Raw genomic sequence first — 72,089 nt, 5'->3', positions numbered from 1 at the left:
GTATTCCTGAGACTACGCTCCGACAATCTTGTTGGTTGATAACGAGCTACTAACATAAAAGTTCGACGTTGTTTACATGACTAATCGTGATTACGCGGTGCATACACGGGATTCCTTGCTTTACAGCATTTGGAAAATGAATTTCACACGTTCCATTTTTTATTTTTTTTTAATGGAAAATGGATCGTACATACTAACAAATAATAAAGGTTACAAATGATGCTCAAATTAATTTTGTTATAAGACATAATATTGTATATTAAGCCTTAAGTAGCACATACTAACCTTTTGTCTTCTATTTCATGTAACACTGAGGGCTATGTAAGAAAGAGGCGAACTATGATGAGCCATTATTGTTGTTGGAACTCCCGATGGGCCTGTACATTAATACGAAGGTCCAAGCTAGCCGAATCATCGATTCATTGATCGACCCACACCACAAACATTTATGGAACAGTGATCACAATGGTGTTCAGTGATGTGAAATGCGAAGTTTGGCTCATAGGACTAAACCTCTATTGAACTTTTCTCAGTGTTGCAATATTTTTTTTTGTTCTGCCATTGCCGGAACCGAATATTAGGTTTCTTGTTAGAATAAGTACTAACTTATTATTAAGACATGATTGTAAACTTAACTGAGTACCATGAAATACTCACATATATAAACCTACTAACCATTTATCATAATATCTTGGTATGTACAAATGTACATTTTTGAATTTATGTTAACGATATGTTATTTTTTTTTTTTTTATTGTTTAAAGTTTTTATTATTGTTCATATAAAACTGGGGACCAGTTTTTCTGGGGCGGAGGCATATGTCACGAATGGAAAATCCGTTAATTGAAAAGATGGACTGATTAACTTAAAAAACATCGAGGATTGCGAAATGTTAAGCGCACGAGGCAAGGTCGCATCACGATGCACCGAATGTGTCATGCACCGAGTGCACCGTATCGGTGATGAGTCACCACCACCTGCTTTGCAGAAATGTGAAAAACAAGCGACAATAACAAACTGCGTCAGCCGATCAATCGGGTATAAAATACGCCGATTTTAGCAGTAGAGGATAAGTGTGAAACCGATCAACGGTAGTGTGACCAGCTGACCCGAGAAGTCGTAATGTCGACTCTCCTCGGGAAAAGATTAAGTTAATTAGTCCGTTCTCTAAGTTGTTTAAAAACGCGAAGTGACCAAGCCATTGCCAGGAAAAGCTAAGTCCTTAGCTATGACTATGTAAGTACAATTGTTAATTGTCAACCTTTTGTTTACAACCGTATTGTGCATCCATTTGTGTATTCCGTGTTTAATAGATTTAAGTGTGATACAAGGAAAACTCAGTGTTTGATTCCATCCCTAAAACTGAGATCCCGGCACGACGTTTAACGTCGTGAGTCAGTTTAATTGGTGAACCCAGAAGGGCTCATAAATTGAACGTGACAATATGTTATAAATCGATCATAAAGGTAACGCTGGTCTGTAAACAACGAACAATGTTATCATAATCAAAGGAAAAATCGTGATATTCCCGTTTGCAATTGCACAGAACGTTATTATTAGTTTTTAACAACAACAGAGTATAAGTAAGAGCCCATTATGTAAGTTGGCCATAAAGATTTTAACGGTATCTAAATACTAAAATAAATGGTTTAATATCTCTCTCTTGTGACTTGTGAGTAAATATAATTACATTATGGCTGTAATTTTATTCAGGCGTTTCTAAGAAAACTGTATTAAACAAAAAACAAGGAAAAGACTGACATCTTAAGTATCCTTCTCACTCAAAAACACCATTTTAAGTAATAGGAAAATTTGCCAATTAATTTAACATTATATTGACGGTAGCTGTCATTGTTACACCTATCATTGTTATAGGTAGGTACAAAAAAAAAAAAAAAAATCGTATATCGTTGAATTGGCCTTTATGAGTACTCTTAAAATCTGAAGTAATATACAGTGTGTTAGGTTTGAATTAAAAAAGTTGGTATACTTTGTGACTGACCCTGTATACTTGCGAACCTCATTTCACCCTCACGTCATGCGCTGTTATTTACTTTAACAAGAGGCAAATATTGAGAAAAATAAAATCAGCAGTTTTCGAGATATTTGCAATATTCCAGACTTTTTAGACACCCTGTATAATATTATCTGCTTACCTGATACAACTCGGTTGTATGCCAATAACACGTTAAAACGGCCCATTTGAATAAGTTTTTTTTTTTCATCATAGTTCAAAGTCATCGTCATTGATTTTCATCAAGACCCAAAAGTGCCAACCAGAGCTTTCGAATTTCTAGATTTGCAGAAAATCTAAAATTTACAGAACATTATGAAGACGAGAGTACCAGTCAACTCAGTACCTACTAAGTACTTATCTCGGGACTAAATTGTAATTTAGGCAGAGAAACATCAATAAATATTGTCGTTAAATATTGTTACACCTATCATTGTTATAGGTAGGTACAAAAAAAAAAAAAGGGTAAGGTAGAATGGCAGTTTAGAGAGAGGATTTATTTTAAGGATTACGCGAGGATGATTATGAAGAAGCTGAGTGAAAGTTTTATGGATTAATGATCCATGATGAGAAAATTGGGACATTATAGAAATCTGGTGACTTTTATGAAGTAGCATGACCCAGAACAATTTTTTGAATACAGCCGTATGACACCGCTGGTTCAATTCGATCATTTACTGAGACTGGTAGAACCTCACCTCAAGAAGAAGAAAACAATGTGCTCTTTGTCTCCAGGCCAGCAACTAATTATGACATTACAGTAGGTGCTGAGCAATATTTTTTTTGCTTATTTTATCCTACCTTTGTTGCAGTTATTTATCAAAGGGGTGCTCTATGCAGCAGAATACCTGGAACTATTATGTAGGAAAAACCAAAGTGATTAAGAAGATATGTACAGTCCTCTGGAATGTTTCAGTGCCATTATACATGCCATCTCCCACCAAAGCAGAGCTAGATAAAATCACGGATGGATACTACAAAAGATGGAATATTCCAAATTGCTTCGGTGCAGTTGGTGGTTGTGTAGTCAGTGGAACTGAATATTTTTTCTTTAAAAAGTCATTTAGTTTATCATAAATCGCAGTTTGTGATGCATTTTACAAGTTCATTTATGTGGACATTGGAGCACCAGGCTCTCAGCATGATATTACCTCATTTAGGCAAACAGATTTTGGGCAAGGAAATGAGCCTATTCCTGATGCTTGACCTTTACCAGGAATGACACAAAATTTTCCTTGCTACTTAGTAGCTGACCAAGCTTTTCCATTAAATAATCATATTATGAGGCCCTATCCAGGAGAAAATTTACCAGAATCCAAACGTATTTTCAATTATAGGATATCTAGGGCACGTAAGTGTATTGAAAATACATTTGGCATTCTGGTGCAAAGGTGGAGATGCCTTAGAAAACCTATAGTAGGCAATATTGATACCTGTGAACAAATTGTGCAGGCCTGTGTAGCTCTTCACAACTACTTACAAAAAGCAGAAGATGATTTACCAATATCCCTCAGGAAATATTGCCCTACAGAATTTACTGATTATGTGGAGGAAGATGGAACCTTTCAGTATGGGGATTGGAGAAAAACAACAGATAAACTGCAAGGGATTAAGAGAGTCGGATCAAACCATCCTAGTCGTAGCGTTCGTGTACTAAGAGATGAATTAACTGGGTACTTCTCCAGTGAACATGGAATGGTACCATGGCAGTATGACAGAATTCTGGAATGAGCAGTGCCCCAAGGATTTATAGACAATTACACTTTATAAATAACTTTTATTAATAAAATATTTTTAATATAAATTATATAAGACTGTGAAGGCTTTCACGGCCGGTTAAAATTGAAATACAAAAGTTATCCGGGTTTATAAGCCCGGATTACTTTTGTATTTCAGTCATAAATTATATAGTTGTACTAGAACTAGCTAGAATCCTCGCTATCGCTTCTAGTTTCCGCGAGAATACTCATGAATTGAGTTTTCACTCTCCTCCTCCTCTTTGCATTTCGAATGCCTTCAAGCATTTGCTCTACCGTCTGCGCAAATGATCTTGCTGCGACTGTTGGCCAATGTTCATTTTTTTGTTTTTTTCTGAGTAATAAACTTTTACTGTTTCCAGAGCTTGATCCAGGGGATCTGGAACCTGTTTAGCGGGTAGCTTCCTTTTTTTTATTTGGGTTGGTCATTGTAGCCATTGGACTGACCACAGTCCTACTGGTCACTTCAGAAGACGTTGACGGTCCAGGTAGAACTGCGGGGGATGCAGTTCTTTCTGCAACCAGTTCTGGTTATGGGGACATAACTCGGACATAGTGTCTCGGAACTGCCCTGGGTCGGTGACAACAGTTCCGGCTCAGGTGTTGACATCTAAGAGATGCTTTGGTCGTTTGTTAAAACGTTTGTTTTTGTGAATGAAATAAAATTATATTTCTTAGAAACTTGATACATACTTTCTAGTCAACATGTGCTTATCTAAAAAGCCCATAAGTTTAAATAAGGGCCGATTCGATTCAGCAAATGCCCCCATTCCAGAGACTGGTTCTGGAGGCTTCTTTTTTCAGCCCCATACTTATTGCGGAGCACCACAAATCGTTTCTCACAGTCCTCAGCTATAAGTTAAATGTTTATCTTTAAACTTTGTGAGTAAGGTAGAAAGCAAATTACTTACCAGTCACATTAGCCATAATCTGGGATATAGTTCTCCAGGCATTTTTTCTGGCTTCCCGATTCTTAAAATTAGGGTCAGTTTTGTCAAAAATGACCCTATATTTTGCGACCAGGAAAATCAGCGAATTTCTTCATTGTACAGAATGGAATGGATGGAAATGGAATGATCAAGAAGCAATAAAACTACAAAAGCAAACTACCTACTTAAAACTAAAAACCAAGGGAATAAACTACTACTACTACTACTATTACCTACATCAAACAATTACCTACAACCTACACAAACGAAATGAATAAACTACAAAAGAACGACTAAATTTAAAAACAGAATAAGAAAACGGAAAAAGAAGCGTTGGATATGAAAAAAGTGCCGAACACAGTGTTGAACTCGCGAAATCACAAAGAGAAATGGCGGCGTTTTGGTTTTGCCCAGAAGGAACGGTAAATCCCTTTATCACCTGGGGGAGAGGGTTAACACTTGACAGTTTGAAAGACTTGCGTAGTACGATTTTCACGTAAGAATCTCTTACTTCTTACATCTTAATTAAAATATAACCAATATTCAAGGTCACTTCTTACTACGGGCTACGCGAGTATAAACGGGATCGCCATATCTCATGTGTTAACCTCACTTTTAATTTCTTGCATCTTACGTGATACATGTTACCTTAAGCGAGGTTTTCGCACCATTAAGCGAGGAACAAATTACCGACTAAAGAGATTGCAACATAGCTGAAGAATAAAATTGTGAGCAACTTACATTAGATTAGAACAGTGGTTAAAAAGCAAGTTTTAAGGTCAGTATACTGATTTTACTTAAATTAACATCCAAAATGAAAAGCATTGCAGTTTTCATTATTGTTATGTTTAACACAATAATTATCATTATACACTAATAAACTGCATTGCTCAACTTTGAGTTAATATGTATTATACAGTGTCTTTGTAAAGTACTGCCTAAATTTGATAAAATGGAAGGCTTTTTTTTAAATGGAAGGGAGTTTTCACAAAAACATTTAGTACCTCATGTTTTTCATCTAAATGGGAATACACACGGTCAAGCATTCTTTCGCGCCTACCTGAAGAGGCAAGTCTGCGGGTAAGTGCGTTATTTTATTTTGCCTACACACATTCATATTGGTTCGCAAACCTCACTTTATTTTATAGTATAGCACGAAGTGTAATATGCCAAATATTAGTGATTTGTGTTTAATTGGCACTGCAATTGCATGTGTAATTAATGAAAAGAGTGCCAGTGATGTTGGAACAAAAAAGCGTAAAAGAACATGGGTGAAAATATGGTTACAGAAAATAAAAAATATACCCACGTAAATTTATTAAATGAGTTAAAATCTTAAGATCAAACGAACTTACCTTAAGTGATGTTCGATCTTGATTATATGACGGCCTCATCAAAATAAATAAGGTCCCGACCCTTCCCTGTTTACCGTTTTCTTTGTTAGTAAACCACCCTAGATTGCAACAACTGCTTTAAATTAGACTAAAAGTGGGTTGCGTAGGATGGTGGTGACAGGCGGAGGATTGGGGTTATTTGTTCCTGCGCTTTAAAATTTGTGGACGTTGGGCCGGAAACGAGGGTACTATATTCGGCCTCATCTCATAAATAAGTTACTTGTAGATGTTTAAAGTAAGAACTTGCAACAACACATTTTCGATAACATAAATGTATTGAATCACGTAACGACTTAGCAAATATTAAAAAACCTCTCATTTAATTTAACACAACAACATTGTAAACATAACTTAGACCACATACAGAATATCCTTAACTCAAAAAAATACCCAACAACAAACCTGAACGAACTAAGAATTCAAAATTATATTTGCAAATTCGTCATTATGAAGTAATGGGCGGTTATAAAACTTAGCAAATGTTGGCGACTGATGTGACCAACCAGCAGCTAACCTGATAGTGTCAAAACTAACTCCCTTCCTAGCGGCGGCAGACGTTGCTGCATAGCGAGTACTTTGCGGTTTGAACTGCTTTGTATCTACGCCGCTTTTTCCCAAAACTACTTTTATCCACTGATGGTTTGTGGCGTAGCCTTCCTATGAAGTTTCTTAAATGTAATAAATAACGATTTACAAGAACCCCGCAAGACCTTTGTCATTTCTAAATAACGTTCAATAACTCTCACAACGCACACATTCGGATCTGAATCAAAAGAAGGGAACACTAGAAAAGGCTGACTCTTGTTAATAGCAGACGTTTTTATTCTATGCGGCATTTTAATTTCTGTTTTATTTATTCTAAAGGTAATGTTGTCAATGTCAATTAAACTTAACGTTTGAATTCTCTGTCCCGACGCAAGAGCAATTAAGTTAACTAACTTAAGAGTTAAAACTTCCAACGAACAAGAATCACTATCTAAAGAACGCAAATAATTAACAACTAATCCTGGATCCCACATATTTTCATATCGAGGAAGCGGTTGTCTTAAACTAAAAACACCTTTAAAAAACCGCTTTAAACGATAATCCTGACCCATTTCTGGACCTGCTATTTGAGCAATTGCGGATCTATACGAATTAAGAGTCCCATAGGAAGCTCCTTTTTTAAAATGGAAGGTCAAGAAAGTAAGAACATCTGGAACCGTAATGTGAAATGGGTCAACATTATTCTTTTTAAGACAAAACTCCCACCAAAGACGTAATCCTGTATTATACTGTAGACTGTAGACGCTGTTATTGACAGCATACATATCTCTAACGAATCCTTCGGAACGTTTCCGATGGACAAGGCTTTCCGGATAACTTCCCTGCCACCAGGGAAAAGGTCTCCCAAAGTGGATGAGCCGTCCTGTTAAATGAAAGCAACTATTTGTTAGGTGGCAACACCAAAGGCTCATCTGTTAACAAGGATTTAAAAATAGGATACCAGGGCTGAGCTGTCCAAAGTGGAACAACTACTAAACCAGTTGCCTCATCTTCAATTATTTTCTGAAGCACTTGTAAGACCATAGAAAAGGGAGGGAAAGCATAAAAGTTAAGAGAATTCCACTCCATTGTAAATGCATCGACCGCAATGGCCTCCGACAACACAACAAACATTTTTTGTTCAACCTGCTAGCAAACAGATCTATTGAAGGCTGACCAAATTTAACTATCCTTTGAAAAGATGCTTTTGACAGGCTCCATTCAGTTTCTTTATGAACTTCCCGTGAAGCTCTGTCAGCCTCTGTGTTATCCTTAGAGTTATAACTAGCGACCAAATAAACATTTTTCTGCTCGCACCAGGACCAAATTTTTTGGGTAATCCTGTTCAAATTTGGAAAACGAACACTTCCCATTCTATTAACACAAGCAATCGCAGTAGTGTTATCCGCTCTACAAAGAATATTGCAACTACAACAGTCAGCTGCAAAACTCTGTAAGCCAAAAAACAATGCCAGAAGCTCTAAATAGTTAATATGGAATCTCTGTTCATCTTGTGACCAAAAACCATTTGTACTCCTTCCTCTGCAATATGCTCCCCAACCAATTCTTGACGCATCTGTAAATAGTTCTATGTCAAACCTACGAATTCTAATATGGTTCATCGCTAAAGGAACTTGAGAAAGAAACCACTTCAAGTCAACAAGTAACTGAGACGATATAGACATTGGTGTATCATAATTCCCTTTGGAACGTTGCAAGGCAATGTATTTATGTCGCTCAAATAATTTAGTATATCGAAAACCATATTTTATTGCTGGACAAGCTGAGACCACTGTGCTCAAGAACTTTGCAAAATATCGAATTGAACAGGTAGGCAATTTTAAATTCTTTTTAAGCAATTGAATGAACCTCACTTTCTTGTTTTTCGGCACGGTTTTTTTTTTTTTTTTTTTTTTTTCTTTCTCCAAGGGTCTGTCGGCTGTCAGCTCCAGATAGCACGTAAGCCTAATGGCTTATTGTACTGTCCCCATGTTTGTGGTGCTTTAGTTACACCAGTCCATTATCCCTGTTTCCCGTACGAGGTGAAGAAGGTCCTTGCTTGGTGCTCTTTGTATCTCTTTCAGTACTAACTTAGTTTTCCCGAAGATTGTTTGTCGCCTTTGACCAAGTGCTTCACATTCACATATGATGTGTTCAAACGTTTCGATTTCCTCCCCGCATAGTCTGCAGTCCAGGTTATCATCGAATAGTTTCATGGTGAACAGGTGTTGTCTCACAGGTCCATGCCCTGTGAGAAGCGCTGTTAGGTCTTTCAGTTCTTTCCTGCTGTACTTTAGCAGTTCTTGAGCCTTATTTTTATTTGGTCCTGCAATAGCTTGCTTCCCATGCTTATTTCCTGGGTACGTCTTCCAGCGTTCCAGGTGTTTTGTGTTGATTCATTCTCCAGTGACCCGTCTTGTTGAGCATCTAGGTATGCCTACAGATGGTTCTGGTCCAATCATGTTTGCATTTGAGCCTTGCCTGGCAAGTTCATCTGCTTTTTCATTTCCAGGAATGCCTGAGTGACCTGGTACCCATACAAGTTTTACCCTGTTATGTTCTGCCAGTTCCGTAATTCTCTGTAGACACTCATCTACCAGTCTTGACGATGTTTTGCACGTAAGCAGTGCTTTCAAGGCCGCCTGGCTATCAATTATTATTAGAATTTGCTTATTTTTGTAAGTCCTTCTAATGTTTTCTTCTATGCACCATAACAGAGCATATATTTCCGTTTGAAAAACTGTGGCGTGTTTTCCTAGTGGTATGCTGATGCTTACCTTAGGTCTCTCGCCATAAACTCCTGCACCACTTCCCCTTTCCTGTCTAGATCCATCTGTGAACCATATTAGACAGTCCTGGGTCAGTTTTTTCGCATTATTTACCCAGAATTTTTGATCCAGTATTACCTCAAATTTCCTCTGAATGTGATATTTAGGACGCATGTAATCCGATCTCATTTCAAGAATTGGATCCCTTACTGTGTTCCAAATTGATGTTGTACCTGTCGTTGTTATGTTCCCCGGCAGGTCAATCAAGTCCCGGAGCCTTTGGTAAGCACATCTTGCCTCCCCTAAAATTATTAGGTCCAGTGGAGGCAGGTCTAATATAGCTTCCATGCTCGCAGTAGGAGTGGTTCTTATTGCACCAGTTATGCCTAGACAGGCCATTCGTTGAATCCTCTCTAGTTTGTGTATCGCAGTGTTTTGCATGACTTTTGGCCACCAGCTTACAGCTGCGTAAGTTATTGCTGGTCTGATCACCCTGGTGTACACCCAGTGCACCATACCAGGTCTGAGACCCCATGTTTTTCCATACATTCGTCTAACCATTGCAAATGTGGTTACCGATTTGTTTATGACCTTTTCCAGATGCTGGTTCCAGGTTAGTTTTGAGTCTAGGATGACTCCTAAATACTTAACCTCTCCCTTGAATGTTAACTCTTCACCATGAAGATAAATTGGTCCAATTCCATCCAATTTTTTCCTTCTGGTAAATGAGACGATGGTGGCTTTTGTGGGGCTTATATTCAGCCCTTCACTTGCAGTCCATCTTGCTACAGTATTTAGGGCCATCTGCATCCTTTCCCGTATTGTACTTGTGAACTTCCCTTTCACCATGATAACTATGTCGTCGGCATATCCATTAACATGGAAGCCTTCCCTGCTCAGCTTATTGAGCAGTCCGTCAACGACAAGGTTCCATAGGATAGGCGATAGGTTACCACCCTGGGGACATCCTCCAGCTACTTGCACTGAAAGACTTTCACCCATGAGTGAAGAGTGTACCAATCTGTTTTTGAGCATGCCCTTGATCCACCTGCAGCAGATGTCATCAAGTCCTCTTTCTTTGGCTGCCGTGATGATTGATTTAAAAGAGGTATTATCAAAAGCACCTTCTATATCCAAGAAGGCACCCAATGTTATCTCTTTGTTTTCCAGGCCTTGTTCCAGTCGATGTACAACCTGGAAAAGCGCTGTTTCTGTTGACTTGCCTGTTGTGTACGCATATTGGTCTTGGTGTAGTGGTCTATTTACTAAAACACCATCCCTTATATGTCTGTCCACCAGTTTTTCCAATGTTTTTAAAATAAATGACATGAGACTGATTGGTCTAAATGATTTAGCCAGGTCGGATGGTCTCCCTGCTTTGGGTATGAAAATCGCCCTAACTTGCCTCCAGTTCATTGGAATATGTCCTAGTGCTAAGCTAGCTCTTAGAACATTGGTTAGTTTGCTAGTGAGCAAGTCTGTTCCTTGCTGTAGCATTATGGGTAGTATTCCGTCAGGTCCCGGTGATTTATACGGTTCAAACGAATTTATTGCCCATTTTACTTTGTCATAGGTCACCACTTGTGAGGCTACCTTCCAGTCGCTTCTGGAGGCTTTTTTGCAAGTCTCCAGGCCTTCAGTTACTGAAAGTTCCTCTGTGATTGTTGAGCCAGGAAAGTGTACCCTGAAAAGTTCTTCCAAGGTGTCTTTGCCTGACTTTGTGTATTCTCCACTCGGAGTTTTTATATTGCTTATCACATTTTGGAAGTTCTTAGATAGGATTCGTTGGAGTCTGGCGCATTCTGGAGTGCTATCAATATCCTCACAGTGCCTTCTCCAGGAGTCATATTTAGCCTTCCTGAGTGATTTATTGTAGTTTACTAAGCACTCTCTGTACTGTTCCCAGAGTCCTGTCTTTTTTGCCTTATTGTAAAGTTGTCTTACTTTCTTTCTCTTAGCCGCTAGGTCATTATTCCACCAGACAACATTTCTGTTGGATACCCTATGGATAAGAGGACAGTTGTTCTCATATGCCTTTATTACTGCAGTCTGTAAATCTCCTGCAGCTTTTTCTAGGCTTATCACATTTTTTATTTTGGTTTCAACGCTTTGAATGTTTGAAAACAAGTCTGTCCTAAAGGATTCCCAGTTAGTTTTCCGAGCGTTGCGATACGTTTCAGTAGTTCGTTGCATGCCGCTAAGCTCAAAGCATATGTATCTATGATCTGAACTACTTACCCTTTCTGACACATGCCACTTGCTTACAATATTGCTTGCAAATGTGCTAGCCAGTGTAATGTCAATCACTTCCTGCCTTCGAGTATTTACGAAGGTAGGTCTGTTACCAACGTTCATTATGTCTAAGTTATTTGCCATAATGAATCTTAAAAGTGACTCACCTCTTTTATTGATGTTGGTACTGCCCCAGTACGTGTGGTGTGCGTTTGCATCACAACCAATGATGAGGTGTGATCCACTACCTCTGCATCTCATCACTAGCCTTTCAACGTCTCTGGTTGGAGGTGGTTCAGGGTCGTCATAGGGAAGGTAGGCTGATCCAAGAGTTAACTCCCTCGGCCCCTCTCCCTGTGATACCCTTATTTTAACAGCTACTAAGTCCCTAGAACAGAAATCTGTCAGTGGAAGTAGCTTTATGCCTTTTTTTATATAAATACAGGTTCGGGGAGCCTCGTTGGATCTACAGTAAATTAGTTCTCCGCCAGTCCCCCCCAAACCTTTAACCTCACCTTTGTATGTCCATGGTTCCTGGATGAGTGCTATGTCCCAGTCTACCAACAGCACCTGAAGGGCTGCTGTTGCCGCCCTACTGTGCTGCAGGTTTATCTGAGCTACCCTCAGCTCTGCCCACGTTTTCTGCGCTTTTACTGGCTTCCAGAGGCTTAAAGGTTTTTTTCCTCAGGTTCTTTTCAGATCCCTGATCCACCGAAAAAGCCATGGTTTGCCCCTTCTCTGCCTGCTTCTTACTAAGCAGCATCCAGTCTGCCGTATTTAGCCCTGGATTTTGGAGACTGAGGCGTTTCCTGACCTTGTCTTCGTCCACAAGTTCTGGTATCCAGACAGTGAACCTAGGCCTCTTAGGAAGGTCTGCTGCCTTGACCACAGTCAGTTCAGCTCCCTCCCACAAAGGTCCCAGGCCTTGCACCGTCCCCAATAGCCAGTCCCGGGTTGTCTCGTTTGCGCATGTCATCGTGATGACGCCACACACAAACTTTGACCCCAGGAATTGTGGAGGTTGTTCCCCTGGCTGTATGTTGTCAACAGCCTCCAGAACCTTCCCCTGGATCAGGTCCGCCTGGTCCTGAGTAAGGGTCCCGTCCGGGTGCCGCTTGTGGATAACCGCCATCTTGTGCCCGGAGGCTACGTCACTGTAAGTACCAGTCCGTTCGTGAGAACCCCTGGACTTTTTGACGTTCCTCCCAAGCGAGGGCGGCGTGGTCGAGTCTGAAAGTGGTCTCTTTTTAGCCCCGCTTCCACTCGCCACCTCCTCACCTTTCTCTTTAGGAATTTCTTCCTTTTTGCGAGGACGTTTCCGCGGGTTTTCCGCGGTCCACGTACCCTCAGCGATTTTTTTTCTGCTTGGTAAGCTTTTTTCGCTGGGCCCCCGAGAGCTTCTTGGTTTTTAGGTTCATCGAGGTGACCCTTTCCACCAAGTCTTTCTCACTTGTCCCAGTTTTTTCAGCAGTCTCGTTGCTAGACGTCTGCTCTGAGGTGCTTGGCAAGTCCATGTCCGAAGACATCTCTTGCTCAAGCCGAGGGTTTTTTTGTTTTTTTTGTTTCTACTCTGTCCATATTAGTCCCACGAGTATTGAGGATGAAATGTCAGCTACGGTAGAGCCTCATACCGCAGTAAGGCTGGTTACTCCAGAAGGTCGCCTGGTATTCTGAAGGCTTCGTTCGCGGTATCAATAACCCCTGATACCAACCCTCGCGAGGGTAGCCATCGCCACGGGTCGCTTGACAGCTTAGCTTTGGGGTTCGTGCATCACTTAGTCTGGTCCTCCTTCTTGACCCGTCCGGCATGGGTTGAACCCTACCGGTAGCAATACTACCGCCGGCATGGCTCTCGAAATCATTGAACACACAAGCCTCCTCACCCCGACAAGGTAGATGCACATGAGGAGGTTTTTTCGGCACGGTTACTGTCATATCCTGTGAATTATAAATAAACCCCAAAAAATAACATATTTTTGATGGAACTAAACTAGATTTGTCATAATTAATTATAAAACCTAAACGTGTCAACAACTCCTTAGTTAACTCCACATTATATTGACACTCCTGAAATGAATTTCCTAAAATTAGGAAGTCATCTAAGTAGATTACTAAAAGAACCCCTCCTTCTCGTAAGTTTTGAACAACAGGTTTCATAACCTTTGTGAATACCAAGGGAGCACAGCTCAACCCAACTGGTAAACAGTTATATTCATACAGAGTACCATTAAAAAAGAATCTCAAATATTTTCTATGACTGCTTTGAATCGGTATTGAATGATAAGCGTCCTTCAAGTCAATTTTAGCCATGAAGGAAGCAGGCGATATCATTCTGGCTACCACTCTACAATCCTCCATCTTAAAATGACGATTTTTAACAAATTGATTAAAAGTTTTTAAATTCAAAATTAAACGATATGATCCATCAGGCTTCTGAACCGTAAAGATGTTTGAAACGAACTGGCCAACACTAGGAGCAGCAATGGAAATCGCTCCACTAAGCAATAGCTTATCGACTAAGCCCATTATGATTACCTTTTCAGTGTTAGACCACTTCCTTTCAACTGGAACTATGTTTTGCCTAGGTTGTTTTACGAAGGGAATATACATCCCCCTTACACAATGCAAAATATTGCTATGCATCGACAAATTCTCCCAGTTCTTACTAAAGTGTCTTAAGCGACCAGCTGATTTGCTAACCTGAAGCTCTGGCGAGATATTTATTGTCGTCGAGGTCTTTGAGGACGACGCTTGTCGTTCTCCTCCCTCCAATGGAGCGGCCGAGTCCTCTTGTTCCGAGATGGTTGAGATCGAACCGGAACTCGGTTGGGATGTTCACTTCTCCTGGCTCATATCTTGAAGGGAAGTGGACTCTTTAATTGAAAAGCTGCCTTTTCCAAGTCCTTTGCTGATTTCACCCGAGAATCTAAATCATTTCCAAAGAGAGATTCAGCTCTGGGAGTAGACGAAAGCACTTCTTTCAGATCTTTATTCAGATTCAAAGCAATTAACTCAATAACAATAAAAAATTATTTAAAAAATATAATATAATAAAAAAAATAATAAACAATAAAATTATTGTTGAATACGTACCTCAAGGGAAATAATAAATATTTTAAAAAGAAAACCACCAAACCGAACCAAATTCAAATAACTTACAATTAACGCTCAAACAACAACTTCCGCGTTCCAAGTAAATTGCCAAACATTTTTGACATTGGCAATGAAGGTAACACGAAAGTTACTAGAAAATGAAGTTAAAAAATTAAAAATTACTAGCAAAACTATCTTTGGTTATGCTTTGCCGAGAATTAGGCCGGGTTTACCCAGCTTTATAACACTAATTCATAAATGTAGTGATAACCACAAATCTTGTTTATTTTTGAAATTGAAATTAATGAATAAGTACATGTTTATGCAATTACAAATCCTTATCTTTATTCTTAATAATGACAGATGTCAATGCGCTTTTTGACTTTTGATTTGACATCAAAAATTATTTTCTGTTTCTGTTTATATAACTGTTTCTAACCTCAAAACAGTCAAAACTAAAAAAATAATATCTAGATTAAAATCCAAAATACATTTAAATTTTTAAATCAGAATTTCGTCCACTTCCATTTCAGGGCTTCTTATCTATCACCCGCCACTCCAGGCATCCAGAGTAAAAAATTAATACTTAGTTTCGTATAAAAAATGAAAGCAGATCAAAATAGAAGAGTTGCTGTGTTAGCAACAAGTGGTCTCCTTTTTTTTATATTTTTCCTGCTGTGTGGCAACGACAAAGACGATTTGGAGTTCGTCCTATGAACCGAAAGCGAAATTCAGAGGGCCTGTTTGCTACCTTAATAAGGGATATGCTAAAATTAGAATGGGATGAAGAGCAATTTCATAAGTATTCCCGAATGAGTAAAAGACAATTTCTTAATCTTCACAAATTGGTTGCACCCTATTTACAAAAAGACAAGAAGAGGCTTCATATAGCACCAGCCCAGCGTTTAATAATGACTTTGCAGTAAGTATTTTCATTAATTTCTTTTTGCATTCCTGTTCAATTACCTTATTGTTAAAATTTGTTTTCAGTTATCTGTCTGAGGGGTGTTTGATGTAGGAGATTGCGTGGGGGTACAGAGTAGGAAAAGCTACAGCAAGAAATATCCTTATTGATACTTGTGAAGTTTTATGGAGAGTGTTGCAAAAGTCACAACTTCCTAAGCCAACTATGACTAAATTTGAAGAAATAAGTAACCAGTTTTACGAAAGATGGAATATTCCCAACTGCATAGGTGCAGTTGATGGGAAACATGTAGTTATTCAAGCACCAAAATGCGCAGGAAGTGAATATTTCAATTACAAGAAATCATTCAGCATTATTTTGATGGCATGTTGTGATGCTTTCAACAGATTTACAATGGTTGATATAGGAGCTGCTGGAGCTAATTATGATGCAACAGTTTTTAAGAATAGTTCAATGGGTTATGCCCTTTTATCAGGACTACTAAACATACCTCCTCCTCTTAAGTAGGGCTAGGCGCACAATTGAAAGTGCATTTGGTATACTAAGCCAAAGGTGGCAAATTTTACGCAGACCAATTGTTGCTAGCATAGATACTTGTGAACTAATTATTTAAAGTACAGTGGTACTACACAACTACCTACTGAATGATGAAATGGAGATCAATAAAAGTGACAGAAGGTATTGTCCAACAGGATTTGCCGATTTTGTGGACAAAACTGGCACAGTTCAACCTGGGACTTGGAGAGAAGAGGGAAAAAGTCTCAAATCTGTTGCCAGAGTGTCCTCAAACAACCCAACCAATGTTGCAAAGCAGCAGAGAGATATTAGCTGATTTTTTTTCTTCACCTGCAGGTTTTGTTCCATGGCAAGATGATTATATTGTCACACCCGTGTTAGTAGTTACGGTGCACACCCAGTAACCACCATAGTCAGCAAGGTTAGCGTATTGAGGTCGCTGACGAGTATAAAAGATGCACCGTAGCTCGGCTAAGACACCGAACTCTGGGGTCATCCCCAGAGGGAGGTCACGAGCGACAGTCCGAACTTTCTAGTGCCCGGACGGCTCGTTACCTTCTTGGAAGCCCAGGCTGAAAAGACAAGAGTTCTTACGCATACCACGAGGTGACCGTCCGAACTCTTGACCCTATCAGTACCTTAAGTAAGTCCTTTGGGCGTGTCGGTCATAGGGGCTCCCTGCTCGTATCGAGCGGGTTTCGCTAGGCGACACTTCAGGAGGGCTTACGCACCTACACCTACACATACACACACACACACCCCCTCTTGGACAGTGTTCAATGTGCGTCCCGCCAGCGGCGGTCCTAGCGGCCCTCCTAATCTGGGGGTAAGAGCTAGCTAAATGTTATCTGGGTAATAAATAAAGACAACATACTTGAGCTACGGGCTTGTTTCTCTTCCTACGCTACCCCCGAAACGTGACATGGTGGAGGCGCTCCGTTCAATCCCCGTCTATTAATCTTCATATTGATAGACACACCCTCGCAAATTGAAGCCAATTAAGTCACGGGAAAAAGATGAAACAGAGAAGAAAGAAGAGAGGCAAAGTCCAGAAGAGAGACAAAGAGAGAGAAAGAAAGAGAGACTATGAAGACGACACAACAATGCCCACCCCCACAAGTTCAAGCACACCCCAGAAGAATCAAGACGAGTTTTGAAGGACCAGCCTGCAGGTTCGCAGTTGCTTGAACTGAGTAGGGCAATATCAAGAGCGGCCTGTAGGTTGCCCTAAACATTTTAGTGTATAGGAGCACATATTAGTATTGGGTAAGATAAAACTAAATTTTTGATGACTAGGTTTCATAAAATAAGTGTATGTATAGTTAATGAAATGAGAATATCTCGATTTCTAGGCCAGTGACACAATTCCCGACCTAGGTACTTTGCTGAGGTAGCAAAATCGCGCAAGTATCAGGTGTTTTGTTTATAATTAAATGATTAAACGAACTTACCTAAGTGAAGTTTAATCCTAATTATATGAGGCCTCGTCGAAGTAAATAAGGTAGTTGTAGTACCCCCGTTTGGGGTCAGTCGTTTCAAAGGTAAAACCCAAAATAAAAAACTTCCCAGTACCGGCCCTGTAACCTTCCCCTATCGCCACTACGCATCCTCTCGAATCATTCTTGTTTAAAGTATTGTTGCAACACCTTTGGGTTTGGGAAAAAAATAAAAAATCTGGGGAGGGAGCTTATTTACTTCGACGAGGCCTCATAATTAGGATTAAACTTCACTTAGGTAAGTTCGTTTAATCATTTAATTATATTTCAGCCTCGTCTTCGTAAATAAGGTAGTTGTAGTAGTTTAAAGCCAGTTGCAACAATTTCCAAGTAAAAACCAAAAAAGGAAAGGAAAAAGAAACTGCATTTTCCATAGCTTTTTAATGAACACGAGTTAAGCATTACTAACAGAAAATTTGAAGCTGAAGCCAGCTAAAAAAGGGACGTCAGCTTATTACGTACGCCTATAAAAAACATTTATTACATTTCTAGGAGTAAAAACTAAGTTTAAATTAGCCACCGCTGAGAACTGCATTAGCAAAGGAAGAATCAGATGGCACCAAAGGTCTCTGATAGAAATTAGCAAACGTTTTAGATTTATCAGACCAGCCTGCTGCTATTCGAATATTTTCATAACTGACTCCTTTCCTAGCCGCAGCTGATGTGGACGCATGTCGAGTGCTGTGGGCGCTAAAGACGGAAATATCCACACCACACTGACTTAGGAAGGTTTTCAGCCATCTGCTGATAGTCTGTGTAGAGGCCGCTCGATGCGGTTTTTTTTGCGGTTATGAAGAGCGCAGCCACATTACCTCGCAAGGGCTTGGTCTCTTTGATGTAAGCAAGCACAGATCTTGCGGGGCAAATAATTGAATCCGTGAAAAAAGGCAAGACCAAAGTGGGAGACGTGGTCCTAGGCTTAGACGTTTTTAATCTCTTTCGGATATAGATTTCAATTCTGTCGGACAAAGTGTTGATGTTTTGTAACTCTATAGAAGCCAGGGTTTGAACTCGATGACCTGTAGCTAGCGCTAGCAGCATAGCGGTTTTAAACGTTAGGAGTTCTAACGGGAGATCTGTGGTAGATATCTGTTTGATGTGGTTTAAAACTGTGGTGGGGTCCCAAGTAGTCTTATACTTGGGGAGAGGAGGCCGTAGACAGCTTAACCCTTTAAAGAAGCGTTTGATTCGAAAATCTTCACTCAGGGAAGGACCTAGTATCTGTGCAAGTGCGGCTCTGTATGAATTTAACGAACTGAAGGAAGCCCCCCGGTTAAAGTGTCGAGTCAGAAACTTCAACACGGACGGTACTGATGGGCTGAAAACATGCTCCTTTTCTTGTTTACAGAAAACCCACCATAACTTTAGCCCTATGTTATATTGATTGATGGTCTTTTCCGTAATCGATGCTAAGCATATTTTTAAGGACTCCTTTGGCACATCCCCTTTTTTCAATGCTTCCAAGATACAGTTCCGGCCACCAGGGTAATCTTCTTCCACAGTGGGTGGGGGGTCCTGTTAAATGATAACAGAGTTTTAGAAGGTTGTAAAGTAATCGGAATATCTTCGAGTAAAGATAAGAATACAGGGTACCATGGTTGAGATGGCCAGAGAGGCACCACAAGCATTCCTCTAGCCTTATCCGCAATAATTTTATTCAAAACTCTAAAAATCATAGAGAATGGCGGAAAAGCGTAAAAACGCAATTTGTGCCAATTTAAGGTAAAAGCATCTACAGCCACGCTTTCGGGGTCTCTTCGCCATGATACAAACCGATTGCATTTTGCGTTGTTTCTACTGGCAAACAAATCGATTTCTGGAATACCAAGACGTTTCGTAATTTGATCGAAAGCTGGTTTACTCAGGGACCACTCGGTTTCCTTAGCTAAACTGCGTGATTCTCGATCTGCCTCTCTGTTCTCCAGAGATTTTATGTAAGAGGCGTACAAAAACAAGTTACGCTGCTCGCACCATTGCCATATATCCCGTGCAAGAGCGTTCAACTTGGGAAACTGCACGCTTCCCATCTTGTTAATATATGCCATGGCAGTAGTATTGTCTACTCTGCATAGAATATTACAGTTCGACAGCTTTGCTGCAAAACATTTCAGCCCAAAAAATACTGCTTGAAGTTCGCGATAATTTATGTGGTGTTGTTGTTCCTCCACTGTCCAGGAGCCACCTGTATTCCCATTTGCACAACTGATCCCCCAACCAGTGTTTGAGGCATCAGAAAATATTTCTAATGCATAATTTTCAGACCGAATATAATTTTTGGCGGTAGGAAGTCTCTGAATCCACCAGCTAAAATCACTAGAGAGATGCTCTGGTAAAGACATTTTTGCATTGAAGTTCTGATTAGAATGCCGTAGAGCTAAAAACTTTTGACGTTCCAACAGTTTGGTGTAAAGCCATCCATATCTAACACCAGGACAAACAGAAGTCAGTTTTCCCAATAACATGGCAAACTGACGAATTGAACAATGCTTTAGCTGCGAAAATGCTTTTACCAATTGTAAAATGTTTTGAGCTTTTGCTGGGGCCGGACTAATAGACATGTCACGTGAGTCGAAGAGAAAACCGAGGTATTCTATAGTCTGGGATGGGACCAATTTGCGCTTGTTATAATTTGGTAAAAACCCCAAAGATAAAAACAAATCAAGAGAGGCACGGACATTTGTCAAACAGTCATTAGACGTAGGTCCTAGCAGTAAGATATCGTCAAGATAAGCTACTGAGCGAAAACCTTGGCTCCGGAGAGAATTAAGCACGGGTTTCATCAGTTTTGTAAATACTAGAGGAGCAATATTCAGTCCAAAAGGTAAGCAATTGTATTCATACAGGGTGCCATCAAATTCAAATCTGAGATATTTTCTAAAATCCGAATGGATGGAAATTAAGAAATATGCATCCTGTAAGTCGATAGAGCACATAAAACAGTTTTCTGTCATAAGCCTTGTCACCGTACGGTGATCTTCCATTTTAAAATGCGAAGTTGAAATGTGCTTGTTCAAAGCTTTTAGATTGAGAATGAGACGATGTGATCCATCACTCTTCGGTCTGATAAAAATTGATGATATATATTGGCCAGAACAAGCATATACAACGGCGATGACATGGTCTGCTAAAAGTTTATCAATGCATGGCTTAACAAGGCGTTTCTCCTTAGGAGACCATACCTGGGTTTTAAAAAATGTCTGATTCGGTATTGATGTAAACGGGATTTTTAAACCAAGAAACCAACCTTGGATTTTTGTATCCGGACAAAACTTTGTCCATTTGTAGTAAAAACGTCTTAGCCTGCCAGCGCTACCCACCTGTAGATTTGCTGCTAACGGCGAAACGTTTTCTTCCGTTGGCCTTGGGACTGGTTGTGGTTGGTGTAAAATTGGCGGTTGTTGGGAATCTGCTTGAATTGCCTGATGGATGATTGATGAAACTTGCTCCCCTCGCGCCGAGTCCCCTGATGTTGCCGAGGTGGAGCCTTGTAGTTTAAAGCACCAGCCGTGCCCTTGTATGGTGTCTTTGAGATCTTTGGTTTTAAGGTTTTCCCCGAGTCTTCCAAACTTTTTGTGTTTTTTAGCCTTTCTTCTAGATTTTCTCCAAACAAAAAGGGGTCAAGAGGGATATTATTGTTGATCTCCTGAAACTCTTTGCTTAGGTTAACAGCTATGAGGCCCCTGCGCGCTAATGTTTGTTGATGAAATGAATCCATCAACAACCGGCTTGCGTCATTCAGCAAACTTATGTGTTGCCTGTTGCCTCCTCCCTCCTCCGCCAGAATCAAAGTGAGTAATCGTCCCAAAGCCGATAGTGTAGCCGCCATTTGACTTTGACTAGACGCCATACGCTGATCACGTTGCGCATTAGATGTTGAAATGGCTTTCAGCACTACTGGGTTTAAAATGGGAGCCCCCATGTGTTGCAGATTTTCCGGAGGAGGGTATTTCTGGATAAGTAATTTCTTTTCGTCCTCGGATAAGCCAGAAGCTAGTAGAGCTTTCCAACGCGGGACCAAGTCCGGGTGCACATTGGGACCCCAAGATATTTTACTGTCCGCTTTTTCTCCCAGAATAGCAACAACATCATCGCTGAGGCTGCCCGGTGCCTCTTGTGGCGGGGAATCATCTAATGACAATATAGAAAAGAAAAATAATACACCGTAAGTCGAGAGCTACAGTGGGAGAATAGACTTAATGCTTTGTATGTTTAACTAAACATAGTGTACTCATTGACACTGGTGTGGTGTGCTCATCGACACCACGAAAGGAGACGAGTAAAGAAAAAATGTATTTATTACTGTCCCTTTATTTGCGACTCTCATTTGAGTCTAGCGTGCTCATTGACGCTTAATTCAAGCCGGAAATTGAGGAAAAAAACATGGAAAAAAAAAAAAAACCCCATATGGTAAAAACAAAAAATACACTCATTGGTATTTTAATTCATGAGGAACGAAACAAATTAAACGGATAAAAAATAAACCTACCCTTTTGTTCAGGTTCAGGTGGTAAATCTTGGGCGACAACGCAATCACCGGCCTCAGTAACATCGGGCGACCCCATCATGCTGGGCCCGGGGGAGGCACCCTCGACTGATGACGACAACGAAGCACCATCGGAGTCGGCGTCGACGGAACCTGACGAACGGCGCTGCGAACCACCTGGTCGACGCCGACGGGGTGAATAAGCCGGGCGAGCCCGGTTTGGAATATGGCCGCCATTTTCGATATTTTTCAGTCGTTTGTCCATATCTTCCATAAGCTTCAATAGCTTGTTAGTTGCCCTATCTTCTGACAGAGATCGACTGCGACTCCTATGCCGACTTTTTCTATGCCTCTTTGGCATTTTCACAGGTTTTCCACAAAATACAGTACGACACCAAATAAAAACAGACGCGTTTAGACTGACACACAAACGAAGAATGATTCGAGAGGATGCGTAGTGGCGATAGGGGAAGGTTACAGGGCCGGTACTGGGAAGTTTTTTATTTTGGGTTTTACCTTTGAAACGTGTGAGACTGACCCCAAACGGGGGTACTACAACTACCTTATTTACGAAGACGAGGCTGAAATATAATAAGGTCAGAAGCTAATACATGTTATGTCTGTTTATGTTATTGGAGTCGGGCTTGTTTGCTAATTAATTGTTGACTTTAGGGGCCACCTAATTACCTCGTTGCGTCTATCGACAAAGAAGCGAGAAGAAGAGGAGCAAGCCTAGGAGAAACCAGCATCTTCGGATGGGTTCCGCACCGTCGGTTATACACCCGCGTGCACCCAGAGTCCCTTAAATGACGGCCTGAAGAAGGTTCTCCAGATGGGCTTAGAAATGACGATGTATAGTCCAAAGCAACGTGTGCTAAAAAGAGAGCACGCAATGGACCAAAGATGTCGAAGCTAAGCGATGGATTTCCGCTTAGACAATGTAGTGCCGAGAGAAGGTACTAGAAGATGGTGCCCGATGCAGGGGACAATTTACGTAACATTCGCTTAAATGAGAAGGCAAGAAGATAGACGCAACAACAAGGTTGAAAGGTGACCCAATGAAAGGAATAATTTGTTTTTTGAGTATGCAAACATTGCAACGTCTAAAAATCGAGAAGTAGTTAACCTAACCTAACCGTGGAAGTGTGCCTACGTAAAATTTAAATAAATGGAGGAAATAAGTAAAGACATTTTTTGTATTCTCAAATTTATTAAAAATAAAAGTGAACATTTTAAACAGTTGTTACTTATTTTGACAGTTGTGGGCTGTGAGATTGAGAAAGAAAGTCAATGTGATTTAATGGTTAATCACCATTAAAATTACCCACATTTTCTTTCTCAATCACCTCTGCTATCTGAACCAAAAATTGAGATTTTAAGATTAGTTTTTCCTTTTCACTTTTAATTTTTTTCATTGACTACCATTAATCTTCAGTTGACACATTTTCTTTTTTATCTTTTTCTAAATTTTCATTCAACAAGCGTGTAATATTGGAACCTGTACATATTATTATGGATATCTGTACATTTGCTCATAAAATTATTTAAGCAAACATCATTCTTTTGAGATTTGCTGCTTCTGTTTATTGAGCTTGATAAAGGTGTAGTGGCTTCTAGGAAAGCTTCTACTTTACGCTTCTTACTGATCATTACTGGTGTTTCAACTGAAGGTTCAACTGGTAGGCCTGTTGAGGCACACTGAACGGATGACTGTGCCCTTTCTGCAATATCTGTGGACACTGGTGATAGTATTCTATCTTCACGCTCTACCAGATAATCTTCCCATCCATTGTCACTTTCTAAATTCAAAGAAGGGTTGGATTCAATTGTATCTTCTTCAGGCTGAGTTGCAATTTCTGTTTCCACTGTTTCATTATTTGCTTTATGTAAAACAATGTTTCCTTTTGTTCTGAAATTTTAAAAAAATATTTAAGTTTTGAACATATACATATTGACATTTATACCAGGCCCTACCTTCGGTTTTGAATAACACGGTCCAAAAACTTCATCTTATTGAAAAGCGGCCACACATTTTTGACCCCTCCTGCTGCTCCTGATGGTACATTTTTTTGGATTCTTCTTTCTCGTAGGTATTTAGCTCGCAAGTACTCCCATGTTCTCTTGAGATTAGACACAGATTTTAAAACAATCAAATCAACTTGAGATTCGTTTATAAATACGGGCATAAGTGTTTTGTAAATTTTAGTTTTTGGTCCAGTATTATGCCTAAGTATTTTACGTCATGTTTGGGTTCAGTTATGTGGCCGTCCGCGGTTATGTTTGGGGAGTCGTCTTTGATCTTATGGTTTGGTAGTAAAAGTTGGTTTTTAGTTGCGTTGGGAGTCAGGCTCCATCTGTAGGACCATGTCATAGTATCGTCAGTAAGTGCTTGTAGTTTTGAGACTGCTTTTGACGTAGTTTTGTCGTGTACTATAAGTGCAGTGTCGTCTGCGTATTGTAATATGTATGCGGTTTTGACAAATTGATTTTTGTCCTGCTTGTTGTGATTGTATATGTCGTGGCAGTATAGGTTGTAAAGTAAAGGTGAGATCCTTGGGGTAGTCCTTGTTCAGGACTGAAAGGAAAGGAAAGTGTGTTGTCTATCTGAACGTGCAGTTGTCTATTTTCTAGTAAATTGTGTAAAGTAAGTATTTTGGTGTATCAAGTTTAAGTAGTTTGTAAAGTAGTCCTTTGTGCCAGACACTGTCAAAAGCTTTGTTAATGTCCATGAACAAACAAGCTGTTTTGTTGCCGTTGAGGTGCGTTGTTTGTATGTTGTTGGTTAAGATAAAAAGTGGATGTATAGTCGAGTGTTTTTTTTTAAAGCCAAACTGGTATGATGGAATGTGCTGTCCGATCTGTTCTTGAAGTTTGTTTTTTATGATGAGTTCGAGTAATTTGCTTAGTACTGGAAGTAGTGTAATAGGTCTGTAATTTTGAGTTTGTGTGTTGTCGAGTCCATTTTTTGGAATGGGAATTATTATGCCCGTTTTCCATGCATCCGGTATTATGTCCGGCAATTTGCTTTTAATTTTGTCCTTGCCTGGTGCGGTGTTCTTTAAGTTAGTCAGTGCTTTATCTTATTCATCGTTAGAGATTAACGGAAATGTGTTGTCAGTTTGGTTGTCAAAGTAATTGTTGTACCAGTCGTTTATTAAGGTCCAGTTTTGGTCATCAAAGTTAGGGTTAGTAGATGTTTGAAAAGCTTTCTGAAAATGTCTGGCAAATGCGTTAGCTTTGTCTTGGTCTGAGTATTGTTCGGTATCATTTTCGTTTATTGTCCCTAGCGGATTTGTTTTCTTGTACCGTGATAGTTTTTTAATTTTCTGCCAGTATGTTTTTCCGTTGACATGTTCAATATCTTGGCATGCTTGCAGCCATTTGTCTTGTTTGTATTGGTCTATTAAAGTCTTGACGTTTCTGTTGAGTTTGTTAAGTTTTCTTTTTAAATCATTGTCTTGTGTGTGCGTGTATAGTCTGTATAATTCTCTTTTTCGTTTGATTAGTCTCAGTATAAATTTTGGCAGGGTATGTTGGTAGAAAGTGTATTTTACCCGTGGAGAAAACTTTTCTACTGCCAATGTCAATTGTTCTTGTAAGTTTTCTATGGGAGGTGTTATCGTTTGTGATTGTACGTAGTCATGTATTTGTAGCTGAACTTTTTCTATGTTTGTTTTATTTAAGTCAAATTTTTGTGTGTTATCTTTCGTATTTAATGTAGATTGTGTTTGTTATATGTTAATATCAAACGTTATGGCTAGATGGTCGGAGCCTAGTTCGTTGGTCAAGTTAACATTGTTTATATTATTTGTCAGGTTTGCTGTATGTAGTAATACGTCTGGGGTCGAGTCTTGGTTTTCTGGCATCCGAAAAGTCGGAGGGGTTTGTTTTTTAATAAAGTCTGAGTTGTCTATAAATCTGTTTAGTTTAGTCAGTATGTTTTGCTCGATGTCTGAATAAGGATGGATGTATACAAGGAAGATATGGATTTTGTCGTCAAGGTAGGGTATAGTAAAGTGGAGACAGTCATTCAATGGATTATTCAGAGCGGGAGGGTTTGACTTTCCTAGTTTTATTGATGGTTTTAGCAGTACTGTGGCTCCTCCTCTAGCGTTGTTAAGTATGTTACCATGTCTGCAGATAAACTGCCAGTCTCTGTACGTTGGTGTCTGTCCAATTTTAGTTTTAGTTTCCACAAACATACAACAGTCAGTATTGTTTTGTTCAATGTAATTGTAAATAAGGTATTTTTTACTGTTCAGTCCGTTAATGTTGGCGTAAAGTACTTTTATATTGAATGTTCTATGTTAGTGATTGTTTGTTTTAGTTGGTCCTGGGGTTCTGTCGCGGATTGTCTGTTAGGAAGGAGCAGGTCAAACATTAAAATATACATATGACTACCGAAGAAAACAACCGAGGTGTCAATATCATAATCTTCGGTAAACTGTTTGCGTAATTTTTTTAAAAGTTCTTCTCTATTGATGTTAGTCGTTTTATTAATCTCATGTTTGTACGTATTTATTATAAAGTCGTGTGTTGTTATCGGTTTATGGATTCTACTCTCTTTAGTCACCGTTTCTGACACTTCGGCCGTTCTCTTATTTAAGCATTTAATTCGAACGTTGGGGATACCTTCAATAGGAGCTGTAGGTCGCTTCGGGCATTTTAGACTCCATGCCGCATGATCGTCGGAATTGCATGCCACGCACTTGACAGGAAGTGGAGAGCTGCACGTTGAGGTTGAATGTCGTCCTAAACATTTATTGCATTTGATTGGCGTTTTACAATCTTCTGATCGATGCTCAAACGAATTGCAATTGCTGCAAGGGGCAGGGATTGGCGGTGGCGGTTTGCTTTCCACATTCTAGTTTATATTATATCACTAATTTATATACAGGGTGACCCAGATAAAGGTAATTACATAAAGATTTCGGAAAAAGTAACAAATAAAATGTTGCTTGAATGGAAGAAAAGTTGCAGACTGGCTTTAAAATTAATCCGAGAGATAAGTTTTTAAATCAGTACCGTTTCGTTCATTCAGGGTGAAAACCAAGCAAAGACTTATTCCAAAAATGTTCTTCTCTAGTAACTTCCATTTAACCAACTTTGTATCTCCAACGGTTTCCAATATTATGTATTATGTGTGCATCATTTTAAACGGGATACGCTTTTGTTTTTTTTTTTTAAATGTTGATGTATAAAGTTACGTCTAAATATCAATCCCAATTCATTATTTTCAGCAATACGAATTGCTGGTAAATCCCTAGGTAACTCTTCACATAACTCATTTTAAAAATTAATGTTATTTTGGTATAATCCGATAAAAACAGCACATGCACAAATTATTGCTATAGAAGTATCTAATTTAGTGGTTAATGTTCTTCTTAAACATGGGAATCTTGTTTTCCAAACTCCAAACACCCGTTCAACAATGTTTCGTGTCCTGATGTGTGCAGTATTGTAATTTACTTCATTCGGGTTGCCTAGAAAAATGTATATGTTAATATAAAATTACAATTAATTTATTTTTTAAGTATTATTTAAGTTATATACTTACAACTTAATTTAAATTATTACAAACCTGGATTAATAACAGGAGTTAATAAATTATTTCTGCAAGGATATCCGTTATCACCTAATGAAAACCCTTGTAGCTCCATTTGTTCAAAGCGCACTCGCAAAGCGCTTCTGTCAAAGATAACAGAGTCATGGGTCGATCCTGGATGCCTCACATCAATGTCAAGTATTTCCATGGATGGTCTAGCAGCTTCCTTTAATTTTTAAATGAATACACATGAAAGTATACTTATTATTTATAATTATATACAATGTTAACAAACCTGAACATTTAATAAAAAGTAGCGTTTCCTGTTTCGAAAGACTTCTGCCTTATCACCACATGGACTAGAAATTGGTATGTGTGTGCAAAAAATGCATGCACCAACTCCAGGAAATTTTGAAATTTTTTAAAATGTTCTAATATTATCTTGTTGGTCCGCAACTCGTATAGGAAATTTTACGAAATTTGCTGTTTGTTCAGCAAGGTTTTTACTGACTCTTTTAATTATCCCACTTACAGTTGATTGGCTTATTTCTCTTAAGTCTCCTGAGACAAGCTAAAACAATGGAAGAAGTCGTTCTTAAATAGCAATAACACCTCTATTTATGTAGTTTTACTTGCCTTAATAATATATTATTATTTTATTCCATGTAATAAAATTTAACATGTACTACTTATATAAAATTACATACTTACTTGGAAATTTCCTGTTGCTACTGAAACGTAGAAAGAGTAGGAGTTGAAAAATAGGCGAAATTGGTAAACCTCGATTATCTGTTTTCAACAAATACTTTCAATAAGAGGTAAAATAATATGTTGAACACAATCTTTTGAAAACCTATATCGATGTTGAAATTCGTGGTCTCTGAGTACTAGAACAGGATTTTTTGCATCTCGTATATACCTTTTCGGCAATCTATAATTTTGTAACATATTTTCATCATTGATGTATTCCAAAAATTCATCTGTATCCTCTATATCAGCATGTGCCATACTGCAATTATTAATTATATTGAAGATCTGTGGTTTATACTTGAACAAATATTTGTAACTATACTTACACAGTATCAATTTCCTGAAAAGTTGACGAAATAAACAACAAACTTTTTGATTTTTTTATTGTATTTTGATTTGAGTTTTTAAACCCTCTAACTTTCAATTTTAGACCGTTTTATTTTGAAACGTCAATAATGAAACCAAGCAATGCTCAAGGCAGGTCAATATCTAACTTGAGTAAGTCTCGATGTAAGCACGACCGAAGTACGCCTTAGAGGTTAAGTTAGGTTTATAAAACAAAAAACTGTTCTTGAGTATGACTCAAGTCTGAGAATGACCGAAGTATCGTTTGTAAATACGGGCATAGGTTCATAATATTCTATTAAACCGGAGTAACTTACTATACTTCAAGTGGATTGGGGTACCTTTCAACTTTTTTTAAAGGAACATTTTACTTTAGATTATAAAAAGATTTTTTAAATGGTTGACACATGTAGCATTTACCTTTTTTGATGGTTAAATGTATACGTTTGGGAATAAGAAAAAAAACAATCTTTTTGGTTTAAGTCTGACATTTTGTTCAACATATTGTTACGGTTTGGCGCCTACTATGCTTAATACTTACTGAACGAGCACTCGATTGGGGATGGAACCGATGCGCCGCAATATCTGGCCTGGCGCGTGTTATAGTAGGCCGCCGTTAGAAAGCGATACACTATTTTGAAGTGTTAATAAATTTATTTCTTATTCAGTTAAATCGACTTTGTGTAAACCCACGGGAAAACCGTAACAATTGGTGTCAGAAATGCGATTAGACTTTGGTGCGACGTGAATTTGAACTAAACTTCGGGTTAGAGACTTATGTTCAGAACCGGACTAGAGATTTTTCAGAACAGTGATGTAATAAATTTATTTTATGCCAATAACAAGACGTCAAAATGCAATTATGGAGGCCCAACTTGCAGCTATTGACATTAATAAAATTCAGAATGATGTTCGGGAGGACATTGCAAATGGATGGAGCAACGAGGAAATGGCTGTAGCACTAGTAGTGGCACTACAAGGACCTGCATTGGAGCCGTTACAGACTCTGCCTATCGCCCAACAAAGCAACTATGAAGCATTAGTAGCTGCATTAGAACGACGTTATGGGGATCAGCATAGGAAAGGAGTGTATCAAACACAATTAAAGGCAAGACAGCAGAAAACTGGTGAAAATCTACAAGAGTTTGAAGCCGAAATTCGTCGCCTTGTGCATTTGGCTTACCCAGCCGTCTCGGAAGAAATCGAAGAAGAATTTGTGGCACAGTATTTTATAGAAGGGATTCGAGATCCGGAGGTAAAAAAAATGCTGAAAATGTTCAAAGGGAGCAACAGCAGTGAATTACTGGTTCGAGCGCTGGAAGTTGAAGCTGCGTGCAATGACAAAACCAAAGATCAGGGCCGTGACTATTCAAGAGGACAGAGCATCACCAGCCGATCATGTTACTACATCAATAAATGAAATTAAATCAATGGTCGGTCAATTAGTGCAACAAATGGCAGCATCAGAAAATGGTCAGTCCACACAGTTAGAACGATCACGTCTGATCACTAGAGTGGAGTGTTATCGATGCGGACGTACGGGACACATTAAACGGGATTGTCGAGTAAGGATACCGTCCCGCTCTCCAACGAGGGACGTACAACCATCTAGAAGGGACCAGGAAAACTCCCACTAGTCAACATTACGGGGCGAATGTTGACCCAGAATTATCTCGATTATAAGCCTGGGTAGATCCATGGGAAGCCTCAACGTAGATGGAAAAGTGGATGCGATGAACGTTACTTTTACTTTGGACACCGGTGCGGCAGTATCTTTGATCCGGTCAAACTGTGGATAAAAGTCAGATTAAGCCTTTACGAAGAAGTATTCTCCTGCGCACTGTGACTGGAGAATCGGCTAAAGTTTTAGGAGAAATAACAGTCAAGATTTGGCTTGGGAGGATTATATTTTACCACACCGTGCTAGTAGCAGATATTGAAGATGAATTTGTTCTGGGAATGGACCTGATTCGACAACATGGATTTTCTTTTGATCACGAGCAAAATATCCTAAAGTTTGGAGGTGAAGAGGTCATCCTATCAGCCATCCACCGCTACGAGTCACCCATTAATGTTTTGGCATCTCAGACAGTAAAAATAAGCGGCAATTCCGAGCGAATAATTATTGGACAATTGAAGCAGAATTATGGGAGCTGTGTTGGACTTGTACGAAACCCGGACCGACCAGGAAGATGCATCATTGGGAAATCACCTGTAAATGGAGGAAGTGAAGTCCCAATAAGAGTTGCAAACATCTTTCCAGATGACGTCAAAATTAACAAAGGCGAAATTATTGCGGTATTCGAGCCTGTAGTCAAAGTAACCAAGTGCGATGGGTTACCAGAACAGGAGGAGCAGTTGGAAGAAAACAAACTCTTAAATGAACTTGAAAAGACCTGCAAACATCAGTCAACACCACAACTGAAAAGGGCTCGGAAACTGATTTTGGACCATGCTAGCATATTTGGAACACCGAACAATATGGGAAAAACTACCATTGTAAAACACCGAATTAACACCGGCAATGCACAACCGATTCGACAACCACCTAGGAGAGTACCAATAGCCAAACCACAGGAAGTGCAGGAATTAGTGGATAGGATGCCTGACGACGGAGTTATAGAAGAATCCTGCAGCCCTTGGATATCACCTGTTGTTCTGGTCACTAAGAAAGATGGATCAAGCAGATTTTGTGTAGATTACCGAAAACTGAATGACGTGACCAAGAAGGACAGCTATCCACTTCCCCGTATCGACGACACACTGACGACTTTGGCAGGATCCTGTTGGTCCCAGATATTGGGAAAGCTTTGGACCAGGTCCACAAGCATTTCTTGTTCTTGTAAATCCATCATCCACGAGGGTTCCAATCCAGATCTAAATATACTAATCGGAATAAACAATCACTTACACCCACAAAGTTAATAAATCATTTTCATAAGTTTGTATAGGTGATGTTGTATATTTTCTAACCGTTTGCAGATTCGCGCGGGAAAAACGTCAAATCAACGCATGCGCAAATAATATTTTCTTAATTCTTATTGCTTAATCCTTAAAAAGTTAAAAATTGGGAACTTTCAAGGTCATGCATTAGCAACTAAAATTTCGAATTAACGATTAAGAACTTGTGTAAACAGCACCATTAAACCAACAGGGTTTTAACTCCATAAGGATTAAGAAATAAGAATTAACAATAAAGAATTAAGAATAAAGAAGTTGGGTAAACCGGGCCTAATACCTAGTGATATCGAGGACTAGGCGCCGAAATATAATTATGTGGTGGTAATCCACCAGTCTCGTCTACTTATACTACTACTACGGCTATTATATAGGGGGGCGTGAAAGTAAAAGTGATAATTTGAAGAGAAAGAACATGGCGGATTTTCACTCACATGTAGGGTTTCGTATTTTATAGGAAAACTGGTGAAATTTGTCTGCGTTGCCGGATTGTCCGTTATATCCACAATTAATAGTTTGTTTTAAAATTGTGTGGGTTACAATATTATAAACATGCTATTTACACGCATCTGCTGTGGAAATATTTAAAATTGAAAGCAGTGGTCTTATTTCTGTTTATTATTTGTAAGTTGTTTAATCGCAATTGATAGTTTTTATTTGTTAATCTAAACAAGGGTTAGAAATATTGGCAATATGGCAATGCTGGACAAAAGCAGTCCAATGTCAAAATATTTTCTTATATGTTATAACCTCAAATTAATTTCGATCTTGCTTTTGCTTACATGCTTACCTTTGATTCTTTGAGTGCTTCGGATTGTTAGTTAATTGTGTTGTGTAGTTTGCTTTTCTCAGTTTCATCTTTACTTCAATTATTTATTTTTCTTAATTTGGTTGTGTTTAAAGTATGGATTTCAACAATTTCATAGATCCCATATTGATTGGATTAGCTAATCAAATAGTAGATAACATTTCTGAAGCACAGGTTCAGAATCTGGGCCTTGTAAATCCAAATTTAGAATTTCAAGACCCCTTTGAAGTTTTAAGTTAAGACAAATTTAAAAAAACTTATCGTGGGTAATTGCACGAGTGCATAAAAATTACCGATAATTTTGCATGAAAACTTGTTATCTCTTAACGGCATGAGTTTATTTTCTCCACCTTCGGTGTCGGGCTCTTTCGCCAAAAAAATATGAAAATGACCGAATGCAGTTTGCAAAGATAACAAGTTTGAACGCAGAATTATCAGGTCATTTTTAATAGCACGAATGTAATTTTGGGGAATATTTCCCGAATAAAGAAAATGTTTTGGATTTGCTGCCACTATAGATTGCTCAATGGAGCTCATTGAGCAAGTTCCAAACCGTTCATTAATTTTTGTTGACATCGCGTTTGACATTTTTTGGTTACAAAAAGTAAAAAAACTGCGCAAGGACAAGAATTAGTGTACTAGCAATAAGCTATACAACAATGCAGTCGTTATAGATACGTACAGTGCAATTATCGAAATGCAATTATCACTTTAGAATGCAATTATCGCTGTCATTCTGGTGAAAATGCACTGCTCATATGGGACATTTAACACATGAGGGAAATATTCGTGGGTAATTGCACGAGTGCATAAAAATTACCGATAATTTTGCATGAAAACTTGTTATCTCTTAACTGCATGAGTTTATTTTCTCCACCTTCGGTGTCGGGCTCTTTCGCCAAAAAAATATGAAACTGACCGAATGCAGTTTGCAAAGATAACAAGTTTGAACGCAGAATTATCAGGTCATTTTTAAGGCACGAATGTAATTTTGGGGGAATATTTCCCGAATAAAGAAAATGTTTTGGTTTTGCTGCAACTATAGATTGCTCAATGGAGCTCAATGAACAAGTTCCAAACCGTTCATTAATTATTGTTGACATCGCGTTTGACATGGTTTGGTTATAAAAAGTCAAAAAACTGCGCAAAGACAACAATTAGTATACTAGCAATAGGCTCTACAACAATGCAGTCGTTATAGATACGTACAGTGCAATTATCGAAATGCAATTATCGCTGTCATTCTGGTGAAAATGCACTGCTCATATGGGACATTTAACACATGAGGGAAATATTCGCTGTCATTCTGGTGAAAATGCACTGCTCATATGGGACATTTAACACATGAGGGAAATATTCGGTAGTAATTGCACGAGTGCATAAAAACTACCGATAATTTTGCATGAAAACTTGTTATCTCATAACTGCATGAGTTTATTTTCTTATTTATTTGGCGAAAGAGCACGACACCGAAAGTGGAGGGCGATTTTAGAAAAAAATAAGAAATTGACCGAATGCGGTTTGCAAAGATAACAAGTTTGAACGCAGAATTATCAGGGAATTTTTAAGGCACGAATGTAATTTTGGGGAATATTTCCCGAATAACGAAAATCATTAAAAACCGAAGGAACCCAACATATATTAAATAAATTAAAGTAACAATTTAAACATTACAAAATCCTTAATTAAAATTTTCAATTGTTATTAAAAACACAGTCAATATAGATATGTCTTTTTTGATTGTCTCTAATACCTGATGATTGCAAATTATTTATTTTATTTGGCATGGAAATGGAAGGTTCCAATAACTGCATATCCACAGTTTCATTTGAAATGGAAAGTTCCGGTGATACTTTAGGTGCCGGCTCTTCACTGGTGGTGCTATCCCTCATTTTCCTTATTATTTTGGCATGATGTTCTGCATCCATTTGAAGGTAGGGAGTAATAGATTTTGCATTGGAATGCCCGGTAATTTTAATTAGCTGTTGCTCTTCTATGCCTTCTTTAGCCAACTTGGACACAGCAGTAGCTCTTAACGAATGATTCGTAATTCTTTTCTTGTCCGTTTTTAATCCCAACATTTTTGCTTGGTTTGACGTCCAGGTAGTTATAATGTTTCTTCCTGCAGGAACATCTTTTCGAAAATTTCCAAGATGGGTTTACTGTTAAGAACAATCGATCACTTTTTATTCCGTTCCGCTTCTTCATAAACTTTTGGTATAGCCGAACTGGACCGATATCCGGATTTTGTGTGTTTTTAATTATCCATTTGGAAGAAGCACATGGTTTATCACCCCCTTGAGTTGTCTTACTAAAAAGGGGGTTGTATTCAATTCGGCCAGCTATCACACCTTCATTAGAAAGCTCTTCTTTAAAAAAAGTTAAACAACTACTTACTACCTACTTACTAAAAAGTTAAACTAAACAACTTGCGCCTTCTCCTCCTCTCCAAGCTAATTCAAAAGATAACACAAAAAACACCTTTTTCTGGAGACCATCGGGATCATCTTCACTGCATGTGATAATCATTTTCTTGAATTCTTCATAACTTAAAAAAACCGCGCTTCTTTTCCTTTTTTCGGGGTCTTGTTGTAATTGATTTCGTTTTGCGCCTTTTGCGTTACGCGCCAACTTGAAAGCAATATCGGTAAATGGGTTGAAAGTGATGTTAAAATCTTGATAGTACTTTTCCATAAGCATCTTTGCCGTTACGTTCCAAATAGTTTTGATGGTATATTCTTTGTATTCTTGTCCATTTTGCTTTCTCATATTGAAAGCCCAATCCTCTAATACATTTGCCAATTCGGAAATGCTGGTAGTCTCATTCAATACGTAGTTTCTCTCCTCGGTGAAATACATAAATTGCCGCCATATGTACTGCTTACTTTTTCTTGTGTTTTTCGGTTCACTATCTCTTGCAACTTCTTCAATTTGGCTAAGGGAAGAACACCCAAAGCGCGACATTTTAAGCACAATTAATCACTTCGATGTCAAATGTATGCAGGTCAGATAGTTACATACCTAGTTGCTATAGTTATCATTGACTGTCGTCACCGTCGTGGTATTATCAATTTGTGTTATCGCTGTAATTTTCGATAACACCCCTTCTCATATGGGAGATTTAACATGTAGCGTGGTGTTATCGATTTGTGTTATCGCTGTAAGTTTTCGATAACACCTCTCCTCGTATGGGAGATTTTACATGATTCGTTTTAATAAAGAGGAAGCTAGAAACCTGATTAATTTGATCACACCATATTTAAGAGCTCCACAAAGAGAGTATTCAATAAATGTAGATACAAAGGTACTGTTTGTAAAGGTTCTGATTATCCAATTTCTTATAGTATTTACTTTCTTTTAAAACAGGTCCTGGTAACTCTACATTTTTATGCAAGTGGTAGTTACCAACTAACAGTTGGTTCTCATATGTACTCTGAAGCATTAAACAATCCTAATCTTTTTAATAAATGGGTCCGATTTCCTCAGAATGTAGAACAGCTAAACACCATTCAACAAAGGTAAAATGCTATCTGTGTACTATATTATATACTATATGTGTAGGTAATATACTATTTATATCATATTTATTTATTTGCATAATCATACATATACTCATAATTTTTAAAATTTTTTAATAAATATCAATTTCCTAACATCATAGGCTGCATTGATTGCACCCATGTTGCTATCGTCAGACCAGTAGAGACTGAACATATCTATGTCAATCGTAAAATGTACCATTCTACAAATGTTCAACTGGGGGCCTATTCTTGAAAGCAGAGAACGGAATTCTCAAGGGAAGTGTTGGTAGAGTGTGACAGAAGAAGCTTACAATGGCGGGTTCCTGTCACATTCTACAGGTCTTTCTCTTGATAATTCCCTTTCCTCGTTTCAAGAATACGCACCCTGGTGAGTTGTACTGGAAATATACAATGAGCTTTAGGAGGTTGGAAAATTTCTTTTAAAATTATTAAATTTGTAGAGAAAGATGCCCAAGGCATCGGTTTTTTATATTTACTTCCATATTTTTAATTAAAAAATTCTCAACTTTGTGATGATCCTTGTGTAATTCCTTTAATATTATATTACATTACAAAATAAATATTAACCTTTTTGTGGTTTTTATGTGGCGTTAGATTTGTGATGACCAATTAAGGATTCTGAATGTAAACTCCCGCTATCCAGGAAGTGTTTATGATAGTAAAATTTGGCAGGGGTCTAATGTTTATCGCACAATACACGAATTGTATCAACACTTTCCAAATAGATTTTATTTACTGGGTGATTCTGGTTGGTGTTATAAAACAATGATTCATTCACCACATTATTTTCTTTCTCATTTGCTTTAGGTTATCCATTATGTCCTTGGCTTTTAACATCAGCGCATAATCCAGCTCCAGGTTCACCACAGGAAAGATTTAATGATGCACATACAAGTATAAGGAGCCTAATTGGAAGATGTAGTGGTTTATTGAAGAATCGATTTAGATGCCTCATTAAACATAGAGTTCTGCATTACAGCCCACAAAAAGCATCTCAGATTATAAATGCTTGTGTTGTATTACACAATATTTGTATTCAGAACAACACACAATTAATACTAGATGATAATGAAGAAAATATAGAATTAGGAGTAGACTTAAATCAACCAGTAGTGCAAGGTGGTCAAAGAGTTCAAAATAGGGATTTAGCTGCAGGTGCAGCCGTAAGGCAGCACATAATTGATAATTATTTTACATAGTTTTGTAATGGATGGAATTGATATTGAAAATTGAAACAAAACAACGTGGAATTCATTTGTAAGTTAATATATTATAAAACCAAAAAAATACTTATTATAATCAGTACCTTGTCGTTGTTCAAAAATATATAAATAATTAACAAAACGCGCAACAAAATAATTAAATTAACATCAACAAATGACACATACACACAAACATAACACAAAACTACTAGGTGCTTTCAACACCAATAGGCGAAAGGTCATTCTTTTTTTAAAGTCATTTTTGTTTCCCTCAATTCCTCGTGAATACCTTTTAAAACATTTAACAATTGTGTGCGATATCTTCTTGTTTCTTTGGCCTGTTATTCAGCCTTCTGTAGCAACTTTCCGATTGTTTTTGCGCTTCATTGAATCTACTTATTTTGGTAGAACATTTTTTTTTATGCCTCTTCTTACTGTATAGTTATGATCTAAACATATGATTTATAATAAATATCAATGTTTTAATTAAAATTATTTATATTCCTGCAGCTGCTATTTAGATTGCACATTAAACCTAGTGTAGGTACTTAATTACTTGTTTTTTTTTTAATATGCATTTGAAATTGATATTTTGTCATAATGAGTAGATAATTTAGTTTGATATGATTTAATAAATAGGTTTTGCTCTTTTTAACACTAAAAATAAAGTTTTTGTTTCATCAAAACACAACCTCAAATGAAATCTGACGAAGTCGTGTTTCAAGTAATTTCTCGTTATGCCTTATCTCCTGAACCGTTTCGTTGAATTTGTCTATTAAAGCCACGGTTAGAGAATTTTGCGTACGTATTGTTTTTGATAATTTAATTTGATTTGTTTGAACTTGGTTAATCAATTTATCATATCGTTCGCCATCAGTATAATCTAAATTACCTGTGATTGATTTGAAAATCGATCCCAGTGCATTGATTAGTCCTCGTTTGGTTCTTTGAGGTTGAGGCAAAATTTCAGAAAGTTTTGTGTCGACTCTATTTTCGGCAAATTTAAGAATTTTTAGATAATTAGAAATCTCAAATTGATAATCTTCATTTGTTTCTACAAGTTGTTGAAGTATTAGTGATTCATTTTTAAGTTTATTAATTTCTTCAATGATTGGATTCAAGTCGTAAAAATGTATGAGTTCGTGGGAATATTTTTCTACTCTTGCTGATCCTAGTTTTAGTGGAATTATTCCAGGATTGTTATCAAGTTTCTTGATGGCAATTTTTTCTTCAAATCCGAGAATTCCAGTTAATCTGAAATTGAATACCAAGAATTAGTCGAATGAATATGTTTTTTGCAGAGGTCGTCTTAAATTATCCATGTGAACCTTTGGTTGTCGTTCGGTAGAAACTACCTTTCTTACAGGGTTGGTTCCAGTTTATTTAACAGGTTTAGAATATTTATTAGCACTTTTTTGTCTTATGTGTTTCTTAATGTATACCTTTTGATCAGGTTGAAAAATATTAGTCTCGTCTCGTTTTTCATTCCTTTTCTCAATGAGTTTTTGTTTATTATTCATGAGATCTGAATTAATTTTGAATACAATAATTTTGTTTTCTCTTTATGGTCATTAATATAATCGTTTACTAGAATTTTATCTATTTCAAGATTAAATGGGTCGTCATTACAAATATGACCATTTACAACGTCGATAGGTTTTAATTGCGTTGAAGTATGTATTGAATGATTATATGCTAAAATAGCGTAAAGCATTTTCATTCTAACTGGTGTTTTAGCAAAACCTTGAGTGTTAAGTAAACGGATATGTTCGATAATAGTACTATGAAATCTTTCTATTTGTCCATTTGACTGAGGGTGGTATGGTGAAATAAAATGGATTTTGATTTTGTGTAACTCGAGAAGTTCGGTCACAACTGAATTTTTAAACTCGGTTCCATTATCTATGATGATTTGTTTTGGAATGCCATGATGAGAGAAAAATTGAATCAAGTTGTCCGTTATTTCTGTGGTTGAAAGCGAATTTAGGAAATAGGCTTGCGCATATTTGGAAAAACTATCAATGATTGTCAAAAATTTAGATTGTTCCAAAGTAAAAGTGTCAAGATGAACAATTTCGAAGGGTTTACTGGCTGTTGGTGTTAAATTCATTTTTATTTTTATTGGATTACGCTCATATTTGCTTTGTTGGCAAATATCGCAATCATTAATGAAACTTTGTATAGCGTCTTTGGTATTGGGCCAATAATATTTTGTTTTAACACGTTGGTATGTTTCATCAATACCTCGGTGGTTCGTTTTTCCTTCGTGGTAATTTTTAATTATTTCCTTAATACTCGTTTTATCGGTTACATCAATTAGTTTTTTAAGACATCTTAAAAGTTTAATGGACGGCCATTTAAAATATTTTTGAATTGTGGCTGAAAATTTCTCGTATATATCAGGGTTTTCAAAATAAATATAATATTGAACACCTGGTAATACATATTCCTTGACAAAATTTACAACATCAATTTCAAAGTTGTTTTCCGATAATTGAACATGTATTCTCTTTTTCTTTTCAAACAAAATTGTAATTTTGGGATTTGCTGGAGAATGTGATACTAAACTGAAAATAATTTGATTTTGACCAAAGTTAACTGCAGTGTTACTCACGGGTATACCTACTACAGGATTTTCAAGGTTTGAATGCACCGTGACGTCATCGTCATCAGCTGGTTGTTCATTTTCTTGCGTAACTGAAGGTACTGTGGGTTCATTAACTCGGGATTCTATACTGTCGTTGTCCGTGTGTACGATAAGTGATACGTTGTCAGTCTCGTCTGGAAAATGTGTTTTTAAAGCGTCTTGAATGATTTGATCTATTTCAGAATTATTTTGTTGCGGTTGGTCTTTATCCAAATTATTAGTATCAGTGTTATCTAATAAATGATGAGTTTCATTGGCGTGGATTTCTATTCTTGAAAGAGCATCGGCATTACTATTAAGTTTACCTTTTTTGTACATAATATTATAGTCGTACTCTTCCAATTTGATTCTCCAACGAAGAAGTTTAGAATTTGGATCTTTTAGAGAAAAAAGCCACTGAAGAGGTTTATGGTCAGTGATGATATTAAATTTACGTCCGAAAATGTAAGGTCTAAAATATTTCGTAGCCCATACAATGGCTAACAATTCCTTTTCTATAACAGAATAATTTTGTTCCGAATCATTAAGCATGCGCGACGCATAAGCTACAGGGAGATCTTGGCCTATCTTGCCTTGTGATAGAACAGCGCCAATTGCAACGTTACTTGCGTCGGTGGTCAAGTTAAATGTTTTAGTAAAATCAGGGTATTTTAGTATAGGTTCATTGGTCAACAAGGATTTACATTTTTCAAAACATTCTATAAATTCGGTGTTATGCTCGATTTTTGCACCCTTTTTTAAACACTTTGTCAAAGGCTTTGTTAATTTAGCAAAATTATTTATAAAACGTCTGTAATATCCTAAAAGTCCGAGAAATGCTTTTATTTGTTTTGTAGTTTTTGGTATGGGATATTTTTTGATAGCTTCTACTTTGTTTGGGTTAGGTTTCACTCCTTCTGGGGTAACGATGTGTCCTAGATAGGCGACTTCCTTTTTCAGAAACTCTGATTTGTCTAGTTGGATTTTAAAATTGGATTCGCGTAAACGATCGAAAACTGATTTTAATTTTTCGATGTGTTCTTGTAAGGATGTAGAATAAATAATTATATCATCTAGATATACGGCACATTTTTCATTCTGGAGACCACGAAGTATGTTGTCCATTACTCGCTGGAAGGTAGCGGGGGCATTCTTCAAACCAAATGGCATGCGCGTATATTCATAATGACCTTGATCAGTGCTGAAGGCTGTTTTTTCAATATCGTCTTGATCCATCTCGATTTGGTGAAAACCGCTCGCCAAATCAAGTGTCGAAAAATATTGACATTTTCCGAGCTTATCGAGAAGATCATTGATGTTAGGTAGGGGATACTTATCATCAATGGTTTTCTGATTTAAACCGCGGTAATCAACAACAACTCTCCATTTTTGTGTTCCCGAAGCGTCTAACTTTTTTGGTACTACCCAAATAGGTGAGGACCACGGAGAATTACTCGGTCTGATGATATTTTGATCAAGCATTTGTTTTATCTGTCTCTCAACTTCGGCTCTATGTATGAAGGGATATCGATAGGACTTTGTGTATATTGGTCAGTAGTACGAATTTTATGTTTGATTTTACTCGTAAAAGTTAATGGAGTATTTTCGCGATAGAAAATGTCTGAATATTCACAAATTAATTTAAAAATTTTTGACTTTTCTTCAGGATTTAAATGATCCGTTCTAAATTTTGAAAAGTCCAGTGTATTGGTTCTGTCATAGTCATCGAAGTTATTGAGATTTATTTGTTCGATTTCTTGTTTGTTGAATTGTTCGACTGCAATAGGTTGTGAAAGGTCAAGAGTAATGTGATCTGTTGTTTTATTTAGTATAGTAGTTAGCGCGGTACCATTTTCAGCAATTGAAAGACTTTCTGGAATTTCACAATTGTTATCAAAATTTTAGTAAGGTATAATTATTTCGCCGTTTTTTATTGAAGTTCGAATTTTAATAACCTGTTCAGTTCGAGGCGACACAGTTATTAAATTTTGGGAATTTTTTAGTTTATGATATGATATTTTTATTTTAGTATAAGGAGTTGTTAAGAAACTGCTTTCAAAATCGACATTAGCTTTTAACTGTTTGAGGATGTCTAAACCAATAAGTCCATTAAATAATTCATGAAATTTAAATAGATAAAATTTCAATTTAAAATTTTCTGGTAGATTGAAAATTTTAGATGCAGGTATTATTGCACTGTAATCATTCTGAGATTGATTGAAAACTGTTGATACAATAAATGGATCGTTTACTAATGCAATTTCAGGGTCAATGAATGACTTTGTTGAGCCGGAATCAATGAGCACTCTAATATTATACTCAGGAAAAACAATGTAAGCTAATTCACTTGCATTTGAGCTGTTGAAATTAAATGAAAATTTTTGAGGCGTTTGTGGTGATATTAAGTTGAAAAATTTGAATTTGCAATTTCATTGTCAATGTCACAGGTATTTTGGTTCAACTCAGTGTCATTTGAGGTTTCATCTACTGAATATTGACCTGTTTCTTCATCATAAAAATATGCATATTGATTAGAAACTGCTCCGGTAAACTGTTCTTCCATGTTATTTACTTGTTGAATTTCTGTGTTATATAACTCCTCATGCTTAGTTGAGTAATGATAAGACTGTGCTTTAACCAAATACTAACTTTATTCTTCTATCTACTTCTACAATCACTTAAAACTAACCAATATTACCAGTGATGTTCAAACTGTTGTACAAACATAAGGTACAATATATTTACTGGTTTCACAAACAAAACAGTTTAGTGGTCGCTGTAAACCTGATGTTGCAAATGCTGCCTACTGATCGTCCTACATAATATAGCTTGTACAAACACATTATGCGGATGTTTACTATTTCTTAATGGTTTTCGATTGAGCCATATTGAAAGTAATTAAACACTTAAATCATGTCATGTCAATAACCTATTGTTTAAATGAAGATTAAACATGCTGGCAACTCTCAAGTTGAGAGGTGAGTGGTCGAGGTGTTTTCCTTAGGTCAGCTTTGCAGTGTTCATCATCAATCATGGGTGTCGTTTGCCTGATGACTGTAGTGACGGCAAATTGATTCTGTAACAGTATAACCGCAGCAGTTTGATGCTCACATGGATCTTATACTAAATACAGCTTAATGTTGTTTTAATCGTTTCAGTGCAATAGACTACTAATAACTGAATTATAAAGATATCTTATCCCCTAATTTACCCTGGTTAATGTAGTATAATTCTAACTAAAGAAATTTTGTTCCTTACGCACAAATCTAACTAAATAGTGCAACTCTAAACTTTCGTATATTAAGCCAACATTATAAGTCAAGATTTATAGTCGGACCAATGATATGCTAATAAAATGGTTGACCACATTCTATGACTAGGCGTATTTATTTTATGACTTTGATCTTAGGACGGCAGTTGTTGCCTTGTGGTTCTTAACGGGCGTAGTTCGATTTCTTCTTCTTCATCCTCAGTTGGTGCCCTAGGAGTTTTTGGTTTTAATCCTTTTTTAGCGATGATATGCTTTCTAAGTCGCCAACCTCCAAACACTACTATAGCTACTACTGCCGTGAGTACTAGTGTAGTAATCACACTTGATAGTGATGCGTGATGTCTTAAGTTTTTCCAAACTGTATGTTGAAGTTCTTCTTGGATCTTCTCTTGTTCCTCAAAGAGATCATTAATTTCTTCGTCGGGTTCTATAATGTCCTCATTCTCCGTTGTAGAGTGAGATGGTTTGCTGTGAGGTGTGGGTGTTTTTGACAACGTCAAATTTGCCTCAACCGGCCTAATATAGCCGGCAATGACTGGAACGCTCTGTATTCTCGCCGGTGATAGTGTCGCTGTTCTAGTTACTATCACACAATTCTGTGATATTGTAATAATGCCACATTGATGTAACATTACCTCCTCTCTATGCCCACTGCAAGTGATTGCCACTTTAATCCTTGCAGGTGCCACAAAAATCCACGTATTGCTTGTGTATACCTTTTTCCAGATAGTACTTGTTAGTCTCATTTCTTTCACTGGACACGTCACATTTTCGGTTCTCTGGTATAATTCGTCTATCAAACAATTCGGGTTGTTCTCAATATTCCTTATGATAGATGGAGAACAGATGTAAACTGTCTTATTCAATTTTACACTGTTTTTTAGCATCGCATCATTTAGTTGAAAATATCGCTGATTATCATAGTCTATTGCGATAATGTCGGTGCTTATATCATATATCCAGTAGTTGTTCGTTTTCATTTTTAGTGGAAGTACATTTGCCTTAATTAGGTCAAACTGTGTACCTTCCGTCATTGCAAGGTAAACGTAAATGTACGTGTCGTTGCCAATTTGTGTTAATTCTGTTTTAATTATAGGCTGTGACTGAATTTCTATGTTATGAGGTAGTTTTATAGATTCTTCGTTGACAATTTCTTCTATATGTACTGGAGATACTATCTCATAAATGTTTTCTTTACTGGTTTGTATATTTAATATATTCTGATAGTAATCTATCAATTCGTCGATGTACCCTTTTGCTACATCGTACAGATTTAGTAATTCAATTTCCAATTTGTTATTGTCAACTTCGGAGTACCAATTTTGCATTTGTTCTATCACCTCCATGCCTTTCTTAATTTTTACTGTAAATTGGTTGAGCTTCTTAGATATTCTTTCCTCGGTGTCGTTAAACTTTAATAGTGCTTTAAGCATAAACTTGGTTTGGTGATTTGACGCTTGAATCAACTCTTTTTGATTTTTATCAAGATCATCGATTTCCCTGTATACTTCATCGTTCACGCCAAAAATTGAAGTTAGTAGGGTTCCCCATAAACCTCGTCTTGTCCTATTTAAAACAATTTTTGACACACCTTTATGTATCCATTTGATTCGCCTTTCTTCTTCGTGAAGATGATCAATCAGTGGTTGGCAATCCACGTGAATAGTGGTTTTTTTAACCTCATTGCACATCTTGTCTACCTTTGATATTACATCCTGTATAGACTTTATGTGTGCCTCTAAATCTTCTTTTCCTATTTTAGCTTCGATTCTTAAAAAACCTCGATCAATTTTGGCTGTTCCAAGATGTTCTATGTAGAATCCAGGTTTTGGATATTCCACGTGATATTGTGCTGTACTTGTTTTTATGTGGGCTGCATGTGCTTTCCCGCTGTACAATTGGAGTGCAAAAATAATTGCCAATGTCCAAATTTTCCAAATGTTATTTGTTTTTCTACGTGGTTTTGAGTTGTTTTCATTGTGGATTATCGATAGCGGTACTAGTTTATGGATTGGTCTTTTAATTTCTGCTCCTTCCGCTTTTTTCAACGTGACGACTCTCACTAAATTTTTGTCGTCGACTTGAACTCCTTCCACCTTTGCCATTGGCCATTTGCTTGGTGACATTCGATCATCCTTTATAAGTACTAATTCTCCCACCTTTAGATTTTCTTGTTCCAGTTTCCATTTGTTTCGTTGTTGAAGTTGATGCAGATATTCATTTGTCCACACTTTCCAAAAATCTTTTTTCATTTTTTGTATTATTTTCCATCTGCCTTCTAAACCTGTATCATTATGGGTAATAATTGGACTACTTGGTGATAATAGTTCTCTCCCTATCAAGAAATGCCCTGGCGTTAGTACTGAAATGTCATTTATTTCTTCTGTTAGTTTACACAAAGGCCTCGAATTCAAACATGCTTCAATTTGGTGTGTTAATGTAGTTAATTCTTCATAAGTTAGGGTTGACTCTCCAATCACCCTTTTTAGGTGATGTTTGGTTGATTTCACACCTGCCTCCCAGAGCCCTCCAAAATGTGGTGCTGATGGCGGTATAAAATGCCATTGAGTTCCAATGTTTGCTAATTTGTCCACAATGCTGGAAGTTTTTATCGTGTTTGCTACCTCAACATTTAATGCATTAGCTGTCCCCACAAATGTCGTACCATTATCGGAGAATATATTTGCGCACGTTCCTCTTCTTGCCATAAATCGTTTTAGTGCGGCAATAAAGGTTTCTGACGTCATGTCGCTCACCACTTCTAAGTGAATGGCCTTTGTACACATACATACAAATATTGCAATGTAGCCCTTGTAGGACTTATGTCCCCTGCCTTTAGTAGTTTTTATTTGAATGGGCCCAGCGTAGTCAATTCCTACATTTAAAAACGCTGACGCCGGATTAACTCTTGTTGGTGGTAGTTGACCCATCAATTGACCAGCTGTCTCAGCCTTGAATCTTATACACCTTGCACATTTATTAATTATTTTCTTTGTAACCTTTTTTCCATTTATTATCCAATATTTTCTTCTTACAAAAGCCATTGTTTGTTGATTTCCGCCGTGTAAGGTTCTGTCATGTGCATTCCTTACAATCAATCCTGCTAAGTGACCTGACGCAGAAATTATGATCGGATGTTTTTCACTGTAACTTAGTAATGAGTGTTGAAGCCTGCCTCCCACTCTAAGTACTCCATGGTAATCTACGAATGGATGTAAATTTAGAATTTTGCTCTTTTTTGATACTCTATTTTTGAGTCTTAGTTTGCGTATATCCTCTGAAAATGAATCTTGTTGACCTACTAGTTTCCCGGTTTTGGGACTGCAATTGTTAATAAACCTAAAACATACAGCTATCACACGTGTTGCGCGATGTAAAGATGAGAATTTCTCTAGAACGTTGATTTTGTCGACTTCTATGCTTACTCCCACATGTAAGCATTTTTTACGCTCCACCTCAGTGCTGTAATTTTTGTTGTATTGTGGCCATTGGTCTTCACTTTGGTTTAGCCAATGTGGTCCATTCCACCATAGTAGATTGTCCTTAATTTTTGACGGTTTAATTCCTCTTGTTATTAGGTCTGCTGGGTTGTCTTTAGACCCAACATGATGCCATTGTACTTCTGAAGACAGTTGTTTAATTTCTGAAACTCTGTTTGCTACAAACGTCTTCCAATGTCTTGCGTCGCTCTGAATCCATGACAAGGTGATCATCGAATCCGACCACGCGTGAATATTCCAACTTGGTGACCCAAGTGTTTCCTTGACTCTCCTTATTAGTTTACTCAGTAGCACCGCTGCACATAATTCTAACCTAGGTAGTGTAGGTTTAGTTCTTATTGGTGCAACCTTTGATCTGGACACCAACAACGAGATCTGTATTTGTCCTAACTCGTTCATGGTTCTCACATATACTGCAGCTCCTATCGCCTTTTCTGACGCGTCACAAAATCCATGTATTTCTGTCCTTCTGGAGTTTGAAGTGTAACTCCACCTCGGAATTTGTATTTCTTCCAACTGGTTAAGTTCTTTGTAAAATTCCTTCCACTTGGTTGAAATCACTTCTGACACAACGCTGTCCCATGAATTTTGTTCTCTCCACAATTCTTGGATGATGAGTTTTGCCGTAATTACAACAGGTGATAAAAGTCCTAATGGATCAAACAGCTTTGCTACACTTGACATTATTCCTCTTTTTGTTAATTTGTTCAAGTCCGTTAGATTAACTTTAAATTTAATTGAGTCATTGTTAGTTGCCCAAAATATGCCTAATGTTTTTTGAAGTTCATTATCATTCAAGTCTATTTGTTTTATCTCTCGGAGTTCTTCTGAGATATTCGTAAGTATCGCAAAATTATTACTACTCCATTTTCTCAAGTTAAATCCTCCTAATTTAAACATATTTATTAAATCTTGCTGCAGTTTTGTTGCTTCTAACTCAGAGTCAGCTCCAGCGAGAACATCGTCTACGTAGCAGTTTTTTCTTACGATCTCTAACATATTAGGAAAATTATCTTGTTCATCTTCAGCTAGTCTTTGGATAGTCTTTACTGCTAAATATGGTGCTGCCGCAGTACCATATGTGACTGTCGTTAATTTGTATTCACGAATTGGCTCATCTTCTGTACCCCTCCAAAGAATTCTGTGGTATTCTTGATCAGACTCCTTGATCTTTATCTGTCTGTACATTTTTTCAATGTCAGCTGTAAACGCTATCTTGTAACTCCGCCACCTAATTAAGATGTCGCAAAGCTCTTCTTGGATGCGTGGTCCAGTGTGCATTAACTCATTCAAGCTTTTTCCGTTTGACGATTTGCATGATGCATCAAACACAACTCTTAATTTAGTTGTTGTGCTTTCTTCTTTTATTACATAATGATGTGGTATATAATATTTTCCTTTCTTTTCGTCTGCTTGGCTGACAAGTTTCATGTGGCCTAACGTTATCTAAGTTTGCATAAACTCTTTATATGCAATGTTTTCGTTCACTTGTTGACGTAATCTTTTTTCTAGTTGCAATAACCGTGCCATTGCCCTAGTTCTTGACTCACCTAAGGTCAGGTCTGTGTTTTTAAATGGAATGCTGACCGTGTAAGTCCCATCGTCGTTTCTCATTGTATTTTGATTATAGTCACGTTCACATTCTTGTTCTTGGTTATTTACAGCTGGTTTTGACGTTACTTCTTCTAGCTCCCAAAATCTCGTTATGTCTTCTTCTTGCAGTGTTCTTGTCATCATACTAGCAATTTCTATGGTGCCATTAGTTTTTCCTGGGCTACACCCAAGTAAAATCCATCCGAATTCAGTATTTTGTCCTGTTAGTCCAACATCCGTTTTCTTTATACCATTCAACAAAATTTCCTGATATTCCTTTGCCCCTAAGAGAATGTCTACCGGACCTGGCTTGTAAAATAGTGGGTCTGCTAACATTACGTTTTTCCAATAATTCTCGTCGTAATCAATTTCACGCTCCGGTGAACTTTTTGTTAGTTTTGGTAACACTAACAATTCTGTACTTAGCGAGTACGCACTTGAAGCTCGCGCTTTACATTCTACTCTTATTTTATTATTGCTGTACTTAGGCTGTTCTTCTCCTAACCCGGTAATTTCTGCTCGAACTTTTTCGCGTGGCAAACCTAACAGTACTGCTGCCTCTTCGGTAACAAATGCCGCCTGAGATCCAGGATCAATTAACGCTCTAAAATATTCCCATGTATTGTTCACGTTTTTAACTTTAATTAAAGCTGTTGCTAATAACACCGTTTCGCCTTGCACAGTCATGTGGTTTGCAACCCGTGCAACTCTTTCTTGGCCCTTTGCCTTGTCTGAATTATAATTGTGGCTATTTTTTAAATTTCTGTAGTTATCTATATGAATCAGCGTATGATGGTTTTTGTTACAAGTTCTACATTGAAAACGAGAAACGCATCTTTTACTACTATCATGATTTAAACAGTTAAAACATAATTTTTGTTTTTTTATAAATTCATGACGCTGTACATTGTCTAACCCTTTAAAATCTACACATGAATAAATAGAGTGCGATCGATTACAATACTTACAATTAGTTACTGCTATTCTCTTGTCCTCGACATCTCTGGAGTTTGCCTGGAGCCCTCGTTCGTAAGTGCCCTTGTAGCCTCCTCTCTCCTCAAAGCCTCTGTAGCCTGAGTGTGCGCCTCTTTCCTCAAAGCCCCTGTAGCCTGAGGGTGCGCCTCTTTTCTCACTTGATTTCGTCTCTGACGCCTCCATGGTTTGAAATCGCCTCAGTATAAATTTCAGTACACTCTCCAATGATTGCACTTCGAAGATGTTGTCAACCGTCGACTCATACAAGTCGTTGGTTCTGGCATCCCATTTATTGCTGACGATACATACTATAATAGGATCCCATGATGCTATGTCAATTTTTTGCATTTTTAACGCTTCCAAACACTCTTTTACTGTATTGTACAGGGTTTTCAAATGTTCGGCTGATTCTCTTTGCGTCTGTGGAATATGTAGTATTTTGTTAATGAGCTTATTGACAATTCGTCTTTTATTGTCATATCTCTCTTTAAGTTCATTCCAGGCACTAGTATAGTTTGTTTCTGTTATCTCGTAATGTTGAATTGCTTTCTCTGCTTCTCCTTTCACGTACGTTTTAAGGTATTGCATTTTTTCAACCATGCTAATGTTGACGTTCGTGTCGATCATTGTTGCAAATATGTCCTGGAAGGTAGGCCATTCGTCATATTTTCCATTGAAAAATGGTATTGTTAGCCTAGGTAATGCCATAGTGTTGGTGGTGTGTGTAGGTAAACACCGTTGCTGTTTAATTTGTCTGTCTAGCGCTATTGTTGCAGTTCGATACTCCCTTTTAATGTTATGAAATGTACCTTCCGTATAGTATTGACGGTCAGAATATTCGTGCCTTATGCGGCTTAGCTCTATATCCTTGTCTACAACTATCATAAATTGCTTTTTTATGTCTTCCAGATATTGCTCATATCCTTCAGTGGCCGTTTTTGAGCTTTCTATGTCAGCTCTTAGGAGATCAATTCTTCTTTCCTGGTCACAAATTTTCTGCACTTGTGCATCGTTACTTCTGTCTCTTAGAATTTCTTGCTGTTCTTTCAAGTATGCCTTTGCTTTCAAGTATATTACCTCAACTTGATTAAAGTAGTTTGTTTTTATGTACGGGTTCTCGGTGCTCTTACCAGTAATTTTTGCGATCTCCTGATGTTGAGAACTAAACTCTTGCCATATGTCGTCAACCTCCTTCAATTTTTCCAGCAGGTAAGCTTCCGTTTTTCTGGACCTTGGATCCTTTTTAATGTTTATGAACTTTTTGTTAAGTTCTTCTGCTAGCTGCTCCTGTTTTTCTACAATTTTGTTCAATTGTTCCATGTCTGTAGTAGTTTCTTTGTAGTTTGTGTTGACAGTGTTGTTTGGTTTTGTTTAATGTAGTATAACTGTTTGTATTAATGTCACTTGGTTCACTGCTTTACTTCACAGCGGTTAGGTTAAGTTAGTCACTACGCGTTTTTCCTTTTCCTGTTAACAAAAACGCGCACTTTTACTGTTCGTAATCCGGTTTAACGCGATTACCGTATGAAGAAAATCCCGAACGCTATTTTCTTCAGTTACCCATGACTTATTTCTTTTTTGCTCGAAGGACCATGCTTAGTTGAGTAATGATAAGACTGTGCTTTAACCAAATACTAACTTTATTCTTCTATCTACTTCTACAATCACTTAAAACTAACCAATATTACCAGTGATGTTCAAACTGTTGTACAAACATAAGGTACAATATATTTACTGGTTTCACAAACAAAACAGTTTAGTGGTCGCTGTAAACCTGATGTTGCAAATGCTGCCTACTGATCGTCCTACATAATATAGCTTGTACAAACACATTATGCGGATGTTTACTATTTCTTAATGGTTTTCGATTGAGCCATATTGAAAGTAATTAAACACTTAAATCATGTCATGTCAATAACCTATTGTTTAAATGAAGATTAAACACCTCAGAAATAAAATTCTGGTTTGCAGGTGGGTTATAAGAAGTGGAAGGTTGAGGAAAACGTGGAAAACGATTGGTTGAATAACTATTTCTAGTGCATAAACTCATTGGAGTTGGTTTGTCAAGTTGTCTATTTGGATTAGGTTTAAACACATTTGTATTACGAATTGAATTGGAATTTTGAGGTCTTGGTGAGCCAAATACTTGAGAATTAGTAAAATATCTTTGAGGCCTCATTGGAGGTCTGGGTTGAATTGGAATTGGACCAGTGGGAAATGAATTTTGTATTCTGTTAAAATGATTTCCATTATTAAAAGGAAAGTTCATTGGGAAACTACTGTGTCTTTGGATTGGTTGATTTTGCTTTATGTGTGGGCGTGCTGGTGTCATATTTTGAGCATTTGGTCCAAAGGAATTCTTAATAGGTGGTTTGAAGGATGGATTTTGAAAATAATGAGCGTTATCTTCGGCCAACACGTACTGTAAAGCTTCGCTAAGAGAAACAGGTTTCATACATCTTAATGTTGTCCCTAGCGGTTCTCTTAATCCAGAAAGGAATGTCTTAAGAGCCAGATTTTGATATAGATCTCGTTTTAATTGTTTAGCTAAACCAGTAGTTTCATGAAGATCAATGTATGCACACAATAAGTTCAAAATATTTAAAATTCTATCGTAAAATTGTTGAGGAGGTTCATGAGGATTTTGCCTCATCATAACAAGATCGCGATTCAGACAGCTTTCATCTCTTTGGTCTGCAAAATTTCGAGTCAATGTACTTTTTACATCATACCAAGTAGCTACGTTTTGTATATTAATAACTAACTTAGCATTTCCTTGTAGTTTCGAAATTAACGAATTTAGCAGATAGACATTTTTAAAGCTTCCGGGATTTGTATTATCATAGAATTCATTTATAATGGTTTCACAAACTGCTAAGTATCTATTCAGATCGTTCGGGTTTCCATCGAAAACAGGAACACATTTGAGATATTCAGAGTTAAATGCTTGCGACATATTTGCTTCTAAATTTTTATCTTGGTTACTGTTTTGTGAAAATGTATTTGTAACGTTTGATAAAACGGATGGTTTTAAAGAAATATTATATTTATGATTAACTGTTTCAAAAATTTGAGAGTCGGTTTCAAGTGAATCTTCGGTTTCAGAATCGGAAGACATCAAACAATTGTACTTACATAAAACAAACAATCAATATCTTCATTGCGATTGGTATTGTACTATAAGGCTAACGGTCTAAATTTGGCAATGGAGTCCTCTTCTAAACGTTATCCTTGCGGAGCTGGACGATTTGGTTCCAAGTCCCAGTCTTCTTAAATGGCTGCTGCGTCTTCGATAGATCCAACACACCACGGCACGGAAAGTCTCAAAAATTCAATATTCGGTAAATCGTTAACACGAAAGTCTATCGTTCGATACGATCGACCCCAAATATCCTACCGACTGCGCCAAATAACTGTCACGCACCAGAAGACTTCTTTTTAAAAAGCTTTAATAATACCAAAAGATACAGTTAAAGAATATGTCTTAACTAGATTAATAAATTTTACCGACTAACTAGAAAAAATATGGAAATGACCAATGTCCGCACTGACTGTGGAGGGGATCTGCTGACAGTGCTGACTCGGTGAATCTTCATTAGGGTTAGCGTACTGAGCGGTGAGATAATTACGGTAAGTACGTGATTAAGACAATTTGATTTAAGTGAAGAGTTTAAGGTAAAGTTAATACCTTTTTACGCAAAGTCATAGTAAAACATAAAGCCTAAATTTCAAACGAAAGGGCCTAAGGTAAAAATAATACCTGCAAACAATAAGGGAAGTAGTGCAATGTGCCAATGTTCTTAATAAAAGACAATCACATAATATATTCCTACTGAATTTTATAATTGACTGAAGGTATTAAGGTCGTAACTCTGTGATCTTGGAACCATCATTATATGCTCATTGCAGAATATATGCTAATAATAGTTCAGTCATTGAATTTGTTAAAAGCATATGTTTTGTATTTTGTTTTTGAAACAATAGTACAACAATGCATTTGATCTAGGCTGAGACATGGCAAATATACCTTCACTAGAAAATTTCGACTGTGATGGTGAAGCCAGTTCAGTAGGGTTGCGTTGGCAAAAATGGAAAAGAGCCTTGCGAATATATTTAGATGCAGCTAGCGTTGAGGATCCCAGGAAAAAAAAGGCTGCCTTATTGCATTTTGGGGGAATAGGGTTACAAGACATATTCTACAATCTTCCGGGAGCAGACGTAAATGAATCCGACGCTGATGGAAACGACATTTTTGCTATAGCACTTGCAAAATTAGATTCATTTTTTGCCCCCAAACAGAGCAAGGTTTATGAGCGGCATTTGTTTAGGCTTCTGAAACAAGAGAGTGGTGAAAAGTTCGAAAAATTTGTAATAAGACTTAGACATCAGGCGGAGAAATGTCAATTCAGCAATCTAGAAGACCAGCTTATTGACCAAATAACCGAAAAATGTGCTTCTGTAGAACTGAGGAAAAAGATATTACCGCACCGGTTACACCCTACCGGTGACTCAATAAACTTAGACGCCATTATAGCAGAAGCAAATTCAACGGAGACCGTTGTTAGACAATTAACGGGATTTTCTGAAAGCTCAGTTGTTCCATCAACAAGTGTGTTGCCAACAGTAAATCAAATTTCAAGATACAAGAGTCGGAAAAATTCATCATCAAAAAGATGTTCCCGCTGCGCAGCAACAGAAACTCCACACGAATGTCCAGCAAAAGACGCAGTTTGTGCCAAATGTCATTTTAGAGGACACTATGCTTGGTGTTGTTTATCCAAACGTAAAATCAATGCTGTTGAAAGATCAGGAAACCTTCCGCCAAAACGATTTAAGCCAAAACCTCAAAGCAGGGAATGTGTGGACAATGTGGACGTTTCGGAGACGGATGACGCCGAATACGTTTTTCACCTGGATGACGATGATCAAATCGCTTGCGAGGTAGGAGGTGTAAAAATAAGAATGTTAATTGACTCTGGTAGCAAATCAAATATTATAGCTGAGTCGACGTGGGAACAACTAAAAAAATCGGGGGTCAAGGTTTCTAATCAAAACAAAAATCCGAATAAAATTCTTTTTGCCTATGGATCTAAAGATCCTTTAACTATTTTAGGATCATTTGAAGCGTTGGTAAGAGTGGGTAAAAAACAGGAAAACGCTACATTTTTTGTGATACGAAATGGCAAAAGAAATTTATTGGGAAAGCGCTCAGCTACTTCACTAGGAGTTCTCAAAATAGGTATAGAAACAAATAATGTCGGGACTGTTCCATTTCCTAAATTTAAAAATGTATTGATTAATATTCCTATAGACAAAAATGTTATGCCCGTAAGTCAGCCATATCGGCGGATACCCATTCCATTGGAAGCCAAAATGAATAAAAAATTAGAAGAGCTTATTGACCTAGATATTATAGAACAAGTAGATGGTACCATCTGCATTGCGACGAAAAAGATTTGCGCGAAGTCAAAAACCGAAAAGAACTCTAAAATACAACCAGACACCTTGCAACTTATGGAACAAAGAAAAAGAACTCCCAGAGACACACCAGATTATCAGGAACTAAATAAAAGAATCCATAAAGAAATAAGAAAAGACATTCGAACGTATAACACCAGGATGATCGAAAACGCGATAGAGGACAATGCAAATATGCGGGTATTAAGGTCAAAACTATCCTCAGGCAAACACAAGATTACCAAAATGAAAAATCCCCAGGGAAACATGGTTTCGGACAACAGAAGTATCGCGGAATACATTAAAGAGTTTTACAGCTGTCTCTATACGTCTATTAGACCAGACCCAAGAGCTACGAACACAATTATATGCAACGTAGGATCGGAGAACGTTCCAGAAATATCAAGGCAAGAAATACAGGTTGCCCTTACGCAAATGAAAAATAGAAAAAGCCCAGGAGAAGACAAAATCAGATGTGAAATGTTAAAAATGGGGGGAGCCGTCGTCGAGAAGTCTTTACAAATTCTTTTAAATAAATGTCTGCAAGATGGCAATATTCCGGACGCCTGGCAAAACGCAGAAGTAATTCTGCTATTTAAAAAAGGAGATAATACTAATATAGAAAATTATCGACCAATTAGTCTTCTCTCTCATCTGTATAAACTCCTCACCAAGATTATCACCAACAGGCTAACCAATAAATTGGACGCATATCAGCCAGTGGAGCAAGCGGGGTTTCGCAAGGGGTTCAGCACCATAGACCACCTACAATCTATTAGAACACTCATAGAAAAAACAACCGAATACAACGTACCCCTTCACTTGGCATTTATAGATTTTCACAAAGCGTTCGATTCTATTGAAACGTGGGCCTTTATACAAGCAATGGACGACGCTAGAATAGATTCCAGATATACAAATTTATTGAAAAATATATACGAAAATGCCACTTTTCATGTCAAAATAAATGAAGATTTAAAAACAGATAAAGTCAAAGTGAATAGGGGAGTACGACAGGGTGACACCATATCTCCGAAATTATTTACCCTGGCGCTAGAGAACATCTTCAAATCATTACAGTGGGAAACAAAAGGCATTAACATCGACGGGTCCTACCTAAATCATCTCCGATTTGCCGACGACATCGTCCTGATAAGTAATAACAGACATGAATTGAGTGACATGGTAAAACAACTGAATGATGCTTCAAAAATAGTTGGCTTAAAAATGAACATCTCAAAAACCAAAATAATAAGTAACAACGAAGAACACATACTTATAGATGGGATAGAATTGGAAAACGTGGAAGAGTATATATATTTGGGACACACAATAAAAATAGGCAAAGAAAACCAGTCGGCGGAGATAAGACGAAGAATAAGACTAACTTGGGCAGCGTTCGGAAAAATGAAGCATATACTTAGAAATGGTACCATCCCTATTAACCTTAAAAGAAAAGTTTTCGACACCTGTATAATGCCGGTGGCGACCTATGGCCTCGAGACGATGGCAATGACCAAAAAAACCGCAAATCGGCTCAGAATAATGCAAAGAGCGATGGAGCGGGCGATGCTGGGTATTAGTCTCAGGGACAGAAAGAGAAACGAAGAAATCCGAGAAAGAACCAAGGTCGTAGATATAATAGAACGTATTGCAGAACTGAAATGGCAATGGGTGGGACATGTGGCCCGACAAGACCAAACTAAATGGTCAAATAGATTAACACACTGGCGACCAAGGGAGACAAAGCGCAGCACAGGAAGACCACAGACAAGATGGCTTGATGACATCAAAAAGCAAGCGGGAAATAGGTGGTTCCAGATGGCACAGGACAGGACGGCATGGAAAAACATGAAAGAGGCCTACGTCCAGGAGTGGACAGGAAGTGGCTGAAGAAGAAGAAGAGAAGAAGATGGTCCATCAGAATGGGTATCTCCGATGGTGCCGGTATTAAAAGATAATGGGGAAATTAGAATATGTATTGACATGAGGAAGGCAAATAAGGCAATAATGCGCGAAAAATATCCACTCCCCACAATGGATTCATTATTGCCTAATTTTCGGAAAGCCGAGTATTTTTCGAGGTTAGATATTAAAAACGCTTTTCATCAAATTGAGATTTCTCCATCATCCAGGTATATAACTACATTTATTAGCAGTAAAGGACTTTATAGATATAAGCGATTGTTATTCGGAATGAACGCCGCTCCTGAAATATTTCAAAAAGTGTTAGAGAGGTTGTTATTGCCATGTAAGGGCACCGTTAATTTTATTGATGATATATTAATTTACGGAGGCAGCGAACAAGAGCACGATGAACGAGTAAATTTCACTTTAAAATTGTTAAAAGAAAACAATGTTTTGCTTAATGATCAAAAATGTATCTTTAAAATAAAAACAGTCAATTTTCTTGGACATACATTAACTCCATCTGGGGTTCGTCCATTAGAAAGCTATGTAGGTGTGGTTAAAACATTTAGAAGCCCGGTTATTATTGACGAGGTACATAGTTTCTTAGGGTTAGTCAATTTTATAGGTAAATGGATACCAAATCTAGCTACACTAACTGAGCCGTTACGAAAACTGTTACGTTTGAAGTTAGGAAAAAATGCAAATATTTTGAAATACTGGGGAAATGAACAGTTGAATGCTTTTAATGAATTAAAAAGCTCTCTCTCGAAAATAAAAACATTAGGTTACTATGATCCGGAAGATAAGACGCAGGTAATCGCGGATGCTAGTCCAGTCGGTTTAGGAGCGGTTTTAATTCAGTATGATAGTTCCGGACACAGAGTAGTTGCTTTCGGTAACAAAAGTCTTACTGACCCGGAAAAACGTTATTGTCAGACCGAGAAAGAAGCTCTTGCAATAGTGTGGGCCGTCGAACATTTTAAAATTTATTTATACGGCAAAGCAGAGTTTGAGCTGATCACTGACCACAAACCACTGGAAGTAATTTTTGGTCCAAAATCAAGACCTTCTGCCCGCATTGAGCGGTGGGTTATGCGCCTTCAATCTTTTAATTTCAAGATAGTCTTTCGTCCTGGAAAAAGTAATATTGCAGATCCGTTGTCTCGACTGTGTCAGACAGATCCAATTCCATTCGATAATCACAATTTCGTATACCATGTAGTTGAATATTCAAAGCCGATCGCCGTAACTTTAAATGAAATCCGAGAAAACTCTGAGAATGATGACGAGGTAGGAAAAATAATAACTGGAATCAAACAAAAAATATGGGTTGAACCCGTCAAACATTGTCGAACTTTTCAAGAAGAGTTTTGCGTGTGTGATGGTATTTTACTGCGCGGTACCAGAATTGTGATTCCACATAAACTGAGACAACGAATTCTGGAGGCTGCTCACGAAGGTCATCCGGGAATTGTCGCTATGAAAGGTAGGCTGCGTACAAAAGTATGGTGGCCCAAAATAGATGAACATGCAGAAAAGATTGTCAAATCTTGTAAAGGTTGTACATTAGTATCTACTCCAGGACCTCCAAACCCAATGAAAAGAAGGTCAATGCCTAACGGTCCATGGATAGATGTCGCAGTTGACTTCATGGGGCCGTTACCTAATGGTGTTTACCTTTTTGTTATAGTCGATTATTTTAGCCGTTACAAAGAAATTAAAATTATGCGATCCATAACTGCAATAAACACGGTAAATGTGCTAAAAGAAATTTTTTCAAGGCTTGGTTTGCCCATGTCCATCACATGTGACAATGGTAAACAATTCTGTAGCCAAGAAATTAAGTCATTTTGTGAAGAAAATGCAATAAAAATATTTTATACTATACCCTATTGGCCCCAAATGAACGGTGAGGTAGAACGTCAAAATAGGGACATACTAAAAAGACTTAAAATTAGTAATGCTGTAAAAACTGATTGGCAAGAGGAAATTTTTAAATACTTGATGATGTACAATAGTACACCGCGTACCACTACAGCAACCACATGCAACTTTAACTGAACTAGATGAGGAAGTGATTGACAGAGACCGGGTTCAAAAAGAAAAAAGGAGAGAACTGGGAGATAGAAAAAGGAAAGCCACAGAAAGTGATTTACAAATTGGAGATAAGGTATATCAGAAAATTATGGTTAAATCAAATAAAACAACTCCAGACTTTGACTCTACTCCATACTTAGTTACAAACAAAATGAAAGGTGATGTAATGATAAGAGACGAAAACTCAGGACAAGAGTTTCGCCGAAATGTAATTCATTTAAAGAAAATCGAAGGAGAATGGAAAATTTCTGACGATAGATCAGAGAAGAATAATTGAAAAATAAAAACTAAATTGAATATGATTAGGTATACTTATGTTTGTGTTTTTATATTGTTAAATTTATTGTTAACGTTTATATTTGGTATTAGTTTCATATTGTAGGTAAGTAATTGTTGTGATATATGTAACATAGTATTTTAAGTTGTCATATATCTATCAAGTATAAGTTGCGGTTTGGATTGGTTATATATATTAAATTTTTCATAATAGTTATAACCTCTGGATACTGGAAAAAGGAAGAGATGTAATGTATTGATCGTACTGACTGGTACCCAAGGAATGTATTATGATGATGAATCACAAAATAAACAGAGAAAACACACTGCTTGGTCGGGATTATTATTGAATGTGGTTTCGGAAAGTAAAGCAGACCAAGCAGAGTGAAGTGGTGTTATATTATAACAAAGTGTTTTATTTTCCTAATTAATAGAAGTCAATAAAGAGAACATTACAATGTCAATAGGCGTACCACAAGGGAGTATACTTGGTCCTTTACTGTTTTTAGTTTACATAAATGACATAACAGAATTGCTAGAAGAAGGAATCAAACTTGAAATCACAAACTACGCCGACGACACAAGCCTGTTATTGATGGGCACTTCCATCACATCAGTTTTCAGAGATACTAAAAAAATCTTAGAAAAAGCTAACACATGGTTTTCAAAAAATCAACTTGTTTTGAATAATTCAAAAACAACTATCACAATTTTTCAGACAAATTTGTCAAATCTAGACATTCCACTGGCAATAAATCTTAACAATGTTAAAATTCAAATTACACAATCGACTAAGTTTCTTGGAATGATACTGGATAACACATTGTCATGGGATGCTCATGTAGATTATGTTGTGACAAAATTACATAAAGTATGTTATAGTTTTCGAATTGTATCAAAATATGTGAAGATGCCATCTATGAAAATGATGTACTATGCAAATTTAGAATCCCAGCTTAGATACGGAATTATGTTTTATGGTCAATGTTCTGTCATCAACAAAGTCTTTATTTGTCAAAAGCGAGCAATAAGAATTATGTTGGGATTAAACCCAAGAGAGTCATGTCGAGGAAGATTCAGAGAGGTCGGATTGCTTACCGTACATGCAGTGCATATACAGGAGTGCATATTATTCTTTATTAAACACAAACATTTATTTCAAGAACATGCTCCAAAAAATACAAGGCCAACTAGGTCAATACACTACATTCTACCAAGACATAGGCTGACAGTCTATGAGCATGGAGCATATTATAATTGTATAAGATTTGTTATCAAATTACCACCGAGTATTAAACAAATAAGCCATACCAACCAGTTCAGGAAACTCCTCCATGCATTCTTGGTGAAAACAGAGCCTTATACAGTGTCTGATTATCTGAATCTTGCTCCAACATAAAACAATGTATGTTGTAAGTATATTGTTGTGTAATTTGTGATCATATTTGTTTATCGCAATGTAAGTTAAGTGAAATGTATGTAAATGTGTAGTTCCTTTCTTTTCTTGTCTTCTCCTTCCTTCCTTCAGAAATTTGACGTTATTTCGCTTTATGTTTACAATTGCATAATTTTGAAATAAAGATATTTATTATTATTATTATTATAGATTTTGCATTTGCCTGAGCTAGCAGAGCGTCCAGTTTCCATGCAAAGGACGCAGTTTTCCTCGTCTTTGCAACTTTTGGCGTTATGCCCGATTTTGCCGCATCTATAACAATTTGTTCGTCGGTCCTCTCCTTTGCAATCAGAAGTCTTGTGGTCAAAAGCCCAGCACCTGTGACATCTCTCCAGTTCGATATGCTTTTCCATCCTGCATCTAACTAGTCCGACTCTTATTTCTCTTGTTTCCATCAGTTTTTCGAGGTATTTTCCGGCGATTGTTTGGTTCCCTGTGCCGTACGGACGTAGAGGGCTTAGCCTTATTTCGGCCACTTGAATCGGTCCAACCCTGTCCTCTAATGCTTTGATAACTTCGTCTACTGTCGCTGTCTGGTCCAGTCCTCTAATATATAGTATTTCTTCGTTTTCTTTTTTCCCCTGCTTTGTTACACTGCCCTGTCCAAGAGTACTTTCTATTGCTTCGCTTAAGTCATTCATGGCCTGTTCATCTTTGTCTAAGGAGATAACTATTTTCCCTTCTTTGGAAGTCCTGATTTGTTTTATTGCTTTGTTACTCTGCATTCATTGTAATTTCTTCTTTATTTTGCTGATAGCTTCGTTAGTTTCGCCTTCCGTCTTGCTTACTACTATAGCGTATGATTTTTGCTCCTTCCGTTTTCTCTCCTCCAAGTTCGTTTGTTTTTCAGCTGACTCTTTTTCGTGGTGTATATTGTGACCTTAGGCCCATTTTGGAATATTGCTTCTATCATTTTTTGCATTCTGGCTGTATTTATGGTTTTGACGTGGTGGGTCGCTATTTCCTTCTGGTTTGTGGTTTCTTCCCTGAGAGTTATGAATTTGCCCCACATGTCTTCTTCATTTCCGTTTGATTACTTTTTGAGTTGAACGTTTTTTCTTGCTGCTAGTTGTTACTTCTAACACGTCAACGGGCTCGTCCAAGTCTATTAAATCAGGAAAGCGGGATTTGAACATAAATTGGATGCTTTTTTCCATTCCTAAGTCATCTGGCTCCACTATCACAGCTTTGACTGTACTGGCATCTGTCTCCAGAGGGCTACCTATTTTTATTTCCGTGTTTGATATTAATTTTGGTTCCCAATCTTTTTCTGCTATTTGCTTCCACTTGCTATAGTCCTGTAGCTTATATTTTTCCAGCAGTTCTATGGGTTTTGGCCCGTTTTGAAAGCGCTCCTTTTCCAATTCCTCTATTCTCCTCTCCATTTTTTGTAACTTGGCTTTTAAGCTCTCATTTTCTTCCAATATGTTGCCGGTTTGTTCATTTTCTCTCTCTTCGACTGATGCCTTAAGCTTTTTTAAATTTTCAGTTTGTTGTACCAATTTTTGGACCGTTTCTTTCAGCTCTCTTTTTGGGTTGTGTGCTTCAGCAATCATTTTTCCAACCCGTGTTATTTGTTCACACATAGTTTTAATTGTTTGAACCATTTCATTGTTTGTGGTTTTTTCTCGTTTGCCTTTCTTGGTGTTGTTTTCCTCGATTATAAAGCTTTCTTCCTGTCTCGCTCTTTTCTTTTCGCCTAACCACGCCTGTGTCGAGTCAATAGTGGTTGTCTCGTTGGTTGTGTTAATTCCTGTTTTCCCTTCTCTGTTTGTCCTTAAAAAGTTTTCAAACCACTCTTTGTGCCCATCCGATGGAGTGGCCCCTAACGATCCTCTTCTTTGCTGTATAGGGCTTTTCTTTAGCATATCTAACCTTGGTAATTCTATTTGTGATGCTTTTGTTCTTTCCCAGTTTCTTTACATGGAGTTGCCCCGCCTTTTAGGTCAGGGTTATCTTCATCCATGCAGACGGTCTGTTTCCTACCCGGGTGTTAATTATCTAATATCTTTTCACTTCTAATTATATTTATATACAAGATTATTTATTTACAAGATTATGTTTATATACAAGATTTTGTCTATTTACAATAATGGTTTGTATTTGTTTGTATTTACATCAATTTTAACATTAAAAAGATTGTATGCTTATCGGCCTTTGCGTTTGCAATAAGCTTTGCTGTAAAAATGGCTATAATTGCACTATACACAGTACTTACGTTTTAAATTTGCCTACTCAATTCAGCAGAAAAAACGCGCTCACTTCACTTCAATTCACTTTTCACTTCAATTCACTTCTCACCTAACCTAACCTAACCTAACCTTTTTTTTTTTTTATAGAGGTTGACGGAATCTGCCTTCCAGACATGTGAGCTTGGCGTAATGCGTTCTTATGTGCTCACATAGTGTCGGGTTGGCTTCCCCTCCAGGGATCACCGACCGACTAAACTGCTTTCCTCTCTTCCTGGAACCGCCTTACGGCATTACTTCAGGGAAATTGCTTTTTTCCGATTGTCTAGCTTTCTTCTGGGTACTGTTTGAATGTATTTTCTTCATCAAATATTTTGGTCTTCATAATTTGAGCGCATAGGTTTTTAATAGCTTCGAAGGATGGTTGGTTTTTAGTTAGGACGCTGGCGATGTTACCTGCGATTATGGTTATGTCACACTTGATGTTTGTCTCTAGGCGGAGTTTTTCCCATCTAGGGCATTCGAATAGGGTGTGGGTAGAGCTGTCGGGTTTGTCGCAATACCAGCAGTTTTCAGATGTTCTTTTTCCGATTCTTTTCAGATAGTTAGAAAAGACACCGTGTCCTGTCAGTATTTGTGTGAAGTAGTGATCTGTGTTCGTCCATTTCGTATTAATCCATTTGGCTACGTCCGTAATATACGTTTTTGTTGTCCCTTCGTACTTGTCCCAGATTTCTTGTCTAGATTTTTCTTTGTTTGTTGCGGCGGTTTTTTTGAAGGCTTTGCCGTTATGGAATACCTGCGTTTTCTCATCGATTTGGACTTTCACTGGTGGTATTTTTGCTATTAGTAATATGGCTTCAGTCGGAGACGTTCTGTACGCCCTCGTGATGCTGAGAGCCATTTGGCGAAAGCTTCTGCCCAACATATTTTTTTAATGGTTGTACTTCACTATACTGCCCCAGATGGGGGCGCCGTACATCAGGACGGACAGACGATGTCGGTCCGTTATTGTGTGTGGTCAGTCGGGTTAGTTGATTGAGGATGGCTTTCGTTTTAGTTACTGTATTCTGTATGTGGGTGTTAAATTTTAAGTCCTTTCCTATGTATTGTAGAATATAAATAAATCCTACTCGTAAATTCAATAGTTTATTAAATTATTCAGGATGACAAAATAATAATAATAATTTAGGATTTTAAACCCAACATAATACATAATCATTCTGTTCTCAATCGAAAAAAGTGAAAGTTAACCTCTAACCTCTCATCTGTCTATATCGATGACAGTGACATAAGTCGTAGCATGACGTTGTTGTAAGTGCGTTCGGAAACCAACAGAGCAGCGCGAGTACTACAACTTGGCCATACCTGACATTTGATTGATCCAATCAAACTTACAAACTCTAAACTTCAAAACATAAGCTCAACTACCGACATAATGCTTAATAAACAGGAAAGTATCCTCTAAATCATAAATAACTACATAAGGTCATAATACATAAGTTTGGTCATAGTACATGAATCTGGCATAAGTATCAGAAACTCAACATAAGTAATAAGTAATCTGCATAAGATGGGCATAAAGACATAATATTTTTACAACATAAATTCGTAATAGCATAAATGTATGTCTAGTAACTAACATAATGTTTCACATAATTAGTCATCAAATCAAAACAGTAATTATAACATAAGAGAGAACTGTAATACATAACATAAACTTACTTACTAAGCATGAATCTTTACTGTCAACAAGATTAGTTAGTTCACATCTTTAGGCTCATTATCAGACCATAATTTTAAATGAGCCGCATCAAACACTCCGGTAAATGGTCTTTGAGTTAATTGAAAATCGTCTAAATCAGATATTAAATACCGATCGTTCGGTAAAACTTTACGAACAATGTAGGGGCCCTTAAATTTTGGCAACAATTTTTTTGTTTACCCCAACAGTTACATCAATATTTGGTACTGAAACATAATCACCAACTTTATACTCAACAGGATTACGATGTGATTGATCATAATAAGCTTTATTGTAAGCTTGAGACCTCTCAATTTTTTCAACAGCCCTATTACGTAAATTATAGAAATCACGCTCAGAATTTTGCTCAGTAATTTCATGCAACATTTCTTTTAAAATATCTCTGATAGTTCCTACTTGATTCATTCCGAATAACAACTTACATGGGGTGTCACCAATCGATCTATTAACCGAGTTGTTTAGAGCAAATTCGACTTCAGTCAGATGGAGATCCCACTTCCTAGGATCTTCGCTTAACTTAGCTAACATAGGAGTTACACTTCGATTAAATCTTTCCACCTGGCCATTCGCTCGGGGAACACCGGCTGCAACTAAAACATGTTTAATATCTAAATCTTCTGCAAATGATTTAAATGCTGTTGAAGTAAAAGACGAACCTCGATCTGTAATAATTTGTAAGGGTTTGCTATAATAGCTAAAGTAACTGGTCAAATGCTTGATAACTTCATTTGTGCTTGTTGTCCTGCAAGCATACAGTTTTATAAATTTGCTAAATCCATCTACCACTACAAATAAATGTTTATTCTGTCTACTGGTTTTCTCTAGAGGGCCACAATGATCTAAGTGTATCGTAAAGAAAGGTTTATTTCCTTTTGGTATATTATGTAAAAATCCCTCTGGTTTGCCACTTTTATTATTATACACAATACACTTAAGACAATTTTGGATATATTCTCCTACTTTCCTACGCATATCAGGAAACCAATAAGTCTGTCTAATAGCCTCACAACATTTAGATTCTCCTACATGACCTAAGTCGTCATGACAACTTCGAATTATATTATGTTCCATAGTACTTGGTACGTAAAACAATAAAGAACCTTTATCTTTTCTATACACCACTCCATTCCTTAGCTCAAAATTTTTGTCACACACTTTTTCTAAATCTTTCCTAATCTGAACTATTTGTTTGTCCTGCGTTTGTTTAATATTTAAAGTAGTCTCAAAAGGTAGGTCACTCACTAATAATATAGTGTTGAAACATCTACTAAGTGCATCTGCATGTCGCATCCTTGTGTTATCTCTATGTTCCAATGTGTAATCATACTCTCCTAAAATTAAACTCCACCGCATAATTTTTGGGTGTATATCCTTTTTCTTCAAGGCTAAAGTTAAACTACTACAATCTGTAAGGATTTTGAAAGTTATACCCTGCAAATATATTCGAAACCTTTTCAAGCTATTAACCACAGCCAATAATTCTAGCTCAAAACTGTGCAATTTGGACTCTGTCTCAGTACAACGCTGACTAAAATAAAAGATAGGGTGAAACAAACCATCCTCTTGTTTTTGCATAATTATACCCCCAAAACCCAGTGAGCTGGCATCACAATGGAGTTGTGTTTCTGCCAATGGTGAGTAAATACATAAAACTGGCCTAGAGACCAAAATACTCTTAATTTTATTGAAACTGTCACACTGTTCTTGTTCAAAATTAAATGGAGTGTCCTTTTTTAAGAGGGAGTACAAAGGCTTAGCAATCAATGCGAAATTTTCTACAAATTTTCTAAAATAAGAAGCCAAACCAATGAAGCTGCGAAGCTCCTTTGCATTACGAGGTAATGGAAAGTTGCTAATAGCTTTTGTATGTTCCTCACTCGGCATTACATTATTAGCTCGGATGGTATAACCCAGGAAAGTAATTTCTGTCATTAAAAAGTGGCATTTATCAAGACGGAGAGTAAGTTTATTGTCAACTAATAACATCAAAACCTGTTTTAAAATATTTAAATTTTCTGGAATTGTTTCAGTGGCAATCATAATGTCATCTATATACAATAAGATTTTTTTATCTCTCAACAAATCACTAAATATCTGATGTACATACCTCATAAAAGTAGCTGGACTATTCCTTAGCCCAAATGGCATCTTCAAGAATTCCCACTGTTGGTCCAAGCATACAAAAGAAGTATATTTTATAGAGGAAGGCTCAATATCAACATGGTAAAATGCACTTTTAAGATCTAGTATAGTAAAGTATCGTTTACTTCTAAGTCCTTCAACTTGATCTTCAATAACTGGCATTGGGTAATTGTCACGTAAAGTTATTTTATTTAAAAAGCGGTAGTCTACACATAACCTAAGATCTTTAGTTTTCTTTCTGATTAATACAATTGGTGAGCTATACTCAGAGTTACTTTTTTGAATAATGTTATTTGTTTCTAAATCATTCAAAATATCTTTAACAGCCAACTTTTCTCCATATGATAGCCTACGAGGCTTGAAATAAAATGGAGCATGTTGAGGATTAACTACAATCTTCATTTGAAATTTAATAGCAGGCTCTAAAGGTCGATTTGGTTCAAAATAAGATTTTTTCATCACATCTTCTATCTCTAACTTTTGATTTAGGTGTAGTTCAGGATTAATATCTAAGCAAACTTCTTGCGGATTAACATAAGAAATATTTAGAATGTTTAATGTTTCCTGTTCGATTTCATTAGATGGGTATACTTGAGAATCAACATTATTAGGTGTAATCAAAATTTGGTTACCTTTTATAACAAAGGAAAGCTGTTCCAAAGCGAAAAAGTCCCTACCAAGCAGACATTTATTAAACATTGTGTAATCTGGCACCACTTTAAAATAAAGCTCAACTTCTACTTCACATACTTTCAGTAAGACTTTAACAGTACCTAAAATGTTTAATTTAGACTGATTCAAGCCCTCATAAACTTTATCAAATCTTGTTTCTGGTAAAAGATCCACACTCTTAACCAAACTATGACAAATCAATGAAATAGGACTTCCAGTGTCAATAATAGCTTCAACACTTACTTTAAAACTATTCTTACTCAACTGCACATTAACCATCATAGCAGGAACAGGCCTTTCTTGTACCATCAGTGCTGTACGGTCTCCTCTGGCAGGCCTCTGATTATTAGCAGGGCAATCCTTTACTTGATGTGTAGTGGCACCACAAGTAAAACAGGATCCTTTTGGTCTTAATGGCTTCCTACATTCAGACACCACATGTCCAGGAGTATTGCAATTGTAGCAACGTACGTGGCTCCCTGCTTTCCTTGGTGGTTTGTTGCTTAAAACTCCTTCAGTGTTGGCGAGACTTGTCTGCTCTTTAGTACGGTCACCTTGTCTAACACGACGAGCATTGACCACACGTTCATAACTTACAATGTCCCGAAACAAGTTGTCTTCATCATCATGATGTTTGGACATAATGAAGTTGCTTAAGTCTCTAGAATGTAAACCAACTGCTACCTGTTCTTTTGTCTCCATGAAAGTCAGGCCAAGTACTTTACATAATGCAACTTTAGAATGAAAATAAACACTCACATTTTCTGTAGGCAGCTGATGGCGACTTTGCATCTTCCTCCAATTGTCAGATTTACTTATTTCAAACATAAATGTCTTTTTAAATGCAGTTTCGAACAGATCCCAGCTAGTGAGTTCCTCATTTTTACCTTGAAGCCAATATCTAGCAGCTCCCTTTAAGTTATTTCTGGCTGTTTGCAGCAGAAAGGCATCAGGCCAACGATGGATTAGTGACATACTTCTTAATTGACTCAACCATGCACTTGCCACTTCAGGACCCTTTTCACCGTCGAAAACGTCTATGCTCTTTGATAAATCAGGCATAATGTTAAAATTTGGCACTTGGTTTACATTAGGATTCGTAAATGAAGGTGCCTGTTGTTGTGATAATTGTAACATACTTAACATTTGACTATTCTGCTGCATAAGCATGGTAATAGTCGACATAAACTGAGATGACATATCGGTGGCATTAGTGTTTGGGCTATTTGAGGGGCCGCCCTGTACAGAGAGTCCGGGTGTTGGTGGGGTGGTTGGAGATTGTTGTCCTTTAGCCCCCATGTCATTCTCATCTCCAGGTTGGAATTGTTGGGCCATGAAACGTTCAAATTCCTCATTGGTATGCATCGTGATGAAAATCTTAAAACATCCGGTTAAATAACGGCACTTTGTTCAAATCCCACTTCTGACGTTGTAGAATATAAATAAATCCTACTCGTAAATTCAATAGTTTATTAAATTATTCAGGATGACAAAATAATAATAATAATTTAGGATTTTAAACCCAACATAATACATAATCATTCTGTTCTCAATCGAAAAAAGTGAAAGTTAACCTCTAACCTCTCATCTGTCTATATCGATGACAGTGACATAAGTCGTAGCATGACGTTGTTGTAAGTGCGTTCGGAAACCAACAGAGCAGCGCGAGTACTACAGTATATTGTCACGAAGGATAATAAATCAAATTTATTACTTGAGCGGAAACATTAAAATTTTGGAATGCGGTCAGAGTGCAACTGCAATTATGATGCATTTGCTGAATTGCGAAATATGTGGAGTGTTTTCCGAGTACCGAGGGTCGAAAGGTCGTCACGAGTTGTCGGCTAGACGAGGCCAGGTCTGGGAGTTTTGATTGGTGGAATCAGTGTCTGGAATGCTATAAAAAGGCAGCTGTACCCTAGAGAGGGGTTCGGTTCCGTCAGTTCATTCCAGTCAGTCCAGTTTTGCTGTGCACTACGTAGGAGAAGGCAGTACCTAGCCAGAAGACTCCGCTTACGCCACATAATGTAGTCGTCCTGAATTCTGCAACCCGCACCGGGTTTATAAATTAATTAAATATTAAATCATCTCTTAAATGATAATAAATCGCGAGTGCCAAACCCTCCAGGAAGCTGCCCTCATAATTGTTTAACAAATGTAAGTACAGATTTGTTATTGTAATATTTTGTGCATGTAAAAGGTATTGTTTAAAGTGTTACTTTTGGGAATTATGTTGAAGGTTTTATTCCGATTCACTAAGTTGATAAACCAACCATTTTGTCAATTACTTTTAACTGTCATTTAGTTATTAAATTATATTTTTCTACCAAGTGGTTTAATTCTACCTCTGAAACAAGATCTCGGTAAAGGCGTTTATTAAAGTAATAAACGCACGTCTCGTTTAACTTGTTGGGCCAAAAGGGCTTTACAATTTAAACGTGACATTTGGTGGAGGCGCCGATTTGTGTCAGAATGACATTTGGTAGAATTTGCCGTATTTCAGAACGCCGTTTGGTAGAGTTGTTTCAAGTAGATGAAAAACACTGTTAAAAAAAGTGAATTTTTAAACCAGAAAAAAATATTTTTGATTTTTCTTATCGTGAGTGAAAATTACCTCTTTAAAACAAAAATATAATTTTTCTTTTTGCATGATTAATTCTGTCCTACATTGTCATTTTGAATATATATATATATATACACAATCTTTATTTTTTCCATACGAAAAAAAAAGGCTATCGACCACACGTGGTCTTTCTGCCTATGTTTACAGATTTTTAGTTATTTACAATCTTATTTCTAATCAATATTTACAATTTTAGATAAAAAAAAAAAAAAAAATTATTGGAAGTGCTCCAACAGGGTGGATGCGGGAAAGAGGTAACGGGATTGTCTAGTTGGTCTTGTTAAGCACAGTGGAGTAATTATAGTCCAGTTGTGTGGATTGTTTTTCCATTGTTTTGGAGTTGTACGAGTCTGTCAGTTATTTGGTCATGTTTGTACGTTCATAGAGAAGTTGGTTGGATGGGTTGTGGAGTGGGTTTTCTGGGTGTCTTATTTTGGTTATTAGTCTTAGAGCAATCTGTTCCGTTGTTTGTATGTGTTGTTTAGTTTTCGGAGTTGAGTTTGCCATTAGCATGTTTCCATAGTCTAGAAGTGGTCTGCAGATGGATTTGTAAATTTGTGTTGCAGTTTTGGTACTGATACCTTTATTTTTGTAAGTTAGTGATCTAAAATGTTTTGTTCTTTTAATTAGTTCAGTTCTTGTATTTTTTACATGTTTAATGAATTTCATTTTGTTGTCTATAGTCATTCCTAAATATTTAATGTAATTTTTAGGGGTAGTTCTTTGACCATCTGCTGAAACAGTTGGTGAGCCCGGTGTAATTTTATGGTTGGAAAGTAGGAGTTGATTTTTAGTAGCGTTAGGTGTTAGTCTCCATTTGTAAAACCACGTCATTGTGCGATCCGTCATTGTCTGGAGTCTATCTACTGCTTGTTTAGTAGTTTTATCATGTGTAACGAGTGCCGTGTCGTCCGCGTACTGTAAAATATAAGCTGTATCGTTTATGTGTTTTTTATTTTGAAATCGGTGGTTGTATAGGTCATGGCAGTAGATATTATACAGTGTGACCCATTTAGAATGGAAACACCCCTATAAAATTTTAGGTTATTAACCGATTTCAATGATTTTTTTTTTAATAATTAGGAATGAAATGTCTATTACGGGAGAAAATTTTAAATATTTATTTCAGTTTTCAGGTCATATTACGATACTTTTTCTTGATAGAAAATGGAGAATTTTATTAGCGATTTTTTTATTGAAAAAATTACTACGCCACTGGATCTACAGTGCTTTCAAATAGCTGTGACCAAAATTTCATGAAAATCCATTCATTAATAACAAAGTTATGACAAATTAAAATTCAAAAATCCTCTAAGCTAACGGTCACAAAAGAACACCCTGCATCAACTGTTGCCATAGAAATGGTGTTATTATTTACTTGTTTATTATTAATTATTAATTGATTAATTTATAAAAAAAAATAAAAAAAAAAAATAATCTTAAATAAATCAAAAATTTTTTTTTTTTGATTTTTTTTTTTTTGATTTTTTTTTTTCTATTTTTTTTTATTTTTTTTAGAAATTAATCAATTAATAATTAATAATAAACAAGTAAATAATAACACCATTTCTATAGCAACAGTTGATGCAGGGTTTTCTTTGTGACCGTTAGCTTAGAGGATTTTTGAATTTTAATTTGTCATAACTTTGTTAGTAATGAATGGATTTTCATGAAATTTTGGTCACAGCTATTTGAAAGCACTGTAGATCCAGTGGCGTAGTAATTTTTTCAATAAAAAAATCGCTAATAAAAATTCTCCATTTTCTATCAAGAAAAAGTATCGTAATATGACTTGAAAACTGAAATAAATATTTAAAATTTTCTCCCGTAATAGACATTTCATTCCTAATTATTTAAAAAAAAAAAATCATTGAAATCGGTTAATAACCTAAAATTTTATAGGGGTGTTTCCATTCTAAATGGGTCACATTGTATAAGAAAGGCGAAAGCGGTGAACCTTGCGGAAGCCCTTGTTCAGGACAAAATGGGAATGAAAGGTATTGTCTATGCGTACCTCTAATTGTCTGTTGTTAAGTAGGTTTTTAATAATGTGAAGTAGATATTTTGGTGTCTTAAGCTCATGTAGTTTGTACAATAGTCCTTTATGCCAGACACTGTCAAACGCTTTGTTGATATCCATAAATAAGCATGCTGATTTTTTGTTATCTAAGTGTGTAGTTTGTAAGTTATTTGTTAATATGAAAAGTGTCGAATGTTTTGGTTTAAAACCAAATTGGTATGATGGTATATGCTC

At 37.1% G+C, this 72,089-nt stretch overlaps 3 protein-coding genes across 3 annotated transcripts; all 3 read right to left on the bottom strand.

Annotated features, from left to right (window-relative positions):
• Nucleotides 1-20,980: 20,980 nt before the first annotated feature.
• On the bottom strand, nucleotides 20,981-22,397 carry LOC145739973 (uncharacterized). Its single transcript, XM_081995296.1, has 3 exons — nucleotides 22,136-22,397; nucleotides 21,950-21,954; nucleotides 20,981-21,823 (listed from the first exon to the last, which is right to left on the bottom strand). Exons 1-3 carry the CDS (start codon nucleotides 22,395-22,397, stop codon nucleotides 20,981-20,983), a joined length of 1,110 nt encoding a protein of 369 aa, XP_081851422.1.
• A 25,728-nt stretch (nucleotides 22,398-48,125) lies between these two features.
• LOC145739972 (uncharacterized) lies at nucleotides 48,126-48,959 on the bottom strand. The gene has a single exon (XM_081995295.1). The coding sequence runs from the start codon at nucleotides 48,957-48,959 to the stop codon at nucleotides 48,126-48,128; it is 834 nt and encodes a 277-aa protein (XP_081851421.1).
• Nucleotides 48,960-67,256: 18,297 nt separating this feature from the next.
• On the bottom strand, nucleotides 67,257-68,714 carry LOC145739985 (uncharacterized). Its single transcript, XM_081995308.1, has 2 exons — nucleotides 67,972-68,714; nucleotides 67,257-67,873 (listed from the first exon to the last, which is right to left on the bottom strand). The coding sequence occupies exons 1-2, from the start codon at nucleotides 68,575-68,577 to the stop codon at nucleotides 67,838-67,840; spliced, it is 642 nt and encodes a 213-aa protein (XP_081851434.1). The 5' UTR covers nucleotides 68,578-68,714; the 3' UTR covers nucleotides 67,257-67,837.
• Between the last annotated feature and the right edge of the window lie 3,375 nt (nucleotides 68,715-72,089).

This window comes from Ips typographus, unplaced genomic scaffold (assembly GCF_016097725.1).
Source record: "Ips typographus isolate SLU unplaced genomic scaffold, UJ_Ityp_2.0 IpsContig87, whole genome shotgun sequence".
Lineage (NCBI taxonomy): Eukaryota > Metazoa > Arthropoda > Insecta > Coleoptera > Curculionidae > Ips > Ips typographus.
This window is presented reverse-complemented; position numbering and strand designations above follow the sequence as displayed.

Excerpts from the sequence above, each read along its gene's own strand:
- LOC145739973 (XM_081995296.1), bottom strand. The coding sequence starts at position 22,397 with ATGGACAAACGACTGAAAAATATCGAAAATGGCGGCCATATTCCAAAC.
- LOC145739972 (XM_081995295.1), bottom strand. The coding sequence starts at position 48,959 with ATGACTGTGCAAGGCGAAACGGTGTTATTAGCAACAGCTTTAATTAAA.
- LOC145739985 (XM_081995308.1), bottom strand. The coding sequence starts at position 68,577 with ATGCATACCAATGAGGAATTTGAACGTTTCATGGCCCAACAATTCCAA. Across the intron at positions 67,874-67,971 it reads ATCAGCTGCCTACAGAAAAT|AGACTTAAGCAACTTCATTA; the intron begins GTGAGTGTTTAT and ends TTTACATTCTAG.